The following is a 72,089-nucleotide window of genomic DNA, read 5'->3' on the forward strand; positions in this document are numbered from 1 at the left end:
TCAGCTACCACTTGTGAATTTTGAAAATAATAGAGTTAGAGTTTTTGTTTGTCAAAATACTCTTAATTGCTCTTATTGTCAAAAGTTGGTCTCCTGTGGGGAGAAGGTTTAATTATGGGAAAAAGGGGGAGTTTTTGAATCCTTGATCAATTTCTCGTGAAATATCTCTCTTTATGTTTCAACATGTGTGTTTGACTTAGAGATAGGAAATTGAGTTTGATTTGCAAAAACAAACCAAGTGGTGGCAAAGAATGATCCATATATGCCAAATTTGATTCAAAACAAATTTGAGTTCTTATTTGAATTGATTTTGTACTTGTTCTACTTGCTTTATGTTGTGTTGGCATTAATCACCAAAAAGGGGGAGATTGAAAGGGAAATGTGCCCTTGGGCCATTTCTAAGTGTTTTGGTGATTTAGTGTCCAACACAAATGCCTAAGTATCAAATGGTGGACAAAGTACAAATCAAGTATAAAGGTATGTTTCTCAGACTTAGTACATTGTTAGTGACTAATGTATTGTGTCTAAGTGCTGGAAACAGGAGAAATCGAATTGGAGAAGAGATGGCCTTGTTCAGCCAAAGCCAGCTCTGTCTGGGTGCACCGGACTGTCCGGTGGTGCATCGAACAGTGTCCGATGTGCCAGGCTGGCTCAGGCGAACTTGCCGCTCTCGGGAATAAATTAACGGCGTACGGCTATAATTCACCAGACTGTCCGGTGTGCACCGGACTGTCCGGTGAGCCAACGGTCGGCCGGGCCAACGGTCGGCTGTGCGATCCACGCGAGACACGTGGCCGAGCCAACGGTCGGGAGGGGGCACCGGACTGTCCGGTGTGCACCGGACTGTCCGGTGTGCACCGGACAGTGTCCGGTGCGCCAACAGCTCCAAGGCGCCAACGGTCGGCTTCGCCACAGAAGGAAAGAAATCCGCACCGGACTGTCCGGTGCACCAGGCGATAGAAGGCAAGAATTGCCTTCCTGGAATGCACTCAACGGCTCCTATCTGCCTTGGGGCTATAAAAGGGACCCCTAGGCGCATGGAGGAGTACACCAAGCATTCCTTGAGCACTCTTGATCACTCACACTCCATTCTTGCGCACTTGTTCGACATTCTAGTGATTTGAGCTCCGTTCTAGTGTACTAGTCTTTTGAGCTTAAGTCTGGGTCTTGTGTGTGCGTATTTGCTGTGATCTTTGTGTCTTGTGTGAGTTGCTAATCCCTCCCTTACTCCGTGCTTCTTTGTGAACATCTTTGTAAGGGCGAGAGACTCCAAGTTGTGGAGATTCCTCGCGAACGGGATATAGAAAAGAAAAGCAAACACCGTGGTATTCAAGTGGGTCTTTGGACCGCTTGAGAGGGGTTGATTGCAACCCTCGTCCGTTGGGACGCCACAACGTGGAAGTAGGCAAGTGTTGTACTTAGCCGAACCACAGGATAAACCACTGCGTCTACCTGTGTTGATTCTCTTGTGATTATTGTGTTTTGCTAAGACTCTTCTCTAGCCACTTGGCAATATTGTGCTAACGCTTAACCAAGTTTTTGTGGCATTAAGTTCAAGTTTTACAGGATCACCTATTCACCCCCCCCTCTAGGTGCTCTCAGTGGCGCTGCTCAGTCCCGCGGCGAGAGTTCGCCAGAGATGAGCAGGCTGGCCACGACGGGGCTCCCGGGGCTTGGGGACTGGTCTGGGTGCAATCCGGGCGATCTGGCGGACTCGGCCATGGCCTTCACGCTGGCGCAGGGGCACCAGAGGGCGCAGACCACGGCGGAGCGGGCTAACGGCAGTGCTGGTGTTGGGGCGAAGGCAAAGACGCCACCCTTCGCTCGAGGCCTTCGCTGATAACCGCTGGTCAGACAGAGACAGAACAGGCAGGGACACCCTTCGCTCCATTCGGCACCAGACGAAGACCGGCGACGAAGTCATCCCGCAGCGCGGCCTCGTTCAGCTCTGAGGCCCACGTGTGATCCGGCCCATTGTAACGGGCCCTGCGTGGCCGCCTTTGTGTTACGGGCCTAATCTGTAAAGGCATGCTTGTAATTACAGCTTGTAACCCTGCTTTATGGGAATATTCTGGGGATAAACTAGGTGTCTGAGGGCACATGTGTCCTTAACACAAGGCGCTGGGCACTCAGATACCTATAAATACCCCCGCACAGTGCCCGTGAGAGGCTAGATTAACAGAGCTATTGCCCCCGAGCACGTAACCCTGTTGTCGCCACTGTTCACCCCTGTTGGCCTCCTTGCTGCTGAGAGCAAGTTCCAACATTTGGCGCCCACCGTTCGTGCTACGACAAAACCACCCGCGATGGCACCCAAGAGAGCAAACCCGAAGGCTGACGAGGCTGCGAAGGCAGCACTGCTTGCCGCAAGAAAGGGCAAGGCCCTCGCCCTCACCCAATCCACCCACCAAGAGCCCACTGAAGACAATATTCCCCGCACCTGCGAAGACGACACCTTCCGCACCTGCGGGCCCGAAGGACAATCGCAGCCGCCCCCAGGCTTCGCCCCACTGGAGGGCGCGGATCTCACCGAGGACGGCGAGGTCCTCGGCGTCTCAACAGAAGAACAGTTACAGCTGCGCGCCCTGCGCCTCAAGAACCGCAATCTCCAGAGGCAGAAAGAGATACTGGAGGCCAAGCGCCAGCGTGTGTCCGCACTAGCCAAGGTGCGGCAAATGATACGCGACGAGGAGCAGAAGGCCCAAGACCTCGAGCGCGAGATCGCGCTGATGCAGCGCGAAGGCCAACTCGGTCTACAGCAAGAGCCACCCCTCCAGCAGCGCGCACAACCGGAAGACACGCGCAAAGGCCACCTCGGCCTGCAGCATGGCCCACCCCTGCAACACCGGGCGCAGCCGGAGAACCCGCGTTTCCCCCAGCATGACTACGCCTTCCAGCACGGCGCGCCATTCCAAGGGGTCAACTACCTCGACGAGCGAAGTCCCCTGGCGCCACACCTGCAAGTGACGCCTTGGCCAGCTAACTTCCGAGCAGGGGCATATCCCAAGTACAACGGTAGCACCGACCTGGCGCAATACATAATGAGTTATCAAGTCGCCGTTGCATCCGCCGGAGGGGACGATGCCACAATGGCGAAGTCTTTCATCATCGCCCTAGAGGGCCCAGCACTCACCTGGTTCACCAGATTGCCTCCGCTGTCCATTGATTCGTGGAGAAGTCTCAGGGACAAGTTCCTTCTCAACTTCCAGGGGTACCGTCCAGACACCGACGCTTTGGCCGAACTCTTGCTTTGCAAACAGCTGGAAAAGGAGACTCTGCGGGAGTATTACCGCAAATTCTTAACACTCAAGTCACAGCTGCCCTCTGTCGATGATCAGATCGCTATCCACTACGCCATCAGTGGCCTTCGGGCCGGCGTCCTCTACAGCCACTGTATCAGAGATCCACCCAAGAGCTTGCAGGAGCTATATCAGCTCTTCGAAAAATATGCCAAATCCGAAGAGCTCCACCAGCGCAAGGTCGAGTCACAACGGAAACCCAAAGATGCCCCGCAGTCCAGCCGCACGTGGACGAGGACTCCGCAGCCAGACTCCGGTCGAGATGGCCGCAGTCAGCAGCAAGTGCACAACATCGCCAACCAACAGCCTGCTGCTGACCCCCCTCGTCGCCAGGAATATCCCCCCCCAGGGCCGCGGAAATGGAACTCGTGGCAGGGGCCGAGGGCGCGCGCAGCCGCCGCGCCGGTTCTACTGCCTTTTCCACGGCGAAGACTGCGCCCACCAAACTAAAGACTGCCCCGAAACGAAGGCAACCAGAGACAGAATGGCGCGGGCGCAGCCAGCCGACAATCCCAGAATTGTCGCGCATAATTACCAGCCACCCCCTCCACCATATATCCACGCCCCCGCCCCGCATCCACCGCACCACGCTTACCAACACCATCAGGAAGTACAAATCGTACCTCCTCCACAACCACCACCACACCAGCCACATCAAAACATCCCCCATGCCCCAAAGCAGGAAGACTTCGCTGATCAACCATATCGCGGAGTCATTCACATGATAACAGGGGGGTCCAGCACCGACTTCGACACCAAGCGGCAGAAGCGGGACCACTACCGCAGCATCAACCATGTCGCCGTCACTGGCCCAGTCGTGCAAACAAAGTGGTCCCACATACCGCTAACCTTCGACGCACGAGACGTCGACCTGCGCAGCGCCCCCCACATCGACGCTATGGTCATCAATTGCAGCGTGGCAGGCTGGGACTTACACAAAGTCCTAGTCGACAACGGCAGTCAGGCTGACATCATCTTCCTCCACGCCTTCGACCGCATGGGTATAAGCCACAGCCTGCTCAAGCCTTCGGACAACCCGTTGTATGGCTTCGGCGGCAAGGGCACCTTTCCCGTTGGCAAAATAGAGTTGCCCCTCTCCTTCGGTGTAGCACCCAATGCCCGAAGTGAGCAAGTAACCTTCGACATTGTCGACATGGTATATCCATACAACGCCATCATGGGCCGGGGCTCCATCAATAAGTTCGAAGCTGCCATCCACGGGCTGTACCTATGTATGAAGATACCAGGTCCGCTAGGCGCCATTGCAATCTATGGCAACCAGCAGACGGCGCGCAACATAGAGCGGGACTTCGTGCCTGGTCAGAGGAACGTACACTGTCTCACGACCCAGCGCGAGGTCCCCGCGCCCACCAGCCCAACCGATAAGCAGCACGACAAGGCACAGTTGCAGAGCCAAGACGGGACCAAGACTGTCCCCCTCGATCAGGCCACGCCCAAGCAGACAGTCACTATCAGCGAAGACCTCACCTCACTCGAAGAAGAGAAACTTCTCTGCTGCCTGGCCAAGAATAAAGATGTCTTCGCCTGGTCTGCCCTCGACCTGGTCGGAGTCAGCCGATCCATAATTGAGCACAGCTTGGGAATTGACCCTTCGGTGCGACCCAAAAAGCAGAGGCTTCGCAAAATGTCCGACGAAAAGACAGAGGCCGCCAAGGCGGAGGTGCACCGCCTCCTAGAGGCTAAATTCATTGAGCCAGTGGCTTACCCCACGTGGCTCTCCAATGTTGTAATGGTGCAGAAAAAAAGCGGGAAATGGCGAATGTGCATAGACTTCACCAGTCTCAATAAGGCCCGCCCAAAGGACAATTTCCTGTTGCCACGGATCGACAAAATCGTCGATAGCGCGGCCGGCTGCGAGGTCATGTCTCTCCTCGACTGCTTCTCCGGCTATCACCAGATATACATGAAGGAGGAAGACAAGGCTAGCACCAGCTTTATAACACCCTTCGGCACTTATTGCTTCATCAGAATGTCGGAGGGTCTCAAGAATGCCGGGTCCACCTTCTCCAGACTCACCAAAACAGTACTCGAGGGCCAGGTCGGCAGAAATATATTTACATATGTGGACGACATCGTCGTCGCCAGCAAGAATAAGGAGGACCATCTCGCTGACCTGGCCGAGACATTCGCGAACATGCGAGATGCACGGCTCCGCCTAAACCCGGAAAAGTGCGTCTTCGGTGTTCGCCAAGGCAAGATATTGGGCTACCTGGTGTCACACCGCGGCATCGAGGCCAACCCAACCAAGATCCAGGCCATCGTCGACATGTCGCCTCCGCAGTCTGCCAGGGACGTCCAGCGTCTGACAGGCAGATTGGCCGCTCTCAACAGATTCATCTCCAGGTCCGCCGAGCGAAGTCTCCCCTTCCTCAAAACACTCCGCGGTGCAAAAGACTTCGCCTGGGGACCGGAGCAAGCAGCGACCTTCGCCTCACTAAAACAGTACCTGTCGGAGCTGGCCATCCACACAAGCCCCGACTCCTCGCTCCCCCTATTGCTCTATGTCGCGGCTTCGCCGCACGCGGTCAGCGCGGCACTAGTGCAGGAGCAGACAGTCGAGGGCGCAGTCAGACAGTGCCCTGTTTACTATGTCTCCGAGGTCCTGACACCGTCCAAATGCAACATGACAGAGCTGGAGAAGATCGCCTACGCAGTTGTTATGTCCTCGCGCAAACTGCGCCATTACTTTGAAGCATTCAAGGTCCGAGTCACCTCAGACAGGGGGCTCGGCGAACTATTCAGAAACCTGGAGGCATCGGTGAGGATTGCCAAGTGGGCAGCCGAACTCTCCGGCTACCACATCAGCTTCGAGCCCAGGACAGCCATCAAGTCGCAAGTCCTGGCAGACTTCGTCGTCGACTGGACTGGGCCAGTAACACAGCCGGACCCGTCCACAGAGAAGGTCTGGACCATCCATTGCGACGGCGCATGGTGCCATGCGGGGGCAGGCGTCGCTGCAGTCGTCACCTCACCAGCCGGAGTCAAACACAGATATGCAGCACGCCTCAACTTCACTCTAGAGTCCGACAAATGCACAAACAATATAGCAGAGTATGAAGCGGTTATCCTCGGCCTCCGCAAGCTAAGGGCCCTCGGAGTCACCACATGTATCATCAAGACAGACTCCAAGATAGTTGCCGGCCAGGTCGAGAAAGACTATGCAGCAAAAGACCCCCGCGCTCATGCAATACCTCACGGCTATCCGAAGCCTCGAGAGACAGTTCAAGGGATTCACCATACAGCATGTGGATAGGGCCAAGAACGAGGAGGCCGATGCATTAGCCAAGGCCGCCGCCAGGGGCGAGCCCTTGCCCTCCGACGTGTTCTTTCACACCATCGGCACGCCAGCCGTCCGGAGCCCCGAAGGGCTCCAAATAACTAATGATAGCGAGGGCCACCGCATAGTCAACCTAATCATGACCGAAGACTGGCGGGCACCAATAACCCTGTTCCTACAGGGGTACTATCATCCAACCGACGTCAGTGAGGCAAAGCGCCTCAGACATCGAAGCCGGGACTTCGCACTGATTGAGGGCCAATTATACAAGAAAGGGGTCAGTCAGCCAATGCTTAAATGCGTCACCGAAACCGAAGGCATGCAGATCCTACGCGAAGTCCACAGTGGCACGTGCGGCTCACACGCAGGGCCAAGGGCCCTGGCTGCCAAGGTGATCCGACAAGGGTTTTACTGGCCTGCAATGATCTGCGCCGCAAATCGAGTCACAAGGTCCTGCGAAGCCTGCCAGAAGTTCTCTCCTCGGTCAGGCAACCCCTCGCAATATACAAAGCTGATTGCCCATACATGGCCTCTCCAGCGCTGGGGCCTGGACATTGTCGGGCCCCTGCCCACCGCTCAGGGGAACCTTAAGTTCGCCTTCGTAGTCGTCGAATACTTCACCAAATGGATTGAAGCGAGGGCTGTTTCCACAATCACATCAAAGACTGCCCAAAAATTCTTCTGGCAGAACATTGTTTGCCGCTTCGGAGTACCGTCCGAGCAAACAGTTGACAACGGCAAGCAGTTCGACAGCCAAGATTTCAAGGATTTTTGCTTCTCCATCGGCACCAAGCTTGCCTTCGCTTCAGTCTATCATCCGCAGTCCAACGGGGTCGTGGAGCGTGCCAATGGGAAAATCTTCACAGCTGTCAAGAAGATGCTCCTCGACAAAAAAATAGGCAGATGGACCGATTTATTACCGGAGGCAGTGACCCCGCAACTGAGTGCAGGGCGACCGGGTTCACTCCTTTCCGCCTTCTATACGGATCGGAGGCAATGACCCCGCAAGAAATAAAGCATGGGTCCCCGCGTACAGTTCCGTCAGCCATCCCCGACGTGGACGAGCCAACTTCAAAAGATCTCATTGACGGAGACCGGGTCTTCGCCCTACAGGCCCTAAACAAATACCAAGCCCAGACCAAAGCATGGCGCGACCACGCAGTCATCCCGAGGGAGTTCAGCGAGGGGGACCTCGTACTCGTCCGAACAGCTCGGACGGAGTCCAAGGGCAAGTTGGAGCCCAAGTGGGAGGGACCCTTCATAGTCAAGACAAAAGCTTCCCCCAGCGCTTACAGGCTCACAACGCCAAATGGCGAGGACCTGGAGCACTCCTGGAATATCGACAACCTTCGCAAATTTTTTGTTTGACCCATTCAGGGCTGATTTCGCCCTTGTAATTCGCCGCAAACAATCTTGTACCGGCCCGCACTCTTTTCCTCCCGAGGGGTGAGGTTTTTAACGAGGCGGAGCCATGTAATATATGTGAGAAAAATCCCCTGCAAAAACATGTGTCGAAAAAAGACCGCGACAACGGTCTTCGGCATTCGACCAATTCGAAGTCACCGCGAGGCTAAGCGCTAGCCACCCTCGCGTGCGACAAGTCCGCGCAGAAGTCGCCTAAGGGTGCAGCCGGACTAAGCACAACAAGTGCGAAAAAATCCGATGTCTATCGCGAAGACTATCCGCGCAGAAGTCGCCTAAGGGTGCAGCCGGACTAAGCACAACAAGTGCGAAAAAATCCGATGTCTATCGCGAAGACTATCCGTGCAGAAGTCGCCTAAGGGTGCAGCCGGACTAAGCACAACAAGTGCGAAAAAAATCCGATGTCTATCGCGAAGACTATCCGCGCAAAAGTCGCCTAAGGGTGCAGCCGGACTAAGCACAACAAGTGCGAAAAAAATCCGATGTCTATCGCGAAGACTATCCGCGCAGAAGTCGCCTAAGGGTGCAGCCGGACTAAGCACAACAAGTGCGAAAAAATCCGATGTCTATCGCGAAGACTATCCGCGCAGAAGTCGCCTAAGGGTGCAGCCGGACTAAGCACAACAAGTGCGAAAAAAATCCGATGTCTATCGCGAAGACTATCCGCGCAGAAGTCGCCTAAGGGTGCAGCCGGACTAAGCACAACAAGTGCGAAAAAAATCCGATGTCTATCGCGAAGACTATCCGCGCAGAAGTCGCCTAAGGGTGCAGCCGGACCAGCACAACAAGTGCAAGAAAACCCGAAGTCTATCGCAAAGACTCCGCACAGAAGCCGCCTAAGTGCGCAGCCGAACTGGTACAACAAAAGCAGAAACGACAGCATCAAACCGTCCGCGCTAAGACCGACTATAATCACACCAGCACAGCATAGCCAACCATACCAGACAAAGTACACAACGCCCTCGCAGGCACAGGCACGCGAGGGCACACAACTTCATCTTACAAGTCTTTACACATATACAAGCGAGGGCGCCACACTCTACATCGGCTCAACCTTAGGAATAATTCCCATCTCCCTATAATTAAATAACATTATTCTAAGCTCCTCACCCGCAAAAAGACTTCGCAGTTCCCCCTCCCCTGTGCCCGCGGCGGCCGGCAAAGATAACAGCTCCTGCCGACCAGCCCTACTCACGCGAAGCCGAGCCCTTTCCTCCGCACTAACCCTACGCTTTGCAACCGCCCTTCGTCGTCGACGCCCGGTGCAAGGACCTGGCACGTCTAGCGCGCCCGCGGCGTGTGGCGAAGCCTCCGCCACAGCTACGTCCAAGGCCGCAAAATAATCCAAGTCCTCCTCCGACGACTCCTCAGTCCACTCAACCGAGCTCCCAGAGTCAGTAAAATCAAAAAACTCAGATACAGACCCACCATATTCATTCCCACCTTCCGCGGTCGAAGCCGCCAAAAACTCAGTAGTAGCGGTTGCGTGCGCAGGCCCAAACTCTTGAACCTACGCAGCAACCAAAACTCAGCACAACATCCAAAAATTCCCCAACCCTAAACACCTACTACGCCACCTGCGAAGGCCCTGACGCTGCGGGAGCCTCCGCCGTTGGCTCCGCCGTTGGCTCCGCCGCTGCCTCCGCCGTTGTTTCCGCTGCCACCGCCGCGGGATCTTCAGCACTCGGCACAGCAGCTGCGGGGGCATCAGGGGCGCCTTCGGCCACCTTCGGGGGCAGGTCTTCGCCGGCTGCAGCGGATGTGGGGGCAGCCGTCGCGATCGCTGCGGTCTCCGGGGTTGGCTCCAGGGCGACCCCAGTCACAGCCTCCGCGAGGGTCGGCTCCGGGTCTGGCAGCGCGCTGTTCAGAGCCCCGAAGTCGTCCACCCGCTCGCCGCGCTCCGCCTAGGACAAGACACACAGATTTAGCAAACACACGCACAGCCCGCATACAGCAAACGCCAAACAAACAACAACGTTACCTGAGCCCTCGCAGTCTCGGCCCGCTCCCTGACCACCTCACGACCGTACAGACCCCACATCCGGTCATAAAGGGCCCCGGCGGATTCCTTCACTACGGGGTCTTCGACCTTATAGATATCTCGCTCAAAATCTTCATCCGCCTGGTCGAAGGCCTCGAAGTGCCGGCACCCTTCGCGGGAGAGCGCGTTCATCGCCCCCTCGCAGGTGACCAGGGAGGCGTACGACATCAACCCCCCCGCGACGGCTGGAAGTTCCAGCAGCTCCTCCTGCACCCACTGCAGACAGCGAAGCCCGGGCTCTCGGTCCGGCACCTCGAAGTCACCGGTCCGCGCACCCAGCTCACGATATGTATCCATAAGCTGCGTGCGCGTCCGTTCGGCCTCCGCATGCATTGCGGCCTCGGCCTCCTTCGTGCGGCTCTCCAGGGCGGTGAGCCGCTCTTGCAGATGTTCGGCGAGCTCCTTGGCAAGATTGCCCTCCGCCCGCGCCAGCTTGGCCTCCGCCTGCGCAGCCTGCCCCTTGGCGACGGCCTCGTTGGCTTCCCTCCTCTCCGCCGCTAGTTGGCGCCGGAGGTCAGCCTTCTCCCTCTCCAGGACGGCCACCCTGTCCGTCAGCTTACGGCACTTGCTGTCGGAGGCCGACTTCTCACGGACAGCGTCAGCATGTTGTGTCCGAAGTCTCTCGACTTCGGCAGACGCAGCTGCCGTGAGGACCCCCGACGCAGTACGGCTGGCGAAGTCAGCCACCTGCAGAGCCGCGACGCAGTACGTAAGGCCGTTGCCCCAAAAGAGGTGGGGGAGAGAGTATAACTCAGCGGACCTGACTCAGCGCCTCCGTCGCCTGACTCAGCGCCTCCGTCACTCCCTTCAGCCGGCGGGTCGCTGCGCCCGCCTCGTCCCTGACCACCGCGAGGGCCGACACCTCGCCTCCGGCGTCAAGGGCCTCGCCCCTCGCCTTCGGCACTATGGCCGCCGTCGCGATCTCCGCGCCAGGCGCAACCATAGCAAGCTAGCCCTCGTCCGACCCTGCAACGCATCTTCGAATAAAAAATAATAATAATAATAATAATAGGCCAACGACTTACCACCAAGATAGTCGTCTACAGTAATATCGGTGCCGAAGTCGGCAATGCGCTTGCCCAACAACGGCAACGCTCGGGCCGCCTTCGAAGCCTCCGCCACTCCGCTGGTCGGCGGCACCACCTTCGTTGACTTGGAGCCTCCGGCGCCCGCCGTTGCCTCCGGCGCCTTGCTAGGTGCAGAGGCGCCCGCCTTCGCCGCCAGCGGCGGCTTGCCTTCGCAGGAGGCCGCAGCCTTCGCAGCCCCCCGCTGCCTCTTCGGCCTAGCTTCATGCAGCCTGACAGCCGCCTGGCGTTTTTGCGCCGCACCTTGGCGATCCTTGTCCATCACTGCCCACACAACAGCACCGATATTCCGCCCGTAAGGAAAAACTCTCCACTGACGAACCATACGAGATGTAAAACAGTCCTCGCCAGCCGCGCAGGGGATAGGAACATTCCTAGGCCAGCAACCCCCGGTAACCCTCAGCATCCGAGCCGAAGACTCCCGGAGCTCGGGCGAAGACATCCTTTCCCCCGGGGCCGCACACGTCCTCATTAACTCTCTAGCAAAACTATCAGACACCCCAAGTCCTCCCATCGCAGTACCTAATTTTCTCTTTTTTGAGGAAGGGGCGGCCGCCGGCGCAAGGTCGTCTCCTGTCTCCACCGCCGGTTTCTTCCCACGGCGGTCGGCTTCGTCTTGACCAGGATAGCCATCGTACGGCAATTGATTTAATTCGAAGACCCTGTTCAAACGGTCATTTGACCCGCGGATATCAAAGCTGCGCTGGCCTTCCGTCCTCGGCACATAACGCCCCACGAGCCGCACCGCCAAGTCCTCCGCATCGCGCACAAAGGCGGCCGGGTCCCGGTTTCGCAAATTTAGTGCGAAGGCAGGACTTCACACTTCCTTTCCTCCGTGAAAAGGCATCTGGCGAGGGCATACTTCGCCCAACGCCCAGCCATGTGCCAAGGGCCACACCCCGTACGCCACGAACTCTTCAACTAAATCACGCCCACTGCTCTGACCGGCGGCGCACCGAAGGGCCCCTTCGTCTGCATCTTCCTCTGCCACTTCAAAGGGCGGATACGCAGAGTAATAATGAGAGCACATCTCAGACACGGGGAGTCCTTCATGGCCTTCGACAGTAGCCTCAGCAACGTAAAACCAAAATTCATTCCAATTGCCCCACTTGTTGCGGGCGCACGGAACCAACTCCACTACTTGCATTGTGGTCTTGCCGGTCTTCGGCGTAAATGTGCATGACCCGAACTGGGCGACTTCGTCCCCAATCATCCTCTTTTGCCAGTGCAAACAATAATACTTCGCAAAAACTTCAACCGACGGCTGTCCGCCGTACGAAGTCGTCGCCCAGACATATTTCGACAGTGCCACCACGGCATTCGGTGTCAGCTGATGTATTTGAACGTTGAACCTACGCAGGACTTCGCCAACAAACCGGTGCGCAGGCAAGCGGAGACAGGCGGCGAAGAACGCCTCGAAAACGACCAACTCACCCTCCGGCTCGGGGACTTCCTCCATCCCCGGAGCACGAGCAACTCCGCCGCCAAAATAGCCCAACCGCTGCATATCTTCAACACGGGCTGACGTCATCCGCGACACACCAAAATCAACAGAGTCGCCGGCGCGCAACTCCTCCACCATCAAGCTACTCAACGTCTCCTCAGACGAGGCGGCGGCCGGCGGCGTAGTGGCAGCGGAAGAAGAAGAGGACGGCATTGCTACGTACCGTCGGCGGCGGCGGGCGGTCTGCTTCACTCGCGCCAGAACTCCGGCGAGCAAGAGCACAGCGGAAGAAGAGGAGCAGCAAGACGGCGGGCGGCTAGGGTTTTCACGGAGCGCGAAAGGCAAAGTTCAAACAGCGCCAACCCCCGCCCCCTTTTATAGGCAGGGCGCGACGCTTCGGGAAACCCGCAATCCAACAGTACGCCGTCCATCAACGGTCACATCAAAAACCCCCGCGGAACCACTTCGAGCGAGGGCAGCGTCTCCGCCATCTAGCGACGTCTTCGGCACCAGGTGACTTTGTCGAACTGGTCCCTCGGAAGGGCAAATGTTGGGGCGAAGGCAAAGACGCCACCCTTCGCTCGAGGCCTTCGCTGATAACCGCTGGTCAGACAGAGACAGAACAGGCAGGGACACCCTTCGCTCCATTCGGCACCAGACGAAGACCGGCGACGAAGTCATCCCGCAGCGCGGCCTCGTTCAGCTCTGAGGCCCACGTGTGATCCGGCCCATTGTAACGGGCCCTGCGTGGCCGCCTTTGTGTTACGGGCCTAATCTGTAAAGGCATGCTTGTAATTACAGCTTGTAACCCTGCTTTATGGGAATATTCTGGGGATAAACTAGGTGTCTGAGGGCACATGCGTCCTTAACACAAGGCGCTGGGCACTCAGATACCTATAAATACCCCCGCACAGTGCCCGTGAGAGGCTAGATTAACAGAGCTATTGCCCCCGAGCACGTAACCCTGTTGTCGCCACTGTTCACCCCTGTTGGCCTCCTTGCTGCTGAGAGCAAGTTCCAACAGCTGGATTACTCCGGTGAGCAATCGCACGAGCTATAGAGCGGGGATGACCAAATTAAGGGCACGGGCAGGTTGCTCACCTCGAGCAGAAGCGCTGGCGTCGTGAAGCAACGACGGAGGCGCAGGGGTTCGACGTGGCGACGGTGGCGGACTCCGGCTGCGCAAGAAAACGCTTCGGTGAGCGTGGACCGGACGCAGCAGGGAGGGAGAGGGCACACCAAAGGGTGTCCCGAGCAGCTGACAGTAAGGCGAAGCTCACCGTGGCACTGAACGGGGCACGGGCGCGACAGCGGCCACGGAACAGGCAGTGGGCATCGGTGGGCGGTGGCGGAGCTCCCTGGTTCACGTGGGCAGAGTGAGAGAGAGGCGAGAGGGTTGGGCAGAGGGTGCAAATGAGAGTGGAGGGGTGGGCGAGCAGGGTGCGAGGCTCAAAAGGGGCGTGGGGGCTCGGACGTGGCCGGAGAACACGCGGTCATGGGCGCGTCCACGGCGGGGAGATCGTGGGCGGGAGGTTGAGGACGACTGACAGGTGGGGACGGCGGGACAGAGAGAGAGAGAGAGTGGGCACAGGGGGGAAAGAACGGTGCCGACAGCTCTGGCCCACGGGGCAGAGAGAGAGGGAGAGAGAGATAGGGCGCGCTCAGGCTTGCGCCGACAGGCGGGGCCCGCCTGTCAGACACAGGAGGCGCGCGCCGCGGGGGCTGGGCTTATTGGGCTGACTTGGGCCGAAATGGCCTTTTCCTTTTTCCTGGAATTTCTATTGCCTTTTCTATTTATTTTCTCTAGGGTTTTCAATTCAAATTCAAATCAAGTTTCAAATTCAAACCAAATCAAATATGTGCAACAATTCAAAGAATATTTAGGCTCAATATGATGCAACATTACATGACTCATATGTTTTGGGCAAAATAAATTATATAATCCTTCACTAATACAACTAACTCTAATTAAAAGAGAAAGAGAGAGAGAGAGAAAACTAGAGAGAGAAACTAGAGTGGGATAGAGAAGAGTAACACCTAAATTTGGATGATCATAAGAAAGAAATTTTATACCCCCAAATTCAGGGTGTTACATCACCGGTGACCGATGGTATCGTGGTGGTGAGCGTGTGCTTGTAACTTCCCCTCTTACTCTCTTCTTGGTGTTGTCTCAGTCCCTATTCTCATCATGATTCTATGAACAGTTAATTTGTTGTGGGTGTGGTATATTCATTGCTAAGGTTTAGCTCCCCGTCAATTACCCTTGAAATCATAAACACCTATCCTATACTTTTAGCTAACCAAATCTAATATTCCCACTTGCAAAAGATGCTCACCCAAAAGATGCTAAGTACCTCAATGTCCCCACTTTATTCTATGTCGTTATGCAAACCATATTTGGTAGCGGGGTTGCCACTAGGAGGTTTGTTATGGGCTCTAATGAGGCCCTTGGACTACATCCTGATGTAGAGCCAATAGATGTTGATGCAGAGCAAACCTAGACTGCTGCTGGCAAGCCTACTGAGGTAGCTGACCACAAGGCTAAAGGAGAGTCTTCCAACCTAGGCAAGATGAAGAGGGTTTCTAAGCATGATGTTGTGCTATGGGGAAACCTAACTATGCAATCTAGGCATTTGCTAGTGTTGTTGTAGAGAGCAACAACAATGAGGTTGCACCTGGGCTCTATTATGCAGTCATGAGTTTCTCTGCTTTAAGCAAAGAGGCACTAATTTGTGCCTTGAACCGCCTAACAATGAATAAGGCATCTGGGCTCATTATTGTTTAGATGAGTGAGGAGGACAAAGACTTGTGGCTAAGGACCTACTTGGCCAATTCCTACTACAACTACATCAACCGATTTGTCCCACTGGTCATAACCCTTGTTGTGCATGGCTTCTTCAGCTGACATTGGTTTCTGGTACCAATCTTTTGATGTCTGTTGTAGTAGAAGACTTGCTTCACCTCCTCTAGTTTTGGTGTAACATACCACCTGACTACACTCCTAACTGCAGGCTTTGCCATTCCTACAAAATGTGAAACCTTTTGTAATTATCAGGCTACCGAGAAGATTAGACTTTCATACTTGTGTGCTTATTTATGCCATGTGACTTGTATGTTGAAGGCTAGATAGTAGGTGTGATGGGTTGGATTACAATTGATTTGAATGGAATGGTTGTGATGAGACTAAATCTTATGTTTGATTTTGCAATTCTGGTTCATATTTTTTTGTTTGATAGAAGCTAATGATGGTAGAGAAAAATAGCTAATGATACTGCCTAGATGAGCTGACATTGATTTTTTTCCTGAAGCTTAGTGCAATTTGATGGTTGATGCAACCATTTAGGCTAGCAAATCATGCCTATTGTTCTATTTCGATGGCTGATGAAGAGATTCATCAAGTGATGACAGTTGGGGAACAACATTTGCTCAATTAGTTCTAATTATTTTGTTGCATTTTCACTTGGTTTCCTGTTTCCTCGATTGTTTTGTGTTCTGAAAACTATCAAATGACGTACCAATATTTTGAGGCCAAATTTTCCCCATTCTTTTCTTCTGTATTCAGGTTTTATGGCTTGATATGCTGTTTTTCGGGGGCGACAACCTAGGGTCTACGATAACTGGGCAGTTTCCAGTGACCAAGTTTCGGGATTCCCTAATGCCTCCTTCCTTAAGTATGCAAAAGAGCAAGAAGCATGTCTGGCTTTTAATTCCTACCACTACAACCAACTTGGCGGGATCAACACAAACAAAGACCAAAGAACCTTCAAAACTTCAAGTGAGAAAACAATAGCATTTACTTCGAAGGATGTAGTTATTGTTGTGCACAGTTGTGTAATTGTTTTCCTCTTGTACATACTAATGTGACCATATGTAATCTTGCAACATGTAAACTGTTCTAATCTGTGCGACTTGGAAATAATTGATAGACAAACTTCCATTAAGATGTAACAGAACTAAGTAGTGTATTTTCAATCACCTAATTGTAGTTTTGTCTGTGCTTAATCTACATTTTGACATACGTTCCTTTAATTTGTGTTGCTGCACTTGGCGCCAACACAACTGCCAAGTTTTGGTAACCTCACCAACAATAAGGAACTAAGCAGATGTGAGGAGACCATGTTTATGTGCAGTCTACCAAACACGTTCACAGGATACCTACCAGGCGGGCCGCAAGAACCAAATACCGTCTGATTGGTTGTTGTACACTGGTAGGCTGGCTCGTATCCGAGGGGTCAGGCTCCTTGTACACAGGCTTGGTATGTACATATGCTTTTGTTTGGTTGGTTGTATTATTAAATTCAGGACAAATATAACCTGTGTTTGGTTATCTACACCAAAACGTGTATTAGAGAAGAGTGAATAAATAAATCTTTAAATATTATATAGCATGTGTGGTCTAGTTTTGTTCAAAAAAAATCCAGGAACACGAATATAAAATTGGTTCGATGATTAACTTTTTTATTTAAAAGATATGATGCAAGAACAAATATAAATGCGTTCTCGTTTTGCGTGCAACTACATGCGAACCAGTACGCTGATAGAAGTAAACCAAACAATATGCACTTTGAGACTCCGCCGGTGCAGCTGCAACCTTCCGCACATCAACCAAACAGGCAGATATAGTACCAAGACATTCAGGACATATTCAGTAGCAAACCAAACACGTATTCTTGCGCAGATGCATATAGCCCTAGACCACCCTGGCTACTCCCCCTACAATGTTGCAGCCAGTTCAGCATTCTCTAGGTAGCAGCCAGTTCGTAGTCTTTTCCTGCCCTGTTTTTTTGTGTGCGTGGGTGGGTGATCGTTCTATGGATAGTTTTCTCACTATCCATAACTTCACTCCCCCGACGATGATAAGCTACTACAAAATCCAAAAACCAATCATCATCATATTTAACATCTTTCGTGAGGAAACAACTCCGATTCGGCCTCTCGGTATTCCTGCACTGAAATGTTGCACCACCGAAGGGTCGTTTTGGGCCTATTTCTTTCAGCTTTTTTCAGATCGGCTTTTATGAGAATTTGATTTTAGAGAGAATATGACTGTTGGAAAAATCTATGTATCGTGAGAATTAGGTACCAAAGAAAATTAAGTTGTCCATAGGGTTTAGAATCTAGAAAGACAAATTCCTACTATTGCAACGATTCAACCGATTATGTATTCATGTTAATTTTGGATAGTTTTTACCAAACGTATTTTTATAGAAGCGGGCTGAAAAACTAAGCGTTTGGCAGTCCGCAGCTAGTGATGGCAACGAGGAATTGCCTGTCGAGTTTTGGCTCCCCATCCCAAAAAAAAGTTCCCCGCGGGGATCCTACAAACTCTTGCAGAGGGCATTTCTTCCCCATCCACGTTCCCCGCGGGGATAAATTCCCGTCAGGATCCCATCACCGCTTAAATTATAATCATGGCATACTTTCTTTGTTATTAATACAAAACATTGTCACTTATACACATTGTCAGATATTAGAAATCATTATGTGTACATCAAAATAAACATATTTGTACAATGAGTGGTCTATTAACAATGTAATTATTTATTTTGATCATTATATATTACATGAAAATATCATCATATATAAGTTTAACGGGTCCCTACGGGGAACGAGGATGGGAAATGCTTCTCCATCCCCGTCCCCTGCTTACCCGTTAGGGGAGGATTTTTTCTCGTTTACATCCCCGTGAAGGGTGAACCTTTCCCATCCTTATCCCTTAATGGAGGAATTTCCTACGGGGAATCGGGGATGGGCCCATTGCCATCTCAGAAGTTGAAAAAAGCTAAAACAAATAGTGTCTTTATAATGTGTTTGGTTTGAGGAATAAGCTAGTCCATCAACTTCTCGTTACTCATTATTTTATTTGGTTTGTGGAATGGAATGAGTTGATCCATCAACACCTCATTTCTCATAGTTAGTTAGTTAGTACTAACCTGAGGAATGAGATTATTCCACCAAATTTGATAAATGGACATATGATGCACCACATCTTGGATGGAGTGATTCCTCAAATCAAACACCCCCTTAATCTCTCGTTTTAATCTGAATCCACGTGGATGTGATAAGGTTGAGGTCTTGTTCGTTTCGTTCTCAATCCATATGGATTGGGTGGGATTGAGTAGTTTTAAATACCAAATAAATCAAAATCTTTCATAATTTTTGTAATCTCACCTAAATCCAACCCACATGGAATAGGAATAACCGAATAAGGCCTGAGTGGATTTATATCTCTAGAAAGTTAAAAATCTTCTTAATTTTTTTTTTTGAATTTCATCTAACTCGTATGAAATCGAAATAACCGAACGAGACCTAAGAAATGAATCTATGTCAACGAAGATGCGAGGCACGTCGCAGCTTTATAACTCTTTTCTGTATGATTTTAAAGAATAGCTGGTGGACAAATCCTCTAGTTTAAATATATGGACTAAAACCTAGTTGGTCTAAAATTTAAATGGACTAAAAATCAGTTGAGCTAAAGTTTAGGTAAATAAATCATTTTAAGTTTTATCGACTAATGGACTAATGCTTGCTTTCTATTCCATCCAGCGTGGAAGGAAACTAAAAATTTGCTAGATTCACTTTTAGTTCAAATGTCTGGATACCGGCCTGGACCTAAAGTTTTGGTGACAAAAGTTTAGTTGGAGGTAGCAAATTAATAGGCCTGGTCGCTACATATTTTTCAGAGGAGCGGTGCAGAGAAATTAATCAACATCATGCTATCATCAACATCTCCAGGCATATTAACCCTACGGCCCCTAGTCTAGATTCAGAAGAAAAAAGAGAGAGAGAGAGATATGACCTGTGCTTATGTATTCAGAAAACAAGATGGCAGGAAAACAAGGCGCACATCCACAGCCTTACGCATGAATGTGTGACATCTTTGTGCATCGATCGCACGCAGGTGGTTGAGGCGATGAAGCGAGTTATATTTCTTCCTCATCCACGTTCCCCGTGGGGATAAATTCCCATCGGGATCCCGTCACCGCTTAAATTATAATCATGATATATTTTCTTTGTTATTAATACAAAACATTGTCACTTATACACATTTTCAGATATTAGAAATCATTATGTGTACATCAAAATAAACACATTTGTACAATGAGTGGTCTCTTAACAATGTAATTATTTATTTTGATCATTATATATTACATGAAAATATCATCATATATAAGTTTAATGGGTCCCTACGGGGAACGAGGATGGAGAATGCTTCTCCATCCCCGTCCCTCGCTTACCCGTTGGGAGAGGATTTTTTTCCCGTTTACATCCCCGTGAAGGGCGAACCTTTTCCATCCTCATGCCCTAATGGAGGAATGTCCTGCGGGTAATCGGGGATGGGAGCCATTGCCATCTCACACTACTACAAAACATGTTATATGAGATGGTTAATTTTCAGTTCTTAAGACGCTTATGAAGTGTCCAAATTTGATGGAGTCATAAAAGATGTCCCACATTTAAGATGGTTATAAACCGTCTTAAAAGATATTATATAAGACAATTTTTAATTTATAACCATCTAAAAAAGGTATTTGTTTAAGTCATTTTGTCCGATAAACCGTCTTGAATTAGGTTTTTGTTTAAGACGCTACTTCTAAAGAACCGTAGAGAATACAAACATTATAAGTCATAAAGTATTTATCAAACTGTCTCGAATATCCTACAATAATAGACGATTACAATAGGAAAACCATCTTATTTAGGTGACTAATAATGGACGTTTTAGAAATCGTCTTATTTAGATTTAAACGATTCTAAACTAGGATACAACTGTTTGCACTAATGTTAAGCCTAACTTTATATGAATTCAAGTCTCCACACTTTTGTGGCCACCAAATTTGAATTCCATTCTATGTTTTCCTGTACAACAAATAGGAGAAAACTAGACATAGCAAAAAGCTCCAAGCATCACGTGGATGGTCTCGAAGCTGCCCTTGTGCTTCTCCCTGTTGTTGATCACTCCTACACGCCCGGTGTTCCTCCCGCCGGTCACCATGACCACGTTGCCGACGTCAAACTTGATGTAGTCCATGATCTTGTTGGTCTCCAGATCGATCTTGATGGTGCCATTTCTGCAAACTTTTAGCTGTACAGAAGGGAGATTGTGTTTGGAGTAAAGAACGACCAACCTCACCACATATGGACTCAAAGAATAACTTTAGATCTGCTTGAGTGACCTGCGTGTATTAAAACAGAACCATGACAGCTTACTAACCTGATGCAGCACATGGTGTCATAAAGTGTCTTGACGCAGTAGTATTGTACTAATAACTTATAATGCAATCACAAAAGGCTGCATACATACCACTGCGAGGGTGCCAAAAGCACTCGAGGCCTAATGGATCGTACATGATCCAAAGCTGCTTCAGGGTCATGTTCCTGCATTTAATCTACAACATAATTTTGTGTCATCTTTATTTTTTAATACATCTACATAATAATATTATATATGCATACCTTTTTGGCAAAAGTGGCTATGCATTCAGTACATATGTACTACCACCTTGTATCAAGTCAAATGAGAAGAAAATGAATATGAAACAACACATTCATACATATGTAATTTTTGGCATACATGGATTGAATTTTCATATAACAGGTAGATGTTTGATCATACTGTTCATCTTGATAAATAGCTGAATACAGAACTATGACATGAGAAGAAATGGATTAAATCAGTAACTCATTCAGAAGTCACATCAATATAAGTCTTTTCACATTTATATAAAGACAAGAAACCATAAATAACGATTCAATCCCTTGAATTGAATAGTTGAGAACTTGTAAAATAAACAAGGTCCAGAATACAAGGTGGTAAATTAGTTTTAGAAAACACATTAAGTCCAGACTCACCCTTCCACAGCTCGGTGGAGAAATGCTTGATTACCGAGATCAAGTGGATGCCTTCTGAGTGCACTTAAAGAAGCATATTGCAAATTACCAAGTATAATAGATTGCGAAAATAAAATAAATTGTCACAAGTTTGAATTCAGAACATAAGATTCACAAGTTTTAGATCAAATAAACTAAGTTGGCCCATCATCTTAGCTAGATAATAATGAGCTACAAGTTTAAGTGCACTGTAGCAATTGTTGCTTTTTCAATGCTTATAATTAGTGAGGTCGACGTAGTTTAAACAGCTCCTAGACATATACCTTGCAATATATTGTCGGCAAGAATGGAGCAATTCAAATTATATGAAGCAGCCCATATAACGTCAGATGCATTTGCAGAGTACATAGATGATAGCGTCTCATCCTCTTTCCACTAATACTTCCCAATTACAAATTAAACTAACAAATAAAGATGGTAAGGGAAAGTATACTTACAACAGAACAAAAAAAGGTGGCTGTGAGATCGAAATCACACTTGCCTCCCGAAGTGTTCTTGTGGCTAATTGCGGTCCTGTTGATGTGTTTATATAGAGTACGAGGAGGGCATACCGGTGGAGATGAACTGTGTAAAGACATCAACAACCATGAAAAAGCCTAGATGCTTTGGCATTATGTCCACATACAGAAATGAAAAGGAGTTCACATTTCTTGCAAGTGCAAGTACCGTAAAAGAGGCTAGAAGCTGTTTGTTTTATGCCCATGCACAGAAACAAAGGTTCACATTTCTTGCAAGTAATCGACAGACTCATGCAACCAACCATCATTAGCGTTCCAATTTTGTCCTTGGCCTTTGCTATAAACATAATAGAAGTCGTTAATTAATTTTGAAAAATATCAGCTTGCCAATTCCAATGCTAGGTAAATTAGATGACAATGTCGTGACAAAAATGTCCATGACATATCATTTTCATGCAAAATTGCAGAAATAGAGCGAAGGAAAAATACAACAAATCTTATGCTAGTGATTCAACCAATTTAGAGAACACACTTGAAGCACTGCTACTCTAGCCACCCACAAATCAAATAGAACCCTTGAGTAGAAGAGCAGCTATGGCTTTTGTTTACAAATAGTGACATACCAAGCTCAAAATTGGAGTGAAGATCCTTTAAAATAAATGGGTCAAACCATCGCAAATCTAATACCTCTACCTACACACTACAGAATGTTTGATCAGATGGATGAGCGTACCTAGGAGCCAGACCACCTTTCCTGTTTTACAATAGGAAAGCAAAACAATAATCTCAGCAAGAGCTTGGAATTACATAAGGATATTCAATAGAAGCTGTACATAATTCTTACTCTGATTTGATCTCGACGGCGAGGCGGAGCGGCTGCAACACCAGCTCGGGAGGCCCGTCGAGCACGCGCCCAACTGACCCGAGCACCTCCGTGATGACCATGCCCTTTGTCATAGCCCCCTTGATGCTATATTGCTATCTGCAACAACATGAACCACGCAGAGACCATCACAACTCCATCATCAGCTGCCACGAGATCCCAATGCGAGACATGGGTAACTCAAATCATCATAGAAGAAAACTCTAACTCCATAAATCATGTGAGATTGTCTAGAAACTAATCTATCCTTTTTTCTTCTAGAACCGAGCGACAACTCTACTAAAAGTGTAGCCTAACATTTAAGGGATCAAACTGGATTTATGTGAAGTTTTAAAACAATTTTCAAAAATGTTGTTACAGAATTTTACTATCCACGGCCATATTCAAATCCATCTTTCAGCTATCTAAGAGAAGCTTGTAAAAAATAGACCACTCTCAAAAGTCTCGAAGAAAAAGGATTTGCACAATTTACATCTGTAGAATGGGGCTGAATGATTGATGATACCATGGTGTGGTGCAGCTAAACATGAAATTCCTTGAGCAATCTGCCTTTTCCAAATGAAGCTACAAGAAAGCATAATGCTAGGAGAAGGCGCGTCAGAATGGTCAACTGGCTGGGGCTGCTGCTGCTGCCATGGAGAAGCAAAATTCAACATCATAAGCTATGGAAGCACTTGTCGTGCTGATAGGATTATCCAATAGGAGTACCATTGAACATTCAATATATCCAGAACCATTCTTGCCGACAATATATTGCCGACAATATAATTAGTGAGGATGAGAAAAGTAGTTTAAATACTAATGTAACTGTACAAAGAATACTCGAATTATGGATGGCCAACCTTTTCCAAGATGTCAAACACGATTTTGTTTAGCTTTTCCATCATCTCAGAACTGCCAGTGGAACATGAAGTAAGGGCCTTCAGAACGGCAAGTCTTCCTGCATGAACTTCAAATGATCAGCATCCATAATTAAGAACATTAGACTAACCAAGCCCGAAATCAGAAAAATCAACCATATAGTACAACCTATAGACTATACACCATAGATCAATACTGATTAGGCCAAACTACTGAAACAACTTTGACATAATTATTCAGTTCAGTCTTCTCAAAAGGAAGTCATCCATTCGGCAAAGTTTTTTGTTAGCAAATAAACTAACGATCATGCTAAACAGGTAGCATGCAAGGTAGAATGAAATTAACCTTTTGGCAAAGATTTCATAGAACAACTACACTTCTGGCTGAAAGCCTTGCATCATCTAGCACTTGAAACTAAGAAAAATAAACTCGATTAGTGATGTTTTTCAAATAGAAAAGTGAATACCTCAAAGAAACACAGTAGAGATCGTGACAAGTACTTGCTATTTTGATTTTGAGAATTCCTTAATGCTAAACCAAATCCCATCAAAGGTTGGATGAGAATAAGCTGATAATTTGTTTCTTGAAGCAGCAACATTGCTCAATTTATGGCCTTTAGTAGACTTTTGAGTTTGGCTTTTTTTGCATGACCCTAAAAAACAAAATAAAAGAGGAAATTGCAACATCACAAAATTCAGCAGTAGTGTTTGCGGCAGAGTGCAGATATCAAAACTAAAATATTACCAAGCCTCTGAAGGCATACCTTCAGAGATTTTGACTTCATGTCACTTAGACTACCCTCTGCAGACGCATCTAAAACGTTCCCCATAAAACAGTTCAAGAAATGAGCAATAGTAGGACCAATATCATGATCCAAATTTTATTGAGACTATTTTGTTATTATCATGTGAATCTGAAAGACTGCTATAATTTTTCAATAAATAGGTAATGCTAGGGAGGCAGCTATCCGGACTAACAAATGGCAAATATGTGATGTTTTATATGACATCATCATTCTTTCGAAACTGCAACACATTTCTTGATAACCATCAAATGACATGTCAAGCTATTTTGGGTAAAAGAGGTGACAATAAAAGTTACCGGTTTGCTGTGCAAACCAACAACCAGAGGAGGCGGGGGCTATAGCTGGATCCCCACTGGAAGATGCGGAAGTAGTGTAGCGCTAGCACCAGGTGCTGCCGCAGCGCCTTCACCGTCGTATGCTGCTCCAGCAGCGACACATTGTGCAGCTCCAGCATCGACGTGCCGCCCTCCCGCGGCAGGGTTGCGTGGACGGCCGGCTCCGGCTACGCCGGCGATGGCAGCGCATATCCTGAAAGGAGAGAGGACGAGGTGAGGAGAATTGGGAAGCACTCGCGGCAAGGTCCGCTTCCGCGAGGCCATGGAGGTGAGCAAGGAGGAGGCATAGGGACAGTGCTGGCGCGAGGAAGAAGACCATGGGGCGGGGCGACAACACAGGAAATAGAGAGGAGGAGTGAGAATCGAGAGCAACACAGGGGGCCTCCGTGTGGCCGTGGAGGCGAGCAGGCAAGGGGGCTGCGGTAGCGGCGGCACACGGAGGAAGACGACGATGAGAGGCGATGGCACGGGAGGAGAGATGAGGGATGAGGAAATCTGAGAAGTCTAGGGTTTGAGATGCAGAGGAGTGTTTGTATTTTCATAAAATCAGCTAGGGTATTTTTTTGCAACATCGTCGCACGGGGTGGCTGAGGAGCGTTGGCAGGCAAGAGGCGACACGTTGGCAAGAAAAATGGCTAGCATTGGCATGGTACAACCCAGGATTACATTTTCGTTTTACATTTTTTGATACCGTTTTGTTGACCACAATTTAACTCTTATATTTTTAAATTCTAAATCGAAATACACTGAAGACCAAATCCGTTTTCATTTCCTGGTCAGTAGCGGGAACGAGAAATTTTACCGGTAACCGGTGTTTCTCGAGCGAGAAACTCGTCCCTGGCATAGCCTCTTGAGGGCAAAGCCGATGACCTTTTCATAAAAAGAGATTAGAAGAAAGAAAGAATTATTTGGATGCTGGATTTTTTATTCCGAATCTTTGAAGTGGCTGGGTTTTTAGAGTTTGATAATGTAAATGTTAAAGCACTGATATATTCAACATAGGATGTATATACCTTCCTAAACCCCTTGCTACATAAATGATAGGAATTAAACAAAATGATGACTTAGGTCTGTTGTATGACACATTAATGATCGAGTCACATGTGGATTCATTTTACCATCAATATCAAGTTGCAGAGATAAGTTTTATATTTTATATCATATATATCATCAAACTAAGCCGAATTCACTATTTACTATGTTTTTTTCACAATATGTCGTATCAGAAATATCATACGAATACGTTTCATATTTAGAAGTATCTAGTATACTCACTAACATATAAGACAGTTCTTATAGTCTATACGACTCTAATAATATCTTTATTTTAGATGACTTCATATATAAAAGTGTCTAATATACTAGCCAAAATCTAAGACAATTCTTGCAATCTTAATGACTCAAAAGATATATTTATTTGAGACGGTTTTCAATAACAATCCATCTTAAATCAATATAAGACATTTCTTACTATGTAACTGTCTTAAAACACTTCTTTATTGAAGACGGATCTCCAACCAACCGTCTTATCTTACTCATGACCATATAATAAAAGACGCTTCTATAAAATGCATTGATATCCGTCTTAAAATGTGCGTCTTAAATAAGCATATCTCTAGTAGTGTCAGAAGCTGAAAAAAGCTAAAACAAACAGTGCCTTTATAATGTGTTTGGTTTGAGAAATAAGCTAGTCCATCAACTTCTCGTTACTCATTTTTTATTTGGTTTGTGGAATAAAATGAATTGATCCATCACGACCTTATTTCTCATAGTTAGTTATTTAATACTAACATGAGGAATAGGATCATCCCATCAAATTTAATGAATAAACATATGATGCACCACATCTTGGATGGAGTGATTCTTCAAATTAAACACCCCCTAGTGTCAACGAAGATGCCAGGCACGTCGCAGCTTTATAACTCTTTTCTGTATGATTTCAAAGAATAGCTGGTGGACAAATCCTCTAGTTTAAATATATGGACTAAAACCTAGTTGGCCTAAAATTTAGATGGGCTAAAAATCAGTTGAGCTAAAGTTTAGGTAAGTAAATCATTTTTAGTTTAACCGACTAATGGACTAATGCTTGCTTTCTATTCCATCTAGCGTGGAAGGAAACTAAAAATTTGCTAGATTCACTTTTAGTTCAAATGTCTGGATACCGGCCTCGACCTAAAGTTTTGGTGACAAAAGTTTAGTTGGAGATAGCAAACAGGCCTGGTCGCTACATATTTTTCAGAGGAGCGGTGCAGAGAAACTAATCAACATCTTGCTATACTTAATATAAACCCTACGGCCCCTAGTCTAGATTCAGAAGAAAGAGAGAGAGAGAGAGAGAGAGAGAGATGACCTGTGCTTGTGTATTCAGAAAACAAGATGGCAGGAAAACAAGGCGCACATCCACAGCCGGACGGGTGACATCTTTGTGCATCGATCGCACGGAGGTGGTTGAGGCGATGGAGCGAGTTATACCATCGCCTGCAGGCTGCAGCTGCAAAAGCATTGAAGCAGCGGAAATGATGGATGGCACTGAAACACAGTACTGTACTACGTGGGCTGAAAGATGCTGTCCATGTTGCCTCGGCCAACAGCCTCCTCCTGGGTTGCAGAAAAGCAGCAGCGGCAAGCTTCATAAAATGCCTGGAGGAGCGAGAGGATGCATGGAGGTCTGGAATCTTTGGACAAATTTTACACCCTGCTCTGCTCTTCTGTGAACCACCGTCTCCTCCTCAAGCAACAACTATGGTCATCTCAACGTGTCCATCCAATTTTTACTCTGCTTGTTACTAGACCTGTCGTCTCATAAGTAGCGGTAGCTAGATCTCAAGGGACCATCTCAGACTGAGCGCAACGGTGAACGCTACCGCGCCCCTCCCCTTGCATGTCGGTTGTAGGGGGCACCCTATGGCCACAGCGGTGCCCCCTACAGCGCCCCCTACGTGTCGGTCTCCTTCTCTCTCTCCCCAGATCTAGCGTGTCACTGTTCATCACCCTAAACACTGTGCTGTGGGTCCACGAGTAATTATTAGTAGATAAAAAATTGATAATTGGTATAGAAAATGATATTTTATAGTGGTAGTGGGGTATATGGGGAGTATTTAGGGGGAACCGCTGCGGGAGATGAAAAAATAGGAGGAAAATAGGGGGAAAAGTGATATAGGGGGAAAAATTTAGAGGTAACAGTTGCGGATAGCCTCATTCCCTTATTTTATCTGCAACGACTTGCTACATTAGCCATTTAGCCGCATGCAATGCAGTGCAGTGCAGGCTGATCATGATCTGTTAGACAGCTGGCTGGCATAGGTGTGGGTCACCTGTCACTGTCACGGGTAGAAAAGAGCTCTAAGGGGGTGTTTGGTTCTGTGGACTAAAGTTTAGCCCGGGTCACATCAAGCGTTTGACTTTCAAATAGGAGTATGAAATATAGACCCAACCAACTGTACTAGATTCGTCTCACTTTTTAATCTTCGGCTGAGAAATTAGTTTTATAATCCGACTACATTTAATACCCCGAACGGAGGTTCAAACATTCGATGTGATAGGGGCTAAATTTTAGCAGGGGCAAACCAAACACCCCCTAAGTCTACGGTGGAATCTAATTTTTACTAATAGTTTCGGTTATCGCGCATCAATGATAGAATATATGTGGTCTCGATCCCACAACTGCTAGTGGAACAGATTTTCACTCAGCGGTTCGCTTAGTAGAACCAGAAGTAAAAAAATCATCAATTTTCACAGGCGGGTTGTTTAAGAAACCGCCAGTGTAAATGAGAATTGCACTAGCGGTTTAGTTACTTGAAATGTCAGTAAAAATTGACGATTTTCACTAGCGGTTTTATTAAGCGAACCGTCTATGATTTTTTTTCACATTCAGTAATAAAACGAACCGCAGGTGATGTTTTTGGTATAACTATCCCTTCTTCTCCCTGAACTCCACAACTTCTCGCAGCCACGTGCCATTGTCACGATTTTGGAGTTCCAAATTTCGTAAAATACAAGAGAAGAGGTTTTGATCTTAGTTTTTTGATCAAGGTTGTTAAGAAAGGTTGGTTTATATTTCTCTTGTCAATTTTTGTTCATTCTTCTTCAATTTTAGTCTCATTTGGTTTACCATGTGTTAGGAAGAAAGTAGCTAGTTTATTTTCTATATTTCCTCAAATGAGGTTGCTTAAGACGATTTGATTATGTCTATCATCTCTCCCTTTTCATATTTAGTTCTCAATTTAGTTTATCCAATATATATTTAGTTGTTTAATGAATGATGTATGTATTTGTATGAAGAGAGAGGAAGATAGGTTTGCTAATTAGGATTTTTTATTAGTTGCTAGAAAATGTTGGTTATGTTTCTCTTGCCAATTTTTATTCATTCTTGTTCAATTTTAGCCACATTTTGGAACTAGTCTTTCACCATGTGTTAGAGAGAAGAGTAGCTAGGTTTTTGTCTCTATTTCCTCAAATGAGGTTGCTTAAAATGGTTAGATATTCTCTCTCCCCTCTCTCCTTTTCATGTTTAGTTTTCAACTCAGTTTATCCATGATATATTTAGTTGTTTAATGAATGGCGCATGTGTTTGTATGGAGAGAGAGAGAAAGATAGGTTTGGTAATTAGGCTTTTTTTATTAGTTGCTAGGAAATGTTGGTTATGTTTCTCTTGCCAATTTTTATTCATTCTTGTTCAATTTTAGCCACATTTTGGAACTAGTCTTTCACCATGTGTTAGAGAGAAGAGTAGCTAGGTTTTTTGTCTCTATTTCCTCAAATGAGGTTGCTTAAAATGGTTAGATATTGTCTCTCCCCTCTCTCCTTTTCATATTTAGTTCTCAAATCAGTTTATCTGTGATATATTTAGTTGTTTAATGAATGGCACATGTGTTTGTATGGAGAGAGAGAGAGAGGAAGATAGGTTTGGTAATTAGGATTTTTATTAGTTGCTAGGAAAGGTTGGTTATGTTTCTCTTGCCAATTTTTATTCATTCTTGTTCAATTTTAGCCATATTTTGGAACTAGTCTTTCACCATGTGTTAGAGAGAAGAGTAGCTAGGTTTTTTGTCTCTATTTCCTCAAATGAGGTTGCTTAAAATGGTTAGATATTGTCTCTCCCCTCTCTCCTTTTCATGTTTAGTTCTCAAATCAGTTTATCCATGATATATTTAGTTGTTTAATGAATGGCACATGTGTTTGTATGGAGAGAGAGAGAGGAAGATAGGTTTGGTAATTAGGATTTTTTATTAGTTGCTAGGAAAGGTTGGTTATGTTTCTCTTGCCAATTTTTATTCATTCTTGTTCAATTTTAGCCATATTTTGGAACTAGTCTTTCACCATGTGTTAGAGAGAAGAGTAGCTAGGTTTTTTTGTCTCTATTTCCTCAAATGAGGTTGCTTAAAATGGTTAGATATTGTCTCTCCCCTCTCTCCTTTTCATGTTTAGTCCTCAAATCAGTTTATCCATGATATATTTAGTTATTTAATGAATGGCGCATGTGTTTGTATGGAGATACAAGATAGGTTTGGTGATTAATATTTTTTGTTTATTAGTTGTTAGAAAAAGGTTGGTTTATGTTTCTCTTGCCAATTTGTGCTATTGTGTGTTTATGTTACTTTTTTATAGGTGATGATGGAGAGAACATTCTAGATGTATAACTTATCAAGGCTAGATCCATCATACATATCTGAGGTCCATAGGTTTATTGATGATGTTGCTATTAACCATACTTGGAGAATAAAGATAAAGCACATATATTATCCATGCATGGACTGTAACAATGTTGTTGTATTTGATGACATGGAACAAATAATTTCTCATCTGGTATGCCGAGGATTTATGAAGGATTAAAAAATTTGGACAAAGCATTGAGAGGGTAGCTCTTCGCTTGATACAACTGGAAACCCTAAGAGCATAGATGACAGATTTCAGTTCGTTCACGAGACACAACAACCTCATCCACAGAGCAAACATGTAGTGCCAAATGTTACTAGTCATGGTTACGCTGGAGGAAATGAGCGTGATGTTCTGCCAAATGATATAGATGAGGAATATGCAGAATTCTTAGAGGCAATATTGCATCGTCATACATATCCATCGATGTTCTTCATGAGAGGTATAAAGTCCTTAATGAAGGCAGCAGAAGAGCCTTTGTACGATGAGTCTAAGGATTGTACCAAAGAGTTCATGAAGCAGCGTTCTGTGCTAAAGCTATTGATGTTAAAAGCTAGATATGGTCTGTTTGATGCTGGCTCCGATGCTTTCTTGAGTATTATTGTAGACATACTTCCAAAGGAGAACAAAGTTCTTGCTAACACGTACCATGCAAAAAAAACTAATCGGTTTGCTCACTATAGGTGTGGAGAAGATCCACGCGTGTAGAAATCATTGTATCCTTTATCGAAGTGATGATTATAAAGACTTGGAGAGCTGTCGAAAGTGCGATGCAAGTAGTTACAAGATGAATAAAGACTATCAAGAGGAAAAGTGTTTTGCATCCGTGTCTAAAGGGAACAAGCGAAAGAAAGTCGAACAGAGACAAAGTTCAAAACCCATAAGCTAAGAAAAAGTAGACTATTATGTGCTTAAAATGATTTCTGCTTTGTTGATGTGGTACCTCTCCGTCATCGATCGATTGAGATGTTTGTTCGATAATCCTGAGAATGCCAAACTTATCAGTCGGCATGCTTCTGATGAGCATAAAAATGATGGAAAACTTCAACATCTAGTTGAAGTGGACTGTCCGGATCCGTGCCAACAAAGTTTTTGGCGCCACCTACGCACACGCAGACTATCCGGCCACCAGGGCACGAACCGTCTGGCGTAGCGTAGAGAACTCCACTCCCATGTCTAGGTCGCGGATCATCTGGCCCTAGGCCGCGAACCGTCCGTGACGCTTCAGAGAGCCTGCCGAGCAAAACAACTCTCAGTGTTTGACGCCCAGATCTGAACCAACACGTTGCAACCCTTGTTATTGTTACCTCGAGCACGAACGCTGGCTACAAGCAGTGGTAGATCTCATAGATGCTGCCCTTTTTTACATGGAATGCAAGCAACGTTAGCATGCAGTGTGCTGAGTCGTGGTGGTTGGTTCATATACTAAGAGCAACTCCAATAGTTACGTAAATTTTAGCACTCTAACTCATAGATTTAAGAAGTTGCTAAATGGATTTTAGAGTAAAAAAATGTGAGTTCTCCAATAGTTCTCTAAATTTAGGTTGTAATTTTGTTTTGTATCTATCCATATAAAAAAATAAGTCACAAAAACTACATAATGCAGTCAACATTTTTGTTTAGAGAGTTGTTAAATAGTTGCCAAATATAGAGAGAAAATGAGGTTAGATGACAACTTGTTAAATTTAGAAAGTTCATTTAGAGAATTGTTGGAGAATAGTTTTTATATTAACTACCTAAATTATTGATTTAGGAAGTCTTTTAGAGAACTACTGGAGTTGCTCTAAGTTGATCTCATGCTCATGCCTTTTTTTTTTAGGTAGCTAGGAACACTGTGCCCTTGTTTGTTTTAATTAGGTGCGCAACGCTAGCATGCTGGCTAACCAGATAACTGATAAGTCGATCATGTTGGTTGATCGATGCATGCATGGGCTTGTGATTAGGAGACCTCACGATTTCAAGCTGAGACGCACGGTCGTCTCACTCACGGCCAGATCTCGCGCGCCATGCTAATCATTGCCGATGTCTGGACACACAGCAGGGGCCAGGGTGCCGGCCGTCCTTAATTAGTTTTGGCAGATGTCTGTTGCTAATTTCACCGCATGCGGGAGCGAGGATCTGCGGATGGGCCTGGGCCGGAACCTACGTGGCCTAGTGGGTGGCAGCGATGGAGTGGGCCAAAATCTGGGTTATGTTATGCATACCTTATCGCGGACGGTTTGGTGATGTGCTCGGATGGTCCGCACGTATAGCCAGACGGTTCGAGCATCTATGTTATCCTGGTGTGGGCTTCGATGGCTCATTGCAGGGGATAGAGCCAACTGCCGCTAGACCGGACCGTCCGCCCGTGCGCATGGGCACAGGCTGTTTCCCATAGAGGTGGTGGAGGATGTAGCTGTCCGGTGTAAGAGTTAATCGACATCCCATAAAGTAGCTGGGATCGGACATATGCCCATTTGCAGCCGATGGATATTGTGGGTTTTCTTTAGTTTCAAAATCGTGCGATGGAAAATTAGTAATGACAAATTTATCGAACGCACGTGCTAGCCTTCTATAATCCTCTTGCACACCCCCTAGTATTTGTTGCATCTGTTCCCATCGATCATCCACGTAAGATCTAAGAGCTTGGATGTCGTTTGTGTAACTTACGTCCGGGGTAGCTGCAGCAGCTCAGAGTGACGCCAGGTTGGTTTCGACGAATTTCTGATTTCTGTCTACCTTGAAATTGGTCAGGTACTTTGCTTTGGCCTTCTTAATCAGCTGCTCAGTGTACTCGAATTCTTACAGTTCTTCAGCCGACAGAGTCTCTATAGTCGGCTCGATGTATTGCTGGGAAACATCGGAGTGGTCCTTGAAACCGGCCATTAGGGAACGATTAAATGGATCAAAATGCCTTGTCCCCAGCGGAGTCGCCAAAAAGTGTGTTGACGATTATCTGGACGCTAATCACTGAACAAGTGTTCCGCTCGGTGGGGCTCTCTGTGGCGGCGAGGACGGTCCGCGACCTAGCGGCAGGAGTGGGTCTTCCTGTGTCAAGCCAGACGGTCCGCGCCTGGTGGTCAGACGGTCCGCGTGCGCATAGGGGTGGCGGCATTCGTTAACAGCACGTGGATCTCGTCTCCATGGAGAGACCCCGTTAGGGAGGTGAGATCCTAGGGTTTGTCTCGGGGTCGGCAGACCATCCAAGACGCCTCCAGAGGACGTAGAGTCGAAAAGAGGTGAAGATTGAGATTGGAAGATTACGTTACTACTACTCGCACTACCGGAATCAGCTCCTTTGCCGTGTGTCTCAGACACACGGCAAAGGCAAATTTACACTCGGCAAATGCTTTGCCGAGTGTAACACTCGGCAAAGAACGCTCGGTGAACTGTACATCGGCAACAGCCTCTTTGCCGAGTACTATTTGTCGGGCACTCGGCAAAGACTTTGCCGAGTGCCAACCGGCACTCGGCAAAGAAAAGTCACCGTCACGGCGCCAAGTAACGGTGACGGATCCTTTGCCGAGTGCCGTCTGTGGCACTCGGCAAAGAGGTCAATTTTGCCGAGTGTTTGCTCGAGAGGCCCTCGGCAAAGACTGACCCAGTGGGCCCCACTACCAGTCCCTGTGCCGAGAGCTCTAGTAGGCACTCGGCAAAGGAGGCTTCTTTGCCGAGTGTCTGTTGGACAGGTACTCGGCAAAGAACCCTCCAGTGGGCCCCTTTGCCAGTCCCTTTGCCGAGTGCCTTGGCAATGGCACTCGGCAAAGATGTCTTTACCGGTTCCCAGGTTTCCTTCTTTGCCGAGTGCCATTGTCAGCACTCGGCAAAGATGGCTTTACCGGTTCCCAGGTTGCCTTCTTTGCCGAGTGCCATGGTCATTGCACTCGGCAAAGCGCCCCTTTGCCGAGTGTTACACTCGGCAAAGTGACCAGAATGTCCCTTTTTTATTTGCTTTTGTTGTTCCATCCAAACAAACAAAAGATATATATGATTCACATCACATTATATATCAATCACATCATAGAATGAACACATTTATCATCAACACCATATATATCACAAAGTCTCACTAAAGTCTCACAAATATAAGTAAGGATCATCACAAAACAGATATAAGTCTGCGTCATCACTAACATCACCAAGTATCTCACAAGATAAAGTTTAACTAACATCACCAACACTCATAAACGTAAGTCTGGATCATCACAAAACAGATCATCAACGAGGTGGGCATCTGGACTGGTTCGGCGAAGGGCTGGACAAAGCATGAGGGTTGTTCGACGCCGCCGATTGACCCTGCACAGAGAAGAGATTGTATGTGTGAGAACATATGAATAAATATCATGCAGTACTAAAATTTTGATACTCACAGGAGTAGTGAACTCTGTAGGGTCAGCTGCAGGGAACAACGGAGGTGGTGGAGCATGACCCTGTGCGGCGCCAAGGCTCTGCATGTACGCGAACATCTCCGCCATCCTCTTCTCCAGCTCCTCACGTTGCCTCCTCTCATCATCTAGCTGAGTCTGTAATATTTCGCCCTAATGTTACGATAATGCAAAGAGAAGATATATAAAAATCAATGAATGATGAATAGATAAGGAATAACCTGGAGTTGCTGGATACGATGCTGTGAGGTGTCCTGCCGAGGTCGTATGGCTGGGCTCGCGCTCGTGCTCCTTGCTCGCACCTGAGAGAGAGTGGGAGTGGAGGACGAGTCGATTGCCCCGTCGGCAATCCAGTACCGCCCATGCCTCTTGCCTCCTCCGACCCTCATGAGGACATCTCCGTCGATGTCCTCGGTCCTCGGATCGTAATCTGGCCCATGGACCTCCTTGGCCATGGCGGTGTACTCACTGAGTCGGCTGTGGATGGCGGGGTTGGTGTACGCCTCGGGCCCATCATCCGGGTTGTAGGTGACGTCGGACGTCGCCTTCCCCTTGTGGGCCATGGCATATGCCGAGAACGTGGAGCAAGGCGCGCCACCATGTGCCGCCGACTGCGAGAAAACCAACGATATGGTTAGAAATCATGTCTAATCGAAAGTTATATACCTAAATAAAAAAGAGCGCGTACCCATGCTTCCGCGTATTTGCTCAGGCTGCGGCTGCCTTGATGGTGGGAGGGACCTTGCATCAGCAAACGCCGTTCCCGGCTAGCGTTGTGCGCCTCGTCCCACTCAGCCGAGCACCACCTCTGCACCATCTTCTCCCAGCACTCAGGATGCGCGGCGCACCAATGAGGAATCATCTAAAAAAATATAAGTACACCGCATATCAGAAGATAAGAATAAGCATATTTAGTACCAATAATAAAGTTTTGTATTTACCTGCAAGTACTGGTCCGCAGTCAATGACATGGTTCGGGCGTCCTTCTTGTTCACCTTCTCCCCAAGGACGGAGCCGTGGTAAGTGACGATGGCCTGGATGCGCGCCTCGTAGTGCATGTCCACGACGAGCTTCTTACAGCACGTCGTAGACACCACATCCGCCCTGGCCTCGTATCCAGCATCGCACCTGAAGAAATCCTACATACAAAGACGATGTATCCATACATTATTTCAAGAATATGCAAAAAATGCGACTTATTAAACAATATAGTGCGAGGAAGACTTACCCACAGCTCTTGCTTCACCCGCTCCGCCTTGTTGTTGAATTGTCTGCTGTCCCGATCTACTGCATCGGGGGCGACGGCGTAGTGGTCGAAGGTGTATGCTGGGCTCGTCACTCCGGCGTACTCGACAAGTCCAGGGAAGTGTTCCCGGCATAGAAGGCCGAGGATGCCATTGGGGTTGCGGCCGTGACCCCCTGCAGTCTCCAAAACCATACAAGACCTGTCGAAGTGATTAAGATGAAGTATTAGTTTCTATTATTAATTTGAACATATAATATGAAAAAGCAGTAACAACATCTAAAGTTACCTACCTCTCTCCATCGGGTCGTATCAGCGGACGTCTGTCACGAAGTATGGGTCGCTTAGGTAGGCTCGCGGGACCTCGCAGGTAGATACTCCTCGAACCTGAGGAGCCAGAACCTGAGATGTCCTGCTGAGCGGCGTCGTCGTCGTCGTCCTGCTGCGCCGCATCGTCGTCGTCCTGCTGTGCCGCATCGACAGCGGCTTGCTGCTCCACCTGCTGTTGTACGGCGTCGTCCTGCTGCGCCTCCTCCTCCGTCCTACGGGTGCTCCTCCTCCCCCTCCCCCTCCCCCTCCTCGTCCTCGTCCCACCGCCCACCATCTTTGTCCAACAACCTGCAATTAAGAGTAAACAATTAAGCACAGATAAAAAAATATGTATTTAGAAACATATGCAAAATAAATGAAATATAGCATTACATCGATTAAAAATAATCTTCATATGTGTCCGGGTTAGCCGGATCATAAGTGTCATCATCACTATCAACCATTTCATAGTCAACATCATCTGAAGGCGCAATTTCGTCATTGGCATTGCCTTCAAGTATTTCTAAGTCATTCTCATTTTGCACCTCATCATCCTCGTCATCAACAACCATTTCAATATCTACTTCCATTCCATACGTCCTTCGGCGAACTGTGCCTCGTGATAGTCGTTCAACATGTCTCCTACCCCGGCATCAGCATCGTAATCCTCGACGCGTTGTCTCACCACCTCCTCTCTCGTGCGATGCGCTTCACCATGGAAGGTCCACCGAGTATAGTCCGGCATAAATCCATTCTTCCAAATATGTTCTACCATGGCCTTCTTTGGTTTTCTTTTCCGGTTGTCACATTTGCTGCACGGACAAGGGACTAGGCTAGCTCCTTTAGCAGCTTCGCCATATGCCCGTTCCACGAAAGCATCGGTCTTCCTAATCCATTCTGGGGTGACATCATTACGTCTTACGCGGCCCGTGTACATCCACTCACGGTCCTCCATCCTCTAACATATATAACCGAGTATAGTTTAATATAGACATGTAATGCATGTACACTACGTTCCTACCTTCTAATAGGTGAGGATAGGTCCTAATCCCACCCGCGGTTGCGTAGATGGTGTTAGTTTCCATGCTATACTCCGATCCGAGATAGAATTTCGGCAGCACCTCCCCGCTGTTCTCCGGATACACGTCCTGACAGGGAGAGTGTACTGTCCGGAGAACAACAGGGAGGTGACGCCGAAACTCTGTCTCGGACCGGAGTAGAGCATGGAAACTAACACCATCTACGCAACCGCGGGCTGTCCAAAAAACGTGGACAATTCGAAACTGATACATTTGTAGATATGCAAAGATCTGCATATCTACACCGTATCTCTTTCGAACGGGAGACGCCTAACTGGGTTACGTGATCTACGACCATGATGCGGATGTAGAGGTTATACCTAAGGTGGCGGTGGAGTCAGGCTAGTGGCGGGTCGGTGCAGTGGCGGCTAGGAAGACAAGTATCTTCTCTGTAAAAAAGAAACACAAGTCTGTTAATACAAAAAAATCGACAACACCTCCCCTGTACGTTGAGGTTTTTAAAACCTGCAAATAAAACTAACAGCACGATGGCTGACATGCACACAGTAAGAAAAAATTCACCTAAAGTATACACTACTAGCAGTTGTCATATTTCTTATTTCCCATTGCAAGCCATCACAAATGCTTCATGATGGAGATGCGAATAACTTAGTAGATCAACAACTACATGGTGAATTAACGCATAAAAAGTGTATACCTCGCGTGGGGGCGACGATGGTACGCGTGGCCGGGCGGCGGTGGCGAGGGGCACGACGAGCACGGCGAGCGCGAGCGCGGGCACGGCGAGCGCGGCGGGCGCGGGCACGGCGAGCACAGCGGGCGCGGGCAAGACGAGCACAGCGGGCGCGGGCAAGGCGAGCACGGCGGCGGTGACGGCGAGCACGGCGCGGCGGCGAGCACGGTGGGCGCAGCGGTGACGAGCACGGCGGTGACGGCGAGCACGGTGGGCGCGGCGGCGAGCACGGCGGTGACGGCGAGCACGGTGGGCGCGACGGTGACGGCGAGCGCGAGGTGCGGCGGTGACGGCGAGCGCGAGGCGGTGACGGCGCGGGCGCGGCGATGGCGAGGGGCTGGCGCGGCGGTGACGGCGAGGGGCTGGTGCGGCGGCGGGCGGACGGCGCGGCGGCGAATCGACGGCGGCGCGCGGATGGCAGTGAGAGAGTGAGAGAAGGAAGGAGAAAGGTTCCCCACGGGGGTTTATTTCTGTTCTTTGCCGAGTGCCCGCGATCTGGCACTCGGCAAAGATTTTTTAAAAATTTTAAAATATTCTTTGCCGAGTGCCAGATCGCTGACACTCGGCAAAGAAAACTTTGCCGAGTGTCTCCTGGGCGGCACTCGGCAAATATGCTTTCACAATTCTTTGCCGAGTGTCAACCATCTGGCACTCGGCAAACCGGCCTTTGCCGAGTGTCATCTCTGGACACTCGGCAAAGTACATTTTTATTTTTTTAATTTTCCCTACCAAATTTTTTGTGGTATGTTCCTACACTATATAGACCTACATGTACCATTTTGAGACAATTAGAAAATTGTTTTCTATAGCTAGTAGATTTAGTTCGTTTATTTGAATTTCTTCGAAAAACTCACATTTGAACTGCAGGTCACTCGAAACTTGGAAAACTGTGAATGCAAAAATAATATCCATTCTACTTAGCACAAGTTACGATCGATTTCAGGATCGGACCGGAAACTTCGAGCACCGTGCTAACTCAACATGGCCGTGAACTTGTCATACAGCTGTTTAAAAATTTTATAAAACACAAACAAACTTAGAAAAATCATGAAACTTGTCCACATGTCATGATATCATATGTAGAGTCTATGATAAAAAATTTAGAATGTTTGGAAAAATTTGTGAGACATTATGTGTAGAAACCTAAGAGAACCACACATGAAATCATAGAGTTTCAATGTGGATCTCTTAGGTTTGTACACATAGTGTGTTACAGCTTTCTCGAAACTTTTTCAAATTTTTATCACAGCCTCTACATATGATATCATGACACGTGGACAGGTTTCATGATTTTCTGACTTTGTTTCTGTTTTATACAATTTTTAAACACCTGGATGGCAAGTTTACGGTCATGTTGAGTGAGCATGGTGCTCGAAGTTTCCGGTCCGCTCCTGAAATCGGTCGTAACTTGTGCTAAGTAGCATGGATATCATTTTTGCATGCACGGTTTTCCAAGTTTCGAGTGACCTGCAGTTCAAATCTGAATTTTTCGAAGAAATTCAAATAAACAAACTAAATGTACTAGCTATAGAAAACACTGTTATAATTGTCCCAAAATGGTACATGTAGGTCTACATAGTGTAGGAACATACCACAAAAAGTTTGGTGACCAAAATAAAAAAAATAAAAATATGCTTTGCCGAGTGTCTACATAGGACACTCGACAAAGACTCTCTTTGCCGAGTGCCAGATATTTGACACTCGGCAAAGACTGACGGCCGTCAGTTGTAGACGGCGCTAACGACCCTTTGCCGAGAGCCATATTTGCCGAGTGCTTGACTCTCGGCAAAGCAGTCTTTGCCGAGTGCTTGGCTGTGCCGAGTGTCCTGCACTCGGTAAATAAGTTATTTACCGAGCGCAGGAGTTTGCCGAGTGCGGCGCTCGGCAAACTCGGCTTTGCCGAGTGCCCGATAAAAAGCACTCGGCAAAGCCGCCGGCACTCGGCAAAGAGCCGAATTCCGGTAGTGTCGGGAAGAAAGTAAAGGAATTGATAAATGGTTTGATTGGTATGATCGTTGGTTGCGTAATCGGTCGCACCCCTTCACATATATAAGGGGAAAGACCGGATCCATTACTAGACTTTCTCCAACAATATATGTGTCATTAAAAGGATAACCACGCACGTAAAGATGAGTTTTTTTTGCCTGATTTAATCCTAAGATGGACCGTACGCGCATAAAGACGGACCACCCGAGCACAGAGCCGGACCATCCACAAATAATGCTGCGGGGGCTGAAGATGCTTTCCAAAGTTGCCTCTGCCAACAGCAGCCTCCTGCTCCTCTTCCTCACCTCCTGAGTTACAGGACAGCAGCAGCAGCAGCTAGCTTCATAATGCCTGGAGGAGCGAGAGGATGGAGGTCCGGAATCTTTGGACAAATTTTACACCCTGCTCTGCTCTGGTCTACTCATGCAACAACCATGGGCATCCCACCGTGTCCATCCAATTTTTACCCTGCTTATTACTATACCTGTCGTGTCGTAAGTAGCGGTAGCTAGATCTCAAGGGACCATCCCATTCCATGGTTTTTTAGCTGCAACGACTTGCTACACTAGCCATTTAGCCGCATGCAATGAAGTGCAGCTGGCTGACCTGATCATGACCTGAACCTGACGAGGCATCACCTGGCTGGCATGCATGGGGTCACCACCGGTCACTGCACTGATCAGGATGCAGGAGACGGCATGATGCATATGCATGATTTCAGACGTACGCACATGCATTGCAGGCACGATCACACACTCGATCGCAGACGTTGCAACCCTTGTTACTGTGTTACCGCGCGCGCGCGAGGAGTGAGCGGCACGAACGCAGGCTACAAGTGGTAGATCTGCTGGTAGATGCCGTCCTTGTTAGTTTTTACATGGAATGCAAGCAACGTTAGGATGCAGTGCATGCATGGGCCGGTTTTCTGATCAGCAGGAGACCTCATGTGGTTTCAGGCTCCTCAGATGCACGTATACGGTCTCGCGGGCAGAACATGCAACGGTCCTAATCACGGCCGAGAATATCAATCAAACACAGGCTATTCAATTTCTCTCTCTCTCTCTCTCTCTCTCTCACACACACACTGTGTCTGTGCGTCTCGATCTCCAGCAGCAAAACACATTCACGGGCCGCATATATATGTAGAGAGTACGTTGGGAAAGGCTGATGATGATGTCGGCTTGAGTGCCAGGCTGCCAGCCCTGCCCAGCGCATGGGAGCCCTGTGCAATGCCGCCTGGACCGGAGAATGGAGATCTCGGCGGGGTTCATTTGGACACATCCAACTCTCGCGGAGAATGTTCGCCGGTTTCCGCGCTGCGGTGCGTACGTGCAAGAATCGCCCGCGGCAAGGCAGATACAGAACTGTGTTTTCGAGTGTGTAAAAAAACTCAAGTATCTTAACGAAGACATAGTATCTTAGCTCTATATTTGAGATAGAAGACTATAGCTGATTGGTTACTGCTCTGATTGGTACAATGAATATGGTAAGACACATGTTAAGTCCTAAATTTGTGTTGTATTGACATTGTGGCTTCTCCTCACCCATCACTGTTCTAGAGTAGTAGCGCACAATATCGCTCCGTCAGTACCTACCACACAGCTAGAGTTAAGAGTAGTAAGTTGATCTCATGCCCTAAGTTTTTTTTTTTTTTTTTTTTTTTTTGCAGGTAGCTAGAGAACACTATGCCCTTGTTTGTTTTAATTAGGTGTGCAACGCTCGCATGCTGGCTCACTGCACCTGATAAGTGATAAGTCGATCATGTTGGTTGGTCGATGCATGCATGCATGGGCTTCTGATTAGGAGACCCTCATGATTTCAAGCTGAGACCAGATCTCGCGCGCCATGCTTATCATTGCCCGCGGCCAAGCTTTTGTCTGGCTCTGGACACACAGCAGGGGTGCCGTCCTAGTTGATTCTAACCTCACCACGTGCGGGAGCCAGGATCCGCGGATGGGCCTGGGCCGGAGCCAACGTGGCCCAGTTGGTGGCAGCGATGGAGTGGGCCTGCTGCTGTGCCTGTGCCTGTGCCTGTGCTGTTGCCGGCGTCCTCCCGCTGCCTGTGCTTGCAAGTGGCGACTGCCGCCGACGATGAATGGAGCCGCTGCCAGAGCTCTGAATCCTGAATCCGATGATGAATGACAGCAGCAGCCAGGAGAGGGCCCACGACCTGACACCCTACGACGACGACTGGTCAATACAAGAAAAGTGATATATATATATATATATATATATATATATATATATATATATATATATATATATATATATATATATATATATATATATATATGGTATACCAATGACTTTCACCTGAGTAGACTGGTCAATATAAACAAGAAGGATACCGTATGAATACTCAACAGTGGATACTCTGGCGCCGCCGTGCACGTACGCGGTACGCCCCCGGCCCCCTGCGCGCGCAGCGTACTCATTCGCTGCCTGCCGTGACGCAACATCCAACATGCATGTACAGTTTGCCGATTGAGCTACTGTGTTCAGTAGGGTCTTACCTTGTAGTTACTACGAACTTACTAGTGCTACTCGTGCTCTACCCACGGTTAGTAGTTGTTGAGTAATAACAAAAAAAAAGACCGTGCAGACTATACGCGCATGCACAAAATCAGTTATGGTTTCGGATTTCTTGCGGGATTAACTCGATAACCGACTAATAACGGGAACAGACCTCAATGTCTGTTTGCAACTCTTCCAAGAAATAGCTCCCCCAAAGAGTAAATATATACCCTAAAGTGGACTTTATTGTATCTATACAACCTTCCGAGTCAGTACCTGCATAGCCAACTATTTGCAAGTAACTAGATTTTATGTACGTAAGCATGAGGCCTTTAGTACCTTGCAGGTACCTTAGAGCCTTCTTGACTACTTTCTAGTGATCTATGCTTGGATTTTTCTGATATCTTACAAGCATCCCGGTGATAAATTCTAAGTCAGGGCGAGTACATACTTGAGCATACATAATGCTTCTGATAGCTGAAGCATGTGGTACTAATTTCATATTGTTTTTTCTTATACTGATTCTTGGGGGCACTGATAATAATCCCTGAACTTATCACCCTTTGACTATTGGAGCAGGCGAGGCCTTACACTGATGCATATTGTACATTTTCAATATATTTTCTATGTATGACTTTTGTGAGAGTTCTAATACTCCCTTATGTTTATCTCTGTGAATTTCTATTCCTAGAACATAAGAGGCTTCTCCCATGTATTTCATATCAAATTTCGAGAAAAGAAACCTTTTTTGTTTTCGCCAGTAGATCCTTATCACTACTAGCTAAGAGTATATCATCGACATATATAGCAAGGAAGATATACTTTCCTTTCTTAAACTTTGCATAAATGCAATTGTCTTCCTTGTTTTCCCTCTAAACCAAACTTTCTGATGGTCTGATCAAACTTGTTATACCACTGTCCAGAGGCTTGTTTTAATCCATAAATGGACCTCCTTAAGTGGCATCCCATAGGTTCAGTGGACATCAACTAGTTCCTAGAGACAAAAAAATTTATCATTGGTTTTGGAGCCAGTTTACCGATTCTCCAAACCTAAGTTCTATCAATGGTAATGCCAACCCTAAGCCAAAAAGATAATCTAAACTAAGGATTAACAGTAAAATAGGAACTCAGAAAAGGTCGATGTGGTTAGTGTGGGGGATAGATATCCCCCGGGTCCACTAAAGGAGTAAAAGACCTCACGAAAGGCCCAAGGGCCCAATAAATCGTAAGGTCATTCTTTCGTGGGCCTGGGGAGAGACAACCAACAAAGCAGAGCGACGTGAGACCGGATTGGTGCAAACCCGGACGGCCCACAACGTCAAACGAGTAAATCGCAACAGAGACCCGACTTTCCCGTGCTGAAGCTCCCATGCAACGGAGCCATGCGAGGATAAGTCGGCAAGGTTTACGTAGGGATAAACTCAAGAGGTTCACTACCTTTTAGCTACTTGTTGTTATCATATCCACGTGTACTGCCCCACGGTCGAGTATATAAGGCCTAGAGGGCACCCCTTCAGAACGATCGACCCTATCTTACTTAGCCACCCACATCAACTCTCTGTGTCTTCAATCCAGAGAGCCCTCTTGTAACCCCGCTCACCAAGCATACTCACCAGGACGTAGGGTGTTACGCACCTCTAAGCGGCCCGAACCTGTAAATCTTGTCCACTGTCCCTCGTGCGATCGGCACGAACCATTTTGCTACAGTCGTCGACACCGTCCTACTCCTAGAAACACCTTGAGGGGCAACCCCGGGTGTGCGGTCGGACCCAAAACACCGACAGCTGGCGCGCCAGGTAGGGGGTGTAGGATTACGGGGAGGCTACGCTAGCGCAAAACAAAATTTTCATCCCCATAATACCAAGAACTACTGCGGTTATAGGTCACGGAATTACCACTAGACGCGCAGAGCAGCGGAAGACGTCTCGATGTAGACGAACGCGTCGAGCAGTGCCGTGCAGTCGCCGGCGTCCTTCACGTCCTCGCACGGTTCGTCCAAGTGCTCCAGATGCAGCACCTCCGAGGTATCCACACGTACAGGGAGGAAGCGCCGCGTACCGAACTGCTAGGTTCGCGACGGCGGCTTGGCGAGGGCGAGAGGTGGGCGACGGCTGTTAGTTCGCAGGTGGCGAATTAGGTTATCTCTTAACCGCGCCCCCGCCCCTCATTATATAGGCGTTATGGTGGGCTTCTGACGCCGAGGCCCATCATTAACCCTAAAGCCCAGTCTAATTTCGGATCTAATCCGAATTATGGCTTCCTTCCCCTTAAGTGTGTGACCCTATAGGTTCACGTACAAATAGACATAGCCCGAGTACTCTTACTTGGCCCAATAATTGACAGCGGCCTCTAGCAAGACATGTCAACTCCTATGTGTACGTAAAGATCATATCAGACGAACCATTGCGACATTACGTACATGCTGTTCCCTTTGTCTCACGATATTTGGTCTGGCTCTAAGCTGACCTCTCTTTCTCGATACTGTGAATTGGAATCCTTTCAATGGTTAACTCTTAACCCTAGCACGGCCATGCATTTCTTGATCCAATCACTCGAGGGGCCCAGAGATATCTCTCTCACAAAGAGAGGGACAAATTCCATCTTGACTGACCATGCCTCACAGCATGCTTCCTGACAAACCCAAAACTACCTTTATAACTACCCAGTTACGGGATAGCGTTTGATAGTCCCTAAGTAAGTCAATTCACATCTTGAGAACATGCGACAATCTCAGGTCTAAGGATACAGTATTCATGTTGCAAGAAGAGAACTATATTACAATATCTCACATTGGGTCGGTCCAGCCTCATGTCATACATGCGCCCATATTATTAGTTTAACATCTCCATGTTCATGACTTGTGAAATGTAGTCATCAACTAATACATGTGCTAGTCATCGACTCTGACTAGGGACATCATTTAGAATAACCATATAAGTAAAGAATCTCACAAACAATTCACATAATTGCTAATCAATACAAGGTGCCTTCCATGGATATTCAATTAAGCAATATATATATCATGGATACAAAGAAATATGCTCATCTCTATGATTATCTCTAGGGCATATTTCTAACAGGGGGTGTGTCGACGATCCAAGCTAGCTCAATGGCCATCACCTTCTACAGCAAGATCACCATGCGTCCCGGATCCGTATTCTACTTTGGGACAATCTCATCTGTAGCAGATGAAGAGGGAATTCTACACCGAATCGCAGATCCGCCGGAAAAGAAGTCTCCTCCAACGAACTCCGAAAATGCCGGAGAGGCGCAACCTCCAGCTCTTCGGAAAAAGATCGTCTCCGGAAAGTCGGGGGCCGAGGGCTCGCTGACCCGGAAGACTCCGCTTTCTACTTCCCCGACAAAAGAATGGACACGGATCGCGAGGAAGAAGGAGACCAGGGAAAAGCAAGTCGTTCTTTCCGTTCCTCCAGACTCAAAGGAGAACGGAAAGGAAGTCGCCACAACAGCAGCACCATTCTACCCTGACGTCCTCTTCATCGGGAGAGTGGAGTCGCCCACCGTCTCTGACGACGAACCGACCGCGCCCGGAGAAGAACCGCCTCAACGAGAATCCCGCCGACGGAGGAACCGGCGCAGGAACGTTCGACGACATCACGCGGCCGGAGAACGGGATCCGGAGCAGCCTGTCTCGCGAGACGAGGTCTCGGAGATAGGAGAAACTCCGGAAGAACGCGTCTTCAGAGAACGAAGGAACTCTCGACGACGTGATCGCCGGCGGGCTCAGGAACAGGCCGAGCAAGACGCAAGGCAACGCCGGGAGAATCCATTCTTCGGGCGCAACCTGAATCCCGACTTCGCCCGAGCTATGAACACGCCGAGTGAAGTCGGAGGGGTACTGGCTCGGATAGCTGACGGACTTTCTCGAACTCCCGACGCCGAGGGCTACCGACGCCTGTTCACCCAGGCGGCCAACCATCTCCTACCGCTCGCTCACCCGCCAAACGACCTACGACACGCCATCAACAGTCGCTGAGACGCGCGAAGTTCCATCAATGCTTCGCGCGAACGGCGGCATGAGAACGAGATTCGCCGTCGGGAGGAGTACGACCGGGATCATGGCATCCCGACTCAGAGCCAGGCCACCAGGACTGAGTCGGCAACGGCCTCAACTGGCGGTACCACCCGGGGACGGTCGAGGAACTACAATCACAACTCCCCTCCCCGGGACAGACATCGTCCCCGACGACAGGAGGACACGTGCGGAGTGTCCGCTCTTACTCCGCGCGTTAGGGCCATCCAATGGCCTCCCAACTTCAAGGTATCCAATGTCGACAAATATGAACCTAAGCAGGATCCAGGGGGTTGGCTAGCCGTCTACACCACCGCTGCTCGAGCTGCCGGGGCATCTGAGGACGTTATGACCGCGTATTTCCCCATCGTCCTTGGGCAAGATGCGCTACAGTGGCTACGACATCTACCCCGACACTGCATCGACGACTGGGGAGACTTCAGTCGACGTTTCACCGCCAACTTCCAGTCCCTCTCCGACAAGCCAGCGCAACCGTGGGACCTCAAATCCATCAAGTGCCGGGGGGATGAGACTCTCCGGTCGTACCTCAAAAGGTTCCAGACCATGAGAAATCGCATCCCCGAGGTCACGGAGGCGGCCGTGATCGAGGACTTCTACAGAGGATCCAACGACTCGGCTTTTGTCCGAGCCATACTACAGAAGGCGCCGACTACTTCCGAGGAGCTGTTCCGGGAAGCCGACCTCTACATCACCGCCGACGAGCAAGCTCAGGACCTCATCGGAGGGGCAAAGCCTGCACCGGCAGCACCACGACGCGACGCGAACCAGCCACCCGACAAACGCTAGGAGAAGAGGCCTCGCGAAGAAGTACACGCCGCCGGACCACCTGCCTCTCGCGCCCGAGGAGGACCTCGCGGAGGCGAGCACACGCTGGACGACATCCTCGACGCCCAGTGCCCATACCACAAAGACATGCGCCACACTCTTCGCAACTGCCAGGACTTCAAGCACTCCGTTGGGCATGGCCGACCCTTCCAACCTCTACCTCCTCCTCCGCCGAGGGGAGGACCGGATGAACCACGACAACCTCATCAGCCGGAGGAGGGAGGAGGAGGAGCTTTCCCACGCGTCGACAGGGAGGTCAACGTCATCTTCGGCGGTCATGGGTCGCAGGAGAACAAGAGACAACAAAAGCTCAATGACCGCTAGATACTGGTGGTGACCACCGGTCCTCCCGCCCCATACCGGTGGTCAGAACACCCGATCACCTTCACTCGGGAGGATCAATGGCTCAACTTCGACCATCCAGGCAAATACCCGCTCCTCGTCGATCCGGTGATCCGAGAGAGCCGGGTGAAGAAGGTGCTAGTGGACGGGGGGAGCAGCATCAACGTCACCTTCCCCCGGACACTCCAAGGCTTGGGGGCTCACCTCAAAGAGCTCCACAAGTCGGACACTCCTTTCTTCGGCATCGTGCCGACGGAGGGGGAATACCCGCTGGGCCACATCTACATGCCAGTCACCTTCGGAACTCCGGAGAACTACAGAACCGAGTTCCTGAGATTTGAAGTGGCAAACTTCGACTGCGGGTACAACACCATCATTGGAAGGCCGGGATTGGCCAAATTCATGGCCATTCTGCACTATACATACATGATACTGAAGATGCCAGGACCGCAAGGGATCATAACTGTGCGCGCCGACTTCCAAGGCGCCGCAGAATGTTTCCGAGTGGCCATCCAAGCAGCCCTCACCACCAAGCCGTCAACGGTCCCTTCTACACTGGCGAACTCTAAGCCTGAGGAGGACCTCGCCGTACCGACGAACGAAGCTCAGGCCGCGACCTCTATGCGGCCGACTGAAGAAACCAAGCGAATCAACCTGGGGTTCGCTGATGAGCGCAAGACAGCCATCATCAGCTCCAGCTTGGACGACAAATAGGAAAGCGCGCTCGTCCAGTTCCTGCAAGATAACCGAGATGTATTCGCATGGCAACCTGCGGATATGCCGGGAGTTCCAAGAGAACTGGCCGAGCACAAGTTGAAGGTTTATCCCCAGGCGAGGCCGATCCGGCAAAAGCTACGTCGTTTCACGCCCAACAAAAGAGAGGCCATTCGCGCCGAGTTAGCTCGCTTGGTTGCGGCTGGATTTATTAGAGAAGTATTACACCCCGAGTGGTTAGCCAACCCTGTTCTTGTACTCAAAAAGAATAAAGTGGATTGGCGCATGTGCGTCGACTATACTGATCTCAACAAACACTGTCCGAAGGATCCCTTCGGGCTCCCGAGGATAGATCAGGTGGTGGACTCCACCGCCGGATGTTCTGTGCTGTCTTTTCTAGATTGCTATTCCGGGTATCATCAGATTAGTTTGGCAAAAGAAGACGAGGAAAAAACGGCGTTCATCACTCCGTTTGGTGCTTTCTGTTATACCTCCATGCCGTTCGGCCTCAAAAACGCTGGAGCGACTTATCAGAGAGCCATTCAAACATGCCTAGCCGATCACTGGGGCAAGCGTGTGGAGGCTTACGTAGATGATGTGGTAATCAAAACAGAGGATTCGGAAAACTTCATCGAAGACTTACAGCTGGTTTTCAACAGCCTGAGAAGATATAGATGGAAGCTCAATCCCGAAAAATGTGTTTTCGGGGTACCAGCAGGAAAGTTGCTCGGGTTTATCGTCAGCCGCCGGGGAATTGAGGCTAATCCGGATAAGATTGAAGCTATCATGAAGATGGAAGCTCCTCGGTCACAAAAGAAGGTTCAGCGACTTACTGGATGTATGGCAGCTCTGAGCAGATTTATATCCAGGCTGGGAGAAAAAGGTTTGCCATTTTACAAGCTACTCAAGAAGGTGGATAAGTTTCAATGGACTTCAGAAGCACAAGAAGCTCTAGATGCACTGAAGAAATTCTTGACAACACCACCAGTACTGAAACCACCCCGGCGAGCTACGTCGACTCAACCGGCTGAAGATTTGCTACTGTATATCTCTTGCACGACTCACGTGGTAAGCACCGCGTTGGTAGTCGAGCGAGTAGAAGAAGGACATGCCTATCCAGTACAACATCCTGTTTACTTCATCAGTGAAGTTTTAGGCCCCTCGAAGAAAAAGTATCCTCAGGTTCAGAAGCTATTATATGCAGTACTTCTAACTGCCCGCAAGCTGCGTCACTACTTTGACGACCACAAAGTCATAGTAGTCACTGGTTTTCCAATAGGGGACATTCTTCACAACAAGGAAGCCATTGGCCGAATAGCCAAGTGGGCTTGCGAGCTGGGATCCCACGACATCGAGTTCCGACCTCGCACCGCCATCAAAACTCAAGCACTGGTTGATTTCGTATCAGAGTGGACAGAACAACAAGTACCAGATAATCCAGAAACTGCAGAAGTATGGCGAATGTATTTTGATGGCTCGCTGAAGCTGCAGGAAGCGGGAGCAGGGATTCTCTTCACCGCACCTGGAGGCGAACACCTCAAGTACGCCCTCCAGTTGCTATTCCCGGCCTCTAACAATGCAGCCGAGTATGAAGCTTTGATACACGGATTGAACATCGCCATATCACTGGGCGTCAAGAGATTGATGGTATACGGAGATTCTCTGGTAGTCATCAGCCAGATAAACAAGGAATGGGATTGTTCAAGCGATTCAATGGGAAAATACTGCGCTGCCGTCTGAAAGCTGGAAGATAAATTCGAGGGTCTGGAATTTCATCATATAGAAAGAGATCGGAACACAGCAGCCGATGTACTGTCCAAGCTCGGATCCAGTCGAACTCAGGTCCCACCCGGAGTCTTCGTGCAAGAAATTCTGCAGCCGAGTATCTCAATGGATCAAACAGAAGAGTGCAACATCATAGATCAACCCGAGTCAGACTCTGATGACTGGAGAAGGCTGATTAATAAGTATATAAAGAATGAAGAAGAACCAGACGACAAGAACTCGGCAGAGCGCATTGCCAGGCAGTCGGCTCACTATACACTAATTGGGGAGATATTGTACAGAAGGGGCGCATCAGGCATCCTCATGAAGTGCGTTCTCCCGTCCACTGGGAAGCAACTTCTGGAGGAGGTCCATGCAGGGCAATGTGGAATACATGCAGCATCTAGAACACTAGTCGGGAAGGTTTTCAGGTTAGGATTCTATTGGCCGACAGCGAAGAACGATGCAGCCGAGTTAGTTCAGAGGTGCGAAGCTTGCCAATACTTGTCAAAGCAACAGCACATGCCAGCACAGCAACTACAGACCATACCAGTGACCTGGCCTTTCGCATGCTGGGGACTAGATATGATTGGACCTTTCAAGAAAGCTCAAGGGGGATATACTCATGTATTGGTGGCGATTGACAAATTCACTAAATGGATAGAGTTCAAGCCCATTGCTTCTTTAACCTCTGCTAAGGCCGTGGAATTCATACAAGACATAATATTCAGATTCGGGATACCAAACAGCATCATCACTGACTTAGGATCCAACTTCACCAGTTCAGAATTCTTCGACTTCTGCGAGCAAAAGAGCATTCAGATCAAGTACGCATCTGTAGCGCATCCAAGAGCCAACGGGCAGGTTGAGCGAGCCAACGGAATGATATTGGAGGCACTCAGGAAAAAGGTCTTCGATAAAAATGAAAAATTTGCAGGAAAGTGGATAAGAGAATTGCCTTATGTTGTTTGGAGCCTAAGAACCCAACCTAGCCGAGCCCTGCATGGAAACACTCCCTTCTTCATGGTCTATGGGTCGGAGGCAGTGCTACCTGCTGATCTCAAGTTTGGGGCGCCAAGGTTGATCTTCGAAAGCATAGCAGAAGCTGAGGCCACCAGGCTGGAGGACATTGATGTACTTGAGGAAGAACGGCTGAATGCGGTAATCCAATCAGCACGGTACCAGCAAACTCTAAGGCGCTATCACGACAAGGCTGTGCGGCAACGGTTCTTTTCAGTAGGAGACCTCGTCCTCCGCCGAATTCTAACGGGGGAGGGACGGCACAAGTTGTCACCCTTATGGGAAGGACCCTTCATGGTAGCAGAAGTCACTCGGCCCGGATCGTATCGTCTTACTCAGATGGATGGCACAGAAGTTGGGAACTCCTGGAACATAGAACACCTCAGAAAGTTTTATCCCTAGTTGTATTTCAAAACTGCTGGGGCGACAATGTATTCCGTAAAGTGGAAATATGTCATCAATAAAGAGAGATTTCAAAAATACTCAGTTCGTTTACTATTGACTTGCATTCTTACTTAACTCGGGGTGACCACTATGCCCTACAAACGGAGCAATCGACTTAAGTCGGCAACGACTTAAGGTGGTGCAACATGCTCACGCTTACTTAACTCGGGTGACCACTATGCCCTACAAACGGAGCAATCGACTTAAGTCGGCAACGACTTAAGGCGGTGCAACATGCTCACGCTTGCTTAACTTGGGGTGACCACTATGCCCAACAAACGGAGCAATCGACTTAAGTCGGCAACGACTTAAGGCGGTGCAACATGCTCACGCTTGCTTAACTCGGGGTGACCACTATGCCCTACAAACGGAGCAATCGACTTAAGTCGGCAACGACTTAAGGCGGTGCAACATGCTCACGCTTACTTAACTCGGGGTGACCACTATGCCCTACAAACGGAGCAATCGACTTAAGTTGGCAACGACTTAAGGCGGTGCAACATGCTCACGCTTACTTAACTCGGGGTGACCACTATGCCCTACAAACGGAGCAATCGACTTAAGTCGGCAACGACATAAGGCGATGCAACATGCTCACGCTTGCTTAACTCGGGGTGACCACTATACCCTACTAACGGAGCAATCGGCTAAAGTCAGTGGCGACTTAAGCCGGTGCAACATACTCGCGCCTATATAATTCAGGGGATGACTTCCATATCCCGCAAACAAATTTCATAATCATCATGCGTCATTTCATTACTGCAAAATCACGAATCAATAAATTCTGATACAATAAGAGAGTAATTATGTCATTCAAATGATAAACTGATGTCCTCAAACAAATACTCGATCATGCTAACCGCGCGCTCAGAGCACGCAAAATGTTTCTCTATTTCCCAATGTCTTTCTCAGGAGCGACCGTCGAAGAAGGGCGACTCGAGGAATCGGGGGCAGCATTCACGTCAGCCTTTATGTCTTCAGGAACAACCACGCCGGGCCTCCTCATTAAGATTCGTCCCGCCCGAATAGCCTTGTCCATGGCTTTATCGCGCTGGGCTTTGAGAGTAGCAGCAGTTTCTTCGGCAACTTTAGCAGCCAGCCGAGCAGCCTCTAACTCCTGGGCAATGGATTTCTTGGAAGATCGGAGTTCTTTGATGGTGGCATCCTTTGCTGATATCAATTGCTTAAGGCGGGTCACTTCGTCCGCAGATTCCTGCAGCTTACAACGCTGATTGTCCAGTTCCTCCATTGTAAAGCGGTGACTCCTCTCCAAGATTGACAGCGAGCTGCTAGAATCACGATACAATCTGTCAAGATTGTCACGAGAAGCAGCAAGGATACGTTTTTCTTCCTGCAAACAAAAATCAACTCCTTCAGAAACCAAGCAAGTAATAGGAACATATCAAGGCAAGGCACAGTTCTGTAAGTTACCTTTTCAGAGTCAAGCCGAGCATGAAGAGAAGAACTCAGGGCATTGGCGTCATCCAAGGCAGCGGAGACCTGATTTAGTTCAGTTTGGCTCTGAGAGTACTTCTCCTCGAAGTCAGCGCACCGTTGAACCATTTCAGCCTGATCTCGGGAATGTTTTTCCTCAAGAATTGCAATCTGCCGAGTCATTCCTAGCAAGAGGTAATCAAACAAAACAAGGTCAGAAGGTAAAACAGTCCACAACAAAGGCGAAAAGAAGAAAAAGGGCACTAACCAGCGTTAGTTGCCTCCAACTCGGATACACGACGATGAAGTGACACTGGATTCCAACACGCAAGAGACGAAGCCATTTCTGGGACGGAAGCACCCTGCAATCTCAGCTGGCTGGCCATCCCATCCACCAAAGCCTGATGAGAAGAACAGATGAACATAATGACAAAAGTTCATGCAACGTAAAGATCAAGCTAAAATACAGCGCAGTACCTGGAGGTTGGAAAAGAACGAAGGGATCCCCAAATCAGGAGAAATCAGCTGATAACCAGGCGCAAGGCCACCACCCGAAGCAGCTTACAACGGACCAGTAGGAATCAGCTCAGTGCCTTCAACAGAGCCAAACGCCCGATCAGCGGGGACGCTGCCCTCTAAAGCGACTCCCTGGTCCAAAGTTTGGGCTACCACCATGCAGCCAGAGTGTGGAGGTGATCCCGCGTGAACGTCCATGGAAGTGCAGGAAAGAGACCCTGCTTGGGCACCCTCGGGGGCTGGGTCATAGTTGGCACTGCCCACTTGATCCGGATCATCCCCGGCAGCACCCTCGGGGGCTGGGCAGTGGCTTACACTCTTCACCCGAGCTAAGTCATCCTTGGCGACATCCTCGGGGGCTGGGCATGTGTTAGCACCATTCTTGAGGTCCAGGCTCTCCGCAGTAACCACCTCTAAGGTTGACGGGCCTTCAGCCACTTCCATGGGACCAGGACAATCCAAGTCAGCATCCCGACCCTCGAGATCGCGCTCTAAGGTCGACGAGGCACGGGATGACCTCAACCCAGCATCAGGCACGGCAGCGCAAGCCTCCGTTGCATCATCATCCACTGGCTCTGATAGCAAGTCCTCTGGGACCATATCCTCAAGAGTTTGATCAAAGTTGGCCAGGGACAGTTCTTGCAGACCAATGAGGGCAGACAAAGCAGGAGAAGGAACTCCACTACTTTCACCGCTAGCGATGAACTGCCGACTGTTTTCCGAGTTAAAGGAGCCTCATTTTCTTCCTCCTCATCTTCCACAGTGACAACACAAGCAGCACACCCATTGGGTTCAGCAACAGACGGAGCACCCACATTGGGATCAGTAGCAGTTTGGGTACACCCATTGGGGTCAGCGTCAGTAAGTCCAGTCGCACGCACTTCTTCAGCAGCAGGAACTGAGGTACCAGCATCCTCATCAAAACTGGATACTCGCCGGAGGCGTCTTCTTTTCTTCTTTTGCTCATCAGCAGAAGGCTTAGGCTGATTGGTTCGGCTAGGGCGCCTCGGGCGAGTACTGACAGGTTTCTGGACATCCAAAGTTGTATCAACCTCTGGAAGGGGCACCACTGCCAACGTACCAGCAGGAGCAGCGTCGGAGGAATCCTCAGCTAGCAGATCAAGCATGGCATTTATATCCGCATCACTAGGGTTCAGGGGCACCTCAAAATGGACCTGTCGTTCGTCATCAGGAATCTCCCCAAGCGAAGCAACCAAAGTGCTGACTTCTTCAGCAGAGGGTCGCACTCTAAGGCCCAAATTGCCATCAGTCACAGGTGGATTTGACACAAAAAGGGTGAAGGCTTTGGGAGGAGGCAGGTTCCAGGCTGAGTATGCCACTGGAGCACCAACATTTGACACCTTACCCCTGAGGATCATTTCAAGTCGGCTTACCAAGTCTACAGAAGAAATTCTCCTATTGGTAACCCGAGTTGAGTCGGCTAGCCCTCGATACAGATATGCTGGATAGGCCCTGTCTTTCAGTGGCTGAATGTTCTTGAAAACAAAGTCAGCGACCACAGCTTCAGCAGTTAGACCTCTCTCTTTCAGCAGTCCAACTTCAGTTAGCAACACATCTGCCTCAGCCACTTCCTGATCTGTGGGAGACTCGGTCCAGCTCGGAGTACGAACGTCTGGCTGTCTTCCCGACCGGGAGGGGAGAGAATTTCCATAATTATCAACTATGAACCACTCTAGACGCCACCCCTTAATACTGTCCTTGAGGGGAATCTCAAGATACTCAGTTTTCCGCCCGCGACGCATCTCCAAACTGGCACCTCCGACCAACTGATGTTGTCCCCCAGCCATCCCAGGGCGACAATGATACAAATACTTCCATAAACCGAAATGCGGCAGCACGCCAAGAAAGGCTTCGCATAGGTGAACGAAAATGGAGATTTGCAGAATGGAATTAGGGTTCAAATGGGTCAAGTTAATGTGGTAGAAATCAAGGAGGCCACGGAAAAAGGGAGAGATGGGAAGGCCGAGGCCGCGGAGAAGAAAAGGAGTGTAAACTACAGACTCGTGGGTATCCTCTGTCGGGACAGTAGTCCCATGGCAAATCCGCCAAGAACAGAGTTCCCGCGGAGGAAGAACCCCGATGGATACGAGGTGGAGAAGTTCAGCTTCGGAAATGATGGACATATGGTTACCTGCGAAAGGCAACTGGCTGTTGGGGTCGATTGGAGGGATCACCGCAGCAGACGAGCTCGCAGTTTTCCTCTTGGGCGCCATCTCGATTTCACCAGCGAACAGAGTAGGAGGCGAATGGCAGAGAGGATTCGGAAGCGGGAGTGCAAGAACTAGGGCACGGAAAGCAAAGGCGGCTAAAAGCGCAGCTCTTATGGGATATTCTCGAGCCAGATACCGTTTCAAAAAGTGCCCGATCATCACCCGGCGGATATTTCCAAAACCCCAGCATGCCACGTGGTCATCCGGCAGTTATTTCCAAAAAAACCGATGCGCCACCTCATCACTCGGCTATCATCCTCAAAATAGCTCATGCGGCCTGCTATCACTCGGCGTTGACTCTAAAACGCTGATTTCATATTCAGTCGCTCGGCATTACCTCTAAAATGCCGACGTCACCATCCAGTCACTCGGCGTTGACTCCAAAACGCTGTTTTCGTATTCGGTCGCTCGACATTACTTCTAAAATGCCGACATCACCCTCCAGTGACTCGGCGTTGCCTCTAAAACGCTGATCTTGTGTTCGATCGCTCGGCATTACTTCTAAAATGCCGACGTCGCTTTTCAATCACTCGGTGGTGTTTTAAAACGCTGATTTCGTATTCAGTCGCTCGGCATTACCTCTAAAAAGCCGATGCCGACCTCCAGTCACTCGGCGTTGCTTCTAAAACACCGACACCGACTACAAGATTACTCGGCAGCTACTTCTGGAAGCGTCAATGTGATGCCCAAGTCATTCATCTACTGTTTCAAAAGAATCAGTTTTATAATCAAGCAAAGCGAGTCATCAAGAAGAAGCCAACGTCATTCTTTCATTAAGGGAAGACAATAAGCTTACAAATCAACTCCTTGCGAGTTAATGCTTCCCTACTATTACTACATTACATTACTACTACTATACTACGCTATACTACTCTACATTACTACTACATTATTCTAACTACACTATACTAATATCTAAAGACCAGTGGCGTTTAGCCACTGGCCTTGCTGCTGCTGCCACCGCCGCCGACCCTGGTGCTGCCCTTGCTGCTGCCGCCTCTGGTGCTGCCTTTGCTCCCGTCGCCGCCGCCGCTGCCCCTGCCGTTGCCGCTACCGTCACCGTCGCCGTCGCCACCGTCGTCGTCGTCGCCGTCATCCTCGTCCTCGCCGCCGTCCGAGTCCTCCTCATCCGAGGAGTACTCCGACTCATCCGAGCCCTCGAGCCCGGAGCGCTCGACGGCCCGGATGTACGTCCAGAATTCCGCGGCAATCCCCTGGGAGTCGTCTGAATCATCAGACGACGCCGGGGGAGAGACGGGAGCCGGAGACCCCTCAGACTCGAAGGAGAACTCCTCCTCCGAGTATTCCGAGTCGTCGAAGTCCTCCGACGGAGGAGTCGGCTCGCGCTTGCGTTTGTTACTCTTGCCCATGGCGGAAGCGGACGGGAGAGAAGAGAAGGATGCAGTAAAGAACAGCGGAGAGATGTGAAAAAACCAGAGGGGCAACAGCGTTATTTATAGAAGGGAAAGGCAACCGCTCACCTCCAACCGCGGTCACTGAACAGTCGCAAAGCATTCAATAAGCACTTCCACCCGTCTGAAGACACGTCAGGCGGCTGACGCCGTTTCATGCAACACTGCACCCATTGGGACTCCAGTCAACAGCGCAAAGGATATGATTACACTCGCCGTCCCATCACATTACTACTCAGAAGCAGCCGGCTAAAACACTCAGCGTACCAAGCCGTCCCTTGCCCACACCCATTGGGGGGGAGACGCCCAGGAATTATCAGTATATTTTTCAAAACGGTCACATCTGTGCAGGGCACGCAGTGAATACCTCAAGACAAAAATGAGATATCAGTAAGGATCAGAGGAAAGCCAAATATAGCCAGCGAAGTACAAGATATGGCCGACAGAAGCGACGTGAAGACTAGACAGAGAACGTCCATCAAACGTCCAATCAGTCGCAGAAGCAAATAAATTGCACTACCTAGCAAGATATGGATGGATTGCAAACTTGGCTGCTAAAGACAAAATATATGCTGACCTCTGTAGCAAAATATTGATGACATAATGCTGACCTCCAAAGCATAATGCAAATAGCTTCATGCCAATTTTTACAAACGAAAGGGATAATTTTCAGCAAAGAGGCACGAAAGGAAGACCTTCGAATGGATTATCCTTAAAAAATCCATTTGAAGGTTGGGGGCTACACCCATTGGGTGCACCTCCGGTGCACCCCATGGATTATCATTCCAAGCCGAGATAGTGCCGACTTCTAAGGCGTGGGACAAGATTAAAAGACCAACCCTCAACCAAGATGCAGGAGCACAAATGGAGATAATTTCTGGGGAAGACCTTCGAGTAGATTATTTTCTAAAATCTACTCAAAGCTCGGGGGCTACACCCATTGGGTGCACCTCCGGTGCACCCAATGAAGTTCAGAATCCTACAAATTGAAATGCCGACCTCTAAGGCACAAGCATGAAACTAAGCTTCGGTCAAATGAGTGATCGGAGCAAGAGAAGACAACAGGAAGTCATTTTTCTTCAAAACACCTGCAAGATGGCCTGGGATCTTTGGGCTGATTACCTCTAAATTAACCCAAAGATCGGGGGCTTGTGGGGGATAGATATCCCCCGGGTCCACTAACGGAGTAAAAGACCTCACGAAAGGCCCAAGGGCCCAATAAATCGTAAGGTCATTCTTTCGTGGGCCTGGGGAGAGACAACCAACAAAGCAGAGCGACGTGAGACCGGATTGGTGCAAACCCGGACGGCCCACAACGTCGAACGAGTAAATCGCAACAGAGACCCGACTTTCCCGTGCTGAAGCTCCCATGCAACGGAGCCATGCGAGGATAAGTCGGCAAGGTTTACGTAGGGATAAACTCAAGAGGTTCACTACCTTTTAGCTACTTGTTGTTATCATATCCACGTGTACTGCCCCACGGTCGAGTATATAAGGCCTAGGGGGCACCCCTTCAGAACGATCGACCCTATCTTACTTAGCCACCCACATCAACTCTCTGTGTCTTCAATCCAGAGAGCCCTCTTGTAACCCCGCTCACCAAGCATACTCACCAGGACGTAGGGTGTTACGCACCTCTAAGCGGCCCGAACCTGTAAATCTTGTCCACTGTCCCTCGTGCGATCGGCACGAACCATTTTGCTGCAGTCGTCGACACCGTCCTACTCCTAGAAACACCTTGAGGGGCAACCCCGGGTGTGCGGTCGGACCCAAAACACCGACAGTTAGCGAAGAAGATCCCCAACACTAACCGCTAACCTCTAACCTGAATCCAAAAAGGTACTCAGAATAGCAGACCAGGGACAAATGATGAAATCTGAAGACGTCAGGGTGGTTAGGGAAGAAGACCCCAAACCTTAACCCTAGCCTAAACTGAAGCCCCCTCGATATGATAAGGCCAAAGGGGATGAAGAACTTACCTAAGATCCAGTTCTGTCGTCGACGATGAGGTTGAAGTAAAGTTCCACCACTCGACATTGTGCGGGTGCACGCCTAGAGGGCCAAGATGTCTTCACGATGACCACTCGATGATGGTGAGTCTACTCAAGGGGAGTGCACTCGCTAGCAAAGTGTCGCAAGGGTGACACCACTCAATGCTCACTGGACCTTGGGAAGAACAAAGAAGAATAGAGAGGAGAAGATAGCTCAGGACCGAGTAGGGATGACAATGGGTCAGATTGGGGTCGGGCGGAGAAAAAACCCATCCACGACCGCACTCTGTGAAGTCTACCTAAAATCGCCAGCTATCACACCCAGACGTGCAATTCCATGCTCATACCTGAATCCATCAGGTCAAGTGGGTTTCAGGTCACCCATGAGTTTTTACTCAGTGTATACTTTTAAACAATAATTCAGCTATAAGGAATTAAGTACGAGCAATAACTGAGTTATATCTATGAATTTTAAGCCTTCTCGTGTCGAGTAGCAACAAAACATTTCATGAATCATTAGCCAAGTTACTTATTTAATATAATTATTATTGTATCTTAATATTTTTTGTGCAAAAAAAAGAATGAGCCAAATTTCGGGTCGGTTGTGGGTCATCCACGAGTTGGAATAGAAACCCACACCCACAACTATGAAACTTGGGGTCAGGTGCGGGCGGGTCAAAATCTTCCTTAAACCAACACCATCGGGTCGGGTTACCCATCGAGTTTTGGGTTTGTGGGTTAAATTGCCATCTCTGTGACCTAGGTTTTCCTTGGTGCGTAGAAAATTCTATTCTATGCCTCGACCAAATTGATGTCGGATATCCGACAGGATCGGTTAGATGCATGGCCCAGACCTATAGGTTGTGGCCTAGGCATGGGCACACGACTGTGGGGTTCTTTCTAAGTCGCATAAAGTGGGACCAAAAGCAGCCGATGGCCCTGCACAGCCCCCTTTGGATCGAGACCGAAATTATGTAGAGGGCTTAATTCAGCTAAATTGTTCTCAAAACTTATTTCCCCCTTTTCTAAATATGCAAATTAAAATAAAAAATGAGATTAAGAGGAAGGAAAAGTGAAAGGATGGAAGGAAACAAATTATATAAGCACGCAACAAAAAAAACAAAAATATTTATAGAATATATTTTTTCTTCTACGTAATTAGAATTTAGTTATGCATTTATTGTGTTAATTCGAAGCCAACGTGAGTTTTTTATCCAATTATGCATAAACTATAGAACATTTATGGCATATTTGTATTTTGACCAAAGTTGTCACATTTTTATGCTCATCCAACGATAACTTAGAAATTTAGAATAAAGAAAGAGGTACTCAGTTGCATGATTATTTTTGGCCAAATTTGAATTTTAATTTATGCAAGCAGTACTCTGTTTTTAGATCCCCCCCTGAATATTAACGTACGTACGTACACTTACATTGCCGTACAACTTACATTTTGAGCGAACTGAATGCCTGCGGTAAATTAAATTTGGATTCAAGTCTAGTTAATGGACATAGTACGTATTGCTCTGCCCGGCCCTAGCCTTGCGTACAAAGATGGCAAACGCAATGTACAGTGCTGTAATCGACAAATTAATCATGCATCGGCGTCCGCACAGTAAAGTAAAGCAAAGCAGGGGCGGTAAACTTGCATGCATCTCGTCTCAATCGATCGGCGATCGCAGATCTCGTACGATGTCCAATCATAGCTTGCACGAAACATCCATATCCGTCGTCTACCTCACCTGTCTCTCTCCGTTACATTGCATGCTTGTCGCTACTAGTAGGATATGAAATGATCGTGGCTCGTCGGCTCGTTCGATTTATAGTTAGCTTGGCTCGATTTGTATCAGACTTGTTTGAATTTTTCACGATCTAAGCTGACATTTTAGCTCAGTTCGTTAACGAGCCACCTCAGATAGTTAATAAGCTAGCTCACAAGCTAAATGAACTATCACATTTCATCAAAACAAAACTATATGCATATATCATTTATGTAATAATTGATTAACATGTTATATGTATGTGTATGTGTGTTGTTTATGACTTATGAGTTAAACTAACGATTGATGAATTATGTCTATGTGCTAAATTGGTCTATACGTATATAACTGTTGTTAAACTGATGAACACGTGTGTAAATTGTGAATTGATGAGTTGTGTTAATTTGGTGTTACATTGATATGGCCTGTGAAATTATGAGTATAATTACTATTTTCTATTGTTAAATTAGTTTAACATTAAGTAAAAATTGATTATTATATATAAATTGTTTTTTCTGCTATGTCGCGCGAGCTAAACGAGCCAGCTCGAGCTCGAAAACAAACCAAGCTAAGTTGACTATATGACTCGTTAGCTTAACGAACCGAGCCAAGTTACTAACTTAACAAGTTAGTTCTAACTTAGGGTCTGTTCGTTTACTCCGGAACGGTTCCATTGCAACCGTTTTGGTTGAAATGATAAGTTTATTTATACTAGCATTGATTAGTTGGAATAGTTCCTAGCCACAATCCGACGTAGCCGAACAGGGCCTTAGACAAGTTAAATTAAACTGACTCGATTTCTGGCCCTATTACCCGGACCGCCCGGACTCTACCAATCGACCCCTTTCTCTGGCTTGCGGGTTTGGGGGGCCGTGTAACGTGTAGACCTCAGCGACCATTTGAAATCGCTTATTGCTGTCGCTGCACGCCCCGGCTCTATCGTTGCCACGCAAGCACTTGACGCGGACACGTAGGCAATATAAACTAGCTAGCAGCACTTGACGCCGATGCGTGGCTAAACTACCACCCTGTGCTGACTAGTGACTCCAATCCGCTAGCTTCTGGTAGCTACGTAGTACTTTATATTTTACGTCCCTGTACAGTGTACATTCTTGATCACGTATGCGTGGTGAAACTTATTGCTCAAGCTTCCAATCTCGACCGTACGTATCGCATGGTGTATATATATTGATCGACCACCGCCTCATGTTGCACAAAAATAATAATATATATGAAGAATATTCAACGGCCGGCCAATCCGCCATTTGCTACATGTCTTGAAGATTTATTTAGACAGGAAATAGAATTCGTTCTTAAAGCTTGTAGACGAATATAGGATCTCTCAATAGAGACTCGTTGAACCAATTTATAACATATACTGTACTATTATTAGTTATGCTATACGATGTAGATATTTATGTATTGTGGTACACAGCGTAAAAAATATGTTTCCTACTGTATACGCACAAATTTAGGATGACAAGAATGTGCGTTGAAAGGAAAATAAATTGTATGCAAGAAAACAAAAGGTTTGATTTAAAATTCTTTATTTCGTTCATAAAAGTAGGATCTCTATAACAACCATGTAGGTAGGATCGTTGGAACCAGTTTATGATATATACTGATACTAATTATGCTACACGATATAGATATTTATGTAGTGTGGCACACCGCGTAAAAAAAATCTATTTCCTCCTGCATGCGCACCAATTTAAGATAGCAACAATGTACGTTGAAAGGAAAGTGATTGTCATGTATGGAAACAAAAAAACTGATTTAAATGCTTAATTTCCTTCATAAATATAGGTTCTCTTCTACAACCATACATCTAGACTTGTTAGAACCAATTTATGATATATTTAGACTAATTATAGTACACAATGAAGATATTTATGCACTGCGATACACTGTGTACAAAATCTGTTTTCTGTTGCATACGCACAAATTTAGGATGGCAAGAATGTGAGTTAAAAAGAAATGAATTGACATGCATGGAAACAAAAAAAATCTGATTTTCATTGCTTTATTTCGTCAATAAATATAGGATCTCTCCAACAACCATGCAGTTAGGTTCGCTAGAACTAGTTTATGATATATACTGATACTAATTATGCTACATGTGGAAGTTATTTATGTATTGCGGTATACTACATAAAAATCAACAAACGTTTACATAAAATATGAATAGAAATATCATAAACATATAAAAAGATGGAAGGAGAGACATGAACCGACAAATGTATTATAAAAACCTATTGACGTTGGCATAAATATGTATACATAATCGCATAAAAATAGGGTCGTCGATCCACCACCACTCGCGCCTAGGGAAGTCCGTCATCGTCGCTCACGCCTAGGGAAGGCCGGCGTCGTCGCCGGAGGTGGGACGCCAGCGGGAGCCACTCCGGGGCACGTGCCTACTTGGAGCCGACGCCGCGTGCGTGCCTCCGGGATCCACCGCCGCGTGTGCGCCTCCTCGATCCACCGTCGCCACGTTCCCTCAGGGCAACCACCGCTGCTGCCGAAGCCTACGGCGCCTCGCGCAACCGCCGTCACCACCGGGGCTGGGGTGCACCGCCGCCGCTGGTCCGCTTCGGGAGCGTCACCGTCGCTCGATTCTAGGGGAGCGTTGTCGTCAGTTGCCCTCCTCATCAGGGCACCAACGCCGCTGGCCCCCGAGATCGCTGCTGCTCGCACACCCGAGGAAACCACCGCCTCCGCTCGCTCGCTCGAATGAACCGCCACCCCGCTAAAACTTAATCCCTGGTGGCTTGTAGGTGTTTTTATAGCCGCCCGAACCTGATGCGGATGAACCGGATGGTACCGTTAAGCCAGGACTTTCTGTAGTTATTAAAGGCCCAGGCTCCAAATATACAAACTATATATATAGTGTATATATTAAGAGCCCTGGGCTTCCAATAACTAGAGGAAGCTCAGGTCGGACGGTGCAATCCGGTCGAGTCGGACCAGGTCCGGACATCTATAAAAGAAGATCTAGAGTCCTAGGGTTCAGTTTTTTACGCTTCACACCGATTCATTAGCGACGGTGCGTGCGACAACAGCGCGTGCGACAAGGGCGGTTGCCCAAGAGCGTGCGCGGCGGTGGACCCCCAGCCGGTGGCCGCGGCTCCCTGACCTCGACGCGCGGTGGCGGCAGTTCCCCGATCCAGAGGGCGAGCGACAGCGGGGCCCTTGTGCGGGCAAGTGGCGGCACTTCCAAGGCCGGTGAGCAAGCGGCGCCCCTCGACGTGCGAGTACCGACGACGACACATGGGGCGCGAGGTTCGAGCGAGCGACGTCACGGAAGGCGCGAGGTGCGTGCAGCGATGATCGTGCGTGACATCCTCCGATCCGGCGCAGTTTGGGCGGCCCGTGTGACGACCTACATTTGTGCTTGTGTCATCGACGACGTCCTCCGGCCACTACCTCCTCCGATTCGTGTTTTCTTTTCGATTATTGTGTTTTATGCCTACCACATGTATTATTTACGCTAAAAACTGTACGATTTTATACTTGAACACGGAGTTCGTATATCAGTTTGTTGCATGCATATTTTTTGCATGCACATTGAAAAGGCAATTCCTTGATTTGTGCTGTTCATAATTATCATAAAAAATCAAATCATTTATGTCAGTAAATGCCAAATTTGTATGTCTGTCATAAAACTATCCCTAATTCCCGCATGTTCGTAATTATCATAAAAAATCAAATCAAATCACTTATGTTCGTAAATGCTAGATTTTTACGTTTGCCATAAATTTGTCTCTAATTTCCGTTGGCGTTCTTAGTTGAACTGATATATTATGCTACACGGTGTAAGTATTTATGCGACGTTGTATAAGAATTTATGCTCTATGTGACTCATGTCATCCAATTTTTTGCGCGCATGAACTGGAAAAGAAAATATAATCCAAAATTTGCGCGCATGCAATGGAAACTCACACGATTTGTCATAATTTTTGGATCTGCATAAAAATAGAAACCGCATGCTTGTGGCTGCCATGTTTTTAGGATCTGCCATTGTCGGCGTTTCGAGACCGGGGGGTCCCTGGGCCGACGAGTGAAATGTCGCCGCGTGCCCCAGCCCAGATGGGTCGGCGCGAGGCCGAGCACGAAGGGGGGAGAAAGGTGGCCGGAGACGGGCGTGAGAGAGGTGGAAATCCCGCGGCCTTCGTGTTCGTCCCGCGCCCAGGTCGGGTGCGCTTGCAGTAGGGGGTTACAAGCGTCCACGCGGGAGAGGGAGCGAGCGGCCTCACGCGAGCGCCTGTCTCGTCCTCGTCCCCACGCGGCCAACCCTCTATAAGAGGGCCCTGGTCCTTCCTTTTATAGGCGTAAGGAGAGGATCCAGGTGTACAATGGGGGGTGTAGCAGAGTGCTACGTGTCTAGCGGAGGAGAGCTAGCGCCCTAAGTACATGCCGTTGTGGCAGCCGGAGAGGTCTTGGCACCCAGTTCGTGTGGTGTCGTGGCCATCGGAGGAGCGCTGGAGCTTGGCGGAAGGACAGCTGTCGGGGCTGTTGAGTCCTTGCTGACGTCCTCTCACTTTCGTAAGGGGGCCGAGAGCCGCCGTCGTCAGGGAGCGTGCGGGGTGCCATCATTGCCTATCTGGCGGAGCGAGCCAGATGGGACACCGGTCTTGTTCCCCGTAGCCTGAGTCAGCTCGGGGTAGGGTAATGATGGCGCCTCCTGTTGACGTGGCTGGCCCGCGCCCTAGGTTGGGTGATGTGGAGGCTCCTCCGATGTCGAGGTCGAGTTTGTCTTCCGTGGCCGTGGTCGAGTCCGAGCCCCTGGGTCGGGCGAGGCGGAGACCGTCGGCTGAAGCTAGGGCTGAGTCCGAGCCCTGGGGTCGGGTGAAGCGGAGTTCGTCGTCTTCTGGGGCTGAGCCCAAGTCCGACCCCTGGGTCGGGCGGAGCGGAGTTCGCCGTCTTCCGGGACTTAGCCCGAGTCCGAGCCCTGGGTCGTGCGGAGCGGAGTTCGCCGTCTTCCGGGGCTTAGCCCGAGTCCGAGCCCTGGGTCGGGCGGAGCGGAGTTCGCCGTCTTCCGGGACTTAGCCTGAGTCCGAGCCCTGGGTCGGGCGGAGCGGAGTTCGCCGTCTTTCGAGGCTTAGCCCGAGTCCGAGCCCTGGGTCGGGCGGAGCGGAGTTCGTCGTCTTCTGGGGCTTAGCCTGAGCCCGAGCCCTGGGTCGGGCGGAGCGGAGCTTCCTATGGTGCCTGCGGCCGGGCCTGACTACCTGTCAGCCTCACTCTGTCAAGTGGCACCGCAGTCGGAGCGGCGCAGGCGGCGCTGTCTTTATGTCAGGCCGGTCAGTGGAGCGGCGAAGTGACGGCGGTCACTTCGGCTCTGTCGACTGAAGGGCGCGCGTCAGGATAGAGGTGTCAGGCCACCTTTGCATTAAATGCTCCTGCGATTTGGTCGGTCGGCGTGGTGATTTGGTCAGGGTTGCTTCTTGGCGAAGACATGGCCTCGGGCGAGCCGGAAATATGTTCGCCGCTGGAGGGGGGCCTCGGGCGAGGCGGAGATCCTCTGGGGTCGGCTGCCTTTGTCCGAGGCTAGGCTCGGGCGAGGCGTGATCGGGTCCCTCGAATGGACCGATCCCTGACTTAATCGCACCCATCAGGCCTTTGCAGCTTTATGCTGATGAGGGTTACCAGCTGAGAATTAGGAGCCTTGAGGGTACCCCTAATTATGGTCCCCGACAGTAGCCCCCGAGCCTCGAAGGGAGTGTTAGCACTCGCTTGGAGGCTTTCGTCGCACTTTTTTGCAAGGGGACCAGCCTTTCTCGGTTGCGTTTTGTTCCGGTGGGTGCGCGCGAGCGCACCCGCCTGGTGTAGCCCCCGAGGCCTCGGAGGAGTGGTTTGACTCCTCCGAGGTCTTAATGCCTCGCGTAATGCTTCGGCTGGTCTGGTCGTTCCCTCATGCGAGCTGGTCGTAGCCCGGGTGTACGATCGGGTCCCAAGTTCTCGGGCTGGTATGTTGACGCTGTCAACGGTTTGGCCGGAGCCGGGTTTGCGAGAGCAGCCCCCGAGCCTCTGCACAGGACGAGAGGGCGATCAGGGACAGACTCGACTTTTTTACATACGCCCCTGTGTCGCCTTTCCGCAAGGAGGAGGGGGGAAAAGCGCCATGTTGCCCTCGGTGGGCGCCGAACATGGTGTCTCCGGTGAGCTGCAGGCGGGTAATCCGAGCGGACGTCCGTGCCCCATTCGCTAGGGGTCGGCTAGAGGCCCAGAGGCGCGCCCAAAAGTACCTGCGGGTGATCTGCCGGACCCAGTCCCCTGTCGACGGGTCCGAGGGCTCGATGCCTCCCTCTGATGGGATTCCGTTACAAGATCGTTCCCGCTGGTCTCGGAAATGCCCTAGGGTACCTCGGGAGCGTAGCCCGAGCCTTGGTTATGTATCGAACGTACCCATGGTCATCCCTCGCTCTGTGTCTGAGGCGGCTGTGAACCCTTCGGGAGCCAGCCTTCGAACCCCTGATCAGTAGTGGGCGCGGAGCCCGAGTATCCTGAGGCGGCCGTTGAACCCTTCCGAGGGGTCGGCCTTCGAACCTCTGACCAGTAGTGGGTGTGGAGCCCACGTGCTCTGAGGCAGCTGTTGGACCCTTCCGAGGGGCCAGCCTTCGAACCTCTGATCAGTAGGGAGGCTTGGAGCCTGGTTCCTCCACGGGGAAGGATCCTTTTCGGGGTATCCCCCTTTCCCGGTCCCTGTTGTAAGAGAGAGAAAGAGGAAAAAAGGAAAAGGATACGAAATCGAACGACACGGCGTACCTTTTTTGACGCGGTCATTATGGCAAAGGCGAAGCGTCGCTCGCTTCTCCTGCCAGAGGCGCCGCCTGTCCCGCCGCGGAGTTAATGCGACGGGGCGAGTGGTTCGTGGGGCGGCCGTTGCGCGTGCGCGGGCCGTTCGAGGAACGGAACACGGGTGCGTCGTCTTCACGCCGTGAGAGAGGGTTCTCTCGCTGCCCCCGGATGGGACGTAAGCTTGGCTGACGACGTGACCGCTGCTCCTGCCCGCCTGCCACCGCCATTACTGCCGGCCCATTTTTGGCCGCATTGACCGTTGCGCTAGGCTGGCGCTGCTGGGTCGTGCGCTGGGTCGCCTCGAGTCGCGGTATTGGTTCCACAGTCGAGGAGGCGCGGTAGTGGCGCAAGTGGCGGTGCAGTTGCTTGCACGAAGCATCCGGCGCGCCGGTTGCATGATGCGTGGGCCTGGGCCTCCATGCTGGGCGTGTTGGAAGTCGGAGAAGTGCGCCCACTTGGCGCGGTTGCATGCCGCCTGCAAGGCTGCCCGCCCTTTCGCCCGCTGGTTTGGGCAGAAGTGGAGAGCCGCTTGTAACCACTGGGCGGTTGCACGCACCGTGCGCGGCGGTTTGGCTTCTTCTGCCCTAGGCCGGCTTGCATGACGTGTGGGACCCAGCCCCCGCGCCGTAGGGGGAGGACCTTGGAGCGTGCCGGAGAAGACTCAGCCGCCGACGGTTGGGGACGCAAGTAGGGAGAGTCGCCTTTAAAAGGAGGGTGACCCCCTTGAAAGGCGACCATGTCTTCGCGCTCCCTTATGCATCGTGCCTTTCCACCTTCCAAGCCCCCGGATGGGGGATACCCGCAGTCTTTCCGCCTTGTCGTTGGGGGAACGCAACTCCGTGGGAGTTGGTACCTTTCGGCCATCGTTTGGCTTCAAGGATTTTCATCAGTCAGCCCGGCTGCACCCCTCCGCCGGCGGTCACCCGAGACGGTGACTACCAGCCCCTGGGTGGGGAGAAGCAAGCCGGGCTGCGATCTTGGTCCCACCCTCAGCTTCAAGGATGTTCATCATCCTCGCTGGGGTGGAGGCCGGGCTGAGCTGGAGCTCTACCTCCCGCGCGGGTTCGTGGGTCGGCCTCTCCTTCGGCGTTCGAGGGAGAGGGCGCTCACTGGCCCTGCGGGCGGGTCGGACTTCGACAACGCGGGGCCGGTCGACGGCGGGCGTCGTCAGCCTCAGCGCGTCGGGCTCGTCGGCTTGGCTCCCGGTGCCCCCTCCTACCGGAAGGCGGTTGCCACTCCGTGTGCACGGGAGGACCGCCCAAGATATCGCGCGCTGCCAGGGCGGCGTTCGTGTTCTGGGGCGGTCCTGCCTTTGCACCGGTACGGCGCCTCCACGCGGAGGTCGGTGCCCCACTCGTCCGGGAGGATCTGAGTGGGGATCTGCCGGAGGGCTGACGGCCCCTGTCGTCGGTGCTGAGGTGGAGGCGGCTCGAGAAGTCCCCGTTGCCGATGGGATCACCGCCACCATCCGCGCTTCGGGCCTCCGGCTCTTTGTACTTGTCCTCGCCCCTCGAGCGTCGGCATGGGCGAGGGCAAAATTGCAGCAGCGTCCGCCCTGAGGCCCTCGCTGCTGCAGTTCGGCCACCCGGAGCGGGGGTCGTTGTCGTTGCTGCCGAAGCGGGCGACGGCGAGCCGCCCGTCGGTCTTCTGTTGCTCCGCAGGCCCCCCCATCGAGTGGGGTTGTTCGTACCTGCGGAGGTGGAACCGGAGTTCCGTTTGTAATGGCACTTCGAATGCCAGTGTTTTTGTTCATTGTGGCTATCGGGGCCTGAACATGTATGTATTTTTGGCACGGAGCCGTGTTTTTTCCTCATTTTCGAGCGCTAAGACTCGCCTGTTGGTCGTCTGAACCGCTTCACCAAGCGTGAGTCGCCCCGTGTAAAGGTGACGAGTGAGGTATCCGTATCCCGGAGGCGTAGGAGTCCCTCGGCTCGGTCAGCCTTGTTGTCCGAGGCTTCCCTTGCTTAGTTAAAGGAACCCCTCGGCCGCTCTTCGATGAGCTGAGGCCAGGGGTAGCGGTGTCAGCATGGATAGAGGCAGAGTTGGCTCGAAAGGAAGACTTGGTTGGCCGGAGCCTGGCCGGGTCGTCCGTTAGCGGGACCGACGCCGGAGTTGATCTTCCGAGGCCTCGGGCCGGGCTGATGTCTTCGGGGGACAGCTGGCCGAGGCCTCGGGGTGACCAGCCGAGCCGCCTGCTCGGGCCGGATTCTCGAAGAAGACCCTGGCGGCGATGGCCCGGGCGTGGTGATGACGCCGTCCTTCAGAGTGGAGATCCTCGGACCGCGTCGCCGTCCGAGGCTAGGTCGGACCTCGCCGAAGGTGTTGCGGACGCCGAGGGTGCTGCGGCTCCCTCAACTGTCCGGGTCCGAGCCTGCAGGATCGGATTATCTTGTAGCGTGTGTTTTCTGCGGCCGTCGAGGCCAAAACACACCCTCGTCGTGTTGTAAAGCTGCGTCTCTTTTCCTCTTGTTTCGAGTATCTGGACTTTTTTGTCGGTAACAGAATTGTTTGTGCGAGCGAGAGTTGCTTCTCACGGAAGGTGATGAGTGAGGTATCCGTATCCCGGAGGCATAGGAGTCCCTCGGCTCGGTCGGCCTTGCCGCTTACGCGCACTCTTACCCGTCCATGGGGTTCTGTCACCGACGCAGTCGAGAAGGCTCGAAGAATCGCTCCTGCAGAAGAGCTTCCGAACGTGAAGACTTGTTCGGTCCGCGGAATCACTTATCCGAACGTGAGTTACTTATCGCAGAAGGTGATGAGTGAGGTATCCGTATCCCGGAGGCGTAGGAGTCCCTCGGCCCGGTCAGCCTTGGCTGCTTACGTGTACTCTGTTGTTTTCAGGATCCACTTTCGAAGTAGTCGAAAAGCACGAAAGACATTCTGGCAGAAAGGATCTTTTTTCGAGGAAAAAATTCGACGCAGAGGGGGTTCCCCCCTTTTAGCCCCCGAGGGAGGGTCGGGCTTTGCCGAGGCGAGGCCGACCCTTCCTTGATGACTAAACTTTGCGTGGGAGCGAGGTATATGAACAACTTGAAAACATCTTAAGGGTAGAAGCGACGTAGCTGTTGGATGTTCCAAGCGTTGCTGTAGACCTCGCCTTGACTGTTGGCCAGCTTGTACGTTCCGGGCTTCAGAACTTTGGCGATGACGAACGGCCCCTCCCAGGGGGGCGTGAGCTTGTGCCGCCCTCGGGCGTCTTGTCGCAGCCGAAGCACCAGGTCGCCCACCTGGAGGTCTTGGGACCGGACCCCTCGAGCGTGGTAGAGTCGCAGGGACTGCTGGTACCGCGCCGAGTGTAGTACGGCCTTGTCCCGAGCCTCCTCCAACTGGTCCAGCGAGTCTTCTCAATTAGCTTGGTTGCTTTGGTCGGTGTAGGCCCTCGTCCTCGGGGAACCGTATTCTAAGTCCGTGGGCAAGATGGCCTTGGCCCCATAGACTAGAAAGAACGGCGTGAAGCCCGTGGCTCGGCTCGGTGTTGTCCTCAGACTCCAGACCACCGAGGGGAGTTCCTTCATCCATCGCTTGCCGAACTTGTTGAGGTCGTTGTAGATCCGAGGCTTGAGTCCTTGCAGAATCATGCTGTTGGCACGCTCTACTTGCCCATTCGTCATGGGGTGAGCCACGGCGGCCCAGTCCACCTGGATGTGGTGATTCTCGCAGAAGTCCAGGAACTTTCTGCCGGTGAACTGGGTGCCGTTGTCGGTGATGATGGAATTCGGGACCCCAAAACGATGGATGGTGTTGGTGAAGAGCGCCACCGCCTGCTCGGACCTGATGCTGTTTAGGGGTCGGACCTCGATCCACTTGGAGAATTTGTCGATGGCGACCAACAGGTGCGTGTAGCCCCCGGGTGCCTTCTGCAAGGGGCCGACGAGGTCCAGACCCCACACAGCGAAAGGCCAGGTGATGGGTATCGTCTGTAGAGCCTGAGCGGGCAGGTGGGTCTGCCTTGCGTAGAACTGACACCCTTCGCAGGTGCGAACAATTCTAGTGGCGTCGGCCACCGCCGTTGGCCAGTAGAAACCTTGTCGGAAAGCATTCCCGACAAGGGCTCGAGGCGCTGCGTGATGGCCGCAAGCCCCCGAGTGTATTTCTCGGAGGAGTTCCTGACCTTCGG

The sequence above is a fragment of the Zea mays genome, chromosome 2, assembly GCF_902167145.1.
Source record: "Zea mays cultivar B73 chromosome 2, Zm-B73-REFERENCE-NAM-5.0, whole genome shotgun sequence".
Taxonomy (NCBI): Eukaryota; Viridiplantae; Streptophyta; class Magnoliopsida; order Poales; family Poaceae; genus Zea; species Zea mays.